Source organism: Symphalangus syndactylus, chromosome 9 (genome assembly GCF_028878055.3).
Source record: "Symphalangus syndactylus isolate Jambi chromosome 9, NHGRI_mSymSyn1-v2.1_pri, whole genome shotgun sequence".
Classification (NCBI taxonomy): Eukaryota; Metazoa; Chordata; class Mammalia; order Primates; family Hylobatidae; genus Symphalangus; species Symphalangus syndactylus.
In genome coordinates this window covers 104,297,963-104,369,063 of record NC_072431.2, presented here as the reverse complement: position 1 = coordinate 104,369,063, position 71,101 = coordinate 104,297,963, and the positions used below count along the sequence as shown (strand labels likewise).

The following is a 71,101-nucleotide window of genomic DNA, read 5'->3' as shown; positions in this document are numbered from 1 at the left end:
CTGCCGCTCTGCCTTCTCTCCCCGAGCCTGCACCGATGGCCTCATGGGGAGTTCCCTACGATCAGTTGACAGAGGAAGAGAAGACTAGGGCCTGGTTCATAGATGGTTCTGCATGATATGCAGGCACCACCCAAAAGGGGACAGCTGCAGCATTACAGCCCCTTTCTAGGACATCCCTGAAGCACAGCGGTGAAGGGAAATCTTCCCAGTGGGCAGAACTTTGAGCAGTGCACCTGACTGTGCACTTTGCATGGAAGGAGAAATGACTAGATGTGCGATTTATATACTGATTCATGGGCTGTAGCCAATGGTTTGGCTGGATGGTCATGGACTTGGAAGAAACATGATTGGAAAGTTGGTGACAAAGAAATTTGGGGAAGAGATGTGTGGATGGACTTATCAAGTGGTCAAAAACTGTGAAGATATTTGTATCCCGTGTAAGTGCCCACCAACGGGTGACCTCAGCAGAGGAGGATTTTAATAATCAAGTGAATTGATGACCGTTCTGTGAACACCACTCAGCCGCTTTCCCCAGCCACCCCTGTCATCGCCCAATGGGCCCATGAACGAAGTGGCCATGGTGGCAGGGATGGAGGTTAAGCATGGGCTCAGCAACATGGACTTCCACTCACCAAGGCTGACCTGGCTATGGCCACTGCTGAGTGCCCAATTTGCCAGCAGCAGAGACCAACACTGAGCCCTTGATAAGGCACCATTCCTCGGGGTAATCAGCCAGCTACCTGGTGGCAGGTCGATTACATTGGACCTCTTCCATCATGGAAAGGGCAGAGGTTTGTCTTCACTGGAATAGATACTTACTCCAGATATGGGTTTGCCTATTCTGCACGCAATGCTTCTGCCAAGACTACCTTCCATGGACTTACAGAATGCCTTATCCACCATCATGGTGTTCCACACAGCATTGCCTCTGACCAAGGCACTCACTTTACAGCTAAAGAAGTACAGCAGTGTGCTCATGCTCATGGAATTTACCGGTCTTACCATGTTTCCCGTCATCCTGAAGCAGCTGGAATGATAGAACGATGGAATGGCCTTTTGAAGTCACAATTACAATGCCAACTATGTGACAATACTTTGCAGGGCTGGGGCAAAGTTCTCCAGAAGGCCATGTATGCCCTGAATCAACATCCAGTATACTGTACTGCTTCTCCCATAGCCAGGATTCATGGATCCAGGAATCAAGAGGTGGAAGTGGAAGTGGCACCACTCACCATTACCTCAAGTGATCCACTAGCAAAATTTGTGCCTCCTGTTCCCACAACATTACATTCTGCTGGCCTAGAGGTCTTAGTTCCAGAGGGAGGAACGCTGCCACCAGGAGATACAACAACGATTCCATTAAACTGGAAAGTTACAAGTGCCACCTGGACACTTTGGGATCCTCCTGTCTTTAAGTCAACAGGCTAAGGGAGTTAGTGTTGGCTGGGGTGATTGACCCCAATTATCAAGATGAAATCAGTCTACTACTCCACAGCAGAGGTAAGGAAGAGTATGCATGGAATACAGGAGATCCATTAGGGCGTCTCTTAGTATTACCATGCCCTGTGATTAAGGTCAATGGGAAACTACAACAGCCCAAGCCAGGTAGGGCTACAAATGGCCTAGACCCTTCAGGAATGAAGGTTTGGGTCACTCCACCAGGAGGAAAAAAAAAAAAAATGACCTGCCGAGATGCTTGCTGAAGGCAAAGGGAATACAGAATGAGTAGTAAAGAAGGTAGTCATCAATACCAGCTATGACCACGTGATCAGCTGCAGGAACAAGGACTGTAATTGTCATGAGTATTTCCTCCTTCTTTTGTTAAAAACATGTTTGTGCATGTATACACTTATACTAATTTTATTTCACTTTATTTCCTATTTCCTTTATCATGTGACATAAGATTTGTTGACCTCATATCAGCATTTAAGTATTGTTAATTTTATGTAATAATATTTGGGTTGGGGATTGGTGTGTTTCTGGTTGTATGAAGGATAGTTGTATTATGTTAGGCATAACTATGACCTTATTATTGTCTTTATTTGAAGACTATGTATGATCTCAGGAGATGTGTATGGGTTCAAGTTGACAAGGGGTGGACTTGTGATGGTTAATACTGAGTGTCCACTTGATTGGATTGAAAGGATACAAAGTATTGGTCCTGGGTGTGTCTGTGAGGGTGTTGCCAAGGAGATTAACATTCGAGTCAGTGGGCTGGGAAAGGCAGACCCACCCTTAATCTGGGTGGGCAGCATCTAATCAGCTGCCAGCACAGTTAGAATATAAAGTCGGCAGAAAAATATGAAAGGACTAGACTGGCCTAGCCTCCCAGACTACATCTTTCTCCCATGCTGGATGCTTCCTCCCCTCAAACATTGGACTCCAAGTTCTTCAGTTTTCGTACGCGGACTGGCTCTCCTTGCTCCTCAGCTTGCAGATGGCCTATCGTGGGACCTTGTGGTCATGTGAGTTAATACTTAATAAACTCTCTCTCTCTCTCTCTCTCTATATATATATATATATATATATGTCTATCCTATTAGTTCTGTCCCTCTAGAGAACCCTGACTAATACAGATGGGTACAGAGTTTCAGGTGGGGAAGATGAAAACATCCTGGAAATGGGTGGTGGTGATGGTTACACAACAGTGTGAATATACTTAATGCCACTAAACTGGACGCTTAAAAATGGTTAAAATTGTAACTTTTAGGTTGCATATATTTTACCACAATAAAAAAATAGAAAAAAAATGAATGAACAATATACTCATTCTCCTATCAATGCACATTCAGGATATGTCCAGTTTGGTTTGCTTGTTTTTGTTATTGCAGACAATGCTACTATGCACAGTCTTTACATGTCTCCTGGTACATATGTGCAAGAGATTCTGTAGAGTATATGACTACAAATGGAATTGCTGGGTCAACTTTACTATGCCAAATTGTTTTCCAAAATGGTCATATTAAATTAAATAATTTGCATCATACAAACAATAATTTGTAAAAGATATTCAGGAAATGTTAAATACGGCCAAAAGGAGATAGGTGAATCTCTCAACCTGTCCAACCATTTAGAATTACATTGCCCAGAAAAGGGGGCTTTGACCAGACTACACCCGCCAAATTTCATTTCTTTGCTGGGCATCCATTTTAAGACCATTGGCTAATTGATGCCCATCTCATGGTGGACCTCCAGAATGTGTAAACAGATTCACAGAACACTGGTAATTAACTTGTTTGAGTCGGATGAGACTGAACACCCACACACAAGTTACACAAAGGGGATTTATTACTTCAGACAGGCAACAAGAGACAACAGAAGCCCAGGATTCACGGTGAGCTGGTTCCCCAGGGCTCAGGAAAGCTACCCGGGTGAATGGAGTCTTCCACATGTGCTTCACTTGCACAGCAGCTGAAGGTCCCCCAAAAAGCGACCTACCTGGGTTTTATATCCCAGGGAACATGAGTTGCTGGGATAAAGCATTGAAGGACATCCTGTTTCTAGGTGGTGGCTGGAGAGAATTCAGGCTGTTCCAGTCAGTCCCTCCCTATCTCGGGATGTTGCACTCCCAGCACATTCTACAGTTATTCTTGAGAACTGCAAGCGAGAAAGAGGGGGAGAACTAGGCCAGTCCAAGGCCACCCAGAGAACTGTCCTGCAGGATAGTGAAAGGTCTGGAAACTCTGCCAGGGAGGAAGGGGTGCTGGTCTGGAAAAGTGCATGTGGGCCTTTTGGAGAACCTGGTTCAGAAGCACAGCTACTGCCATTGCTTGGCTGAAGCACTGCTCTATGGGAAGTTCACCCTCTTTGATTAAGTGAGCCACTTCAGAAGCACCCAGATCTACAGAACTGGCCTTGAAAAGGAAAAGGGAGAGTATGGGAAACATAAGACCTAACTTCAAATCTTAGAAAGCCTGTTTTATAGAAGTGAGATACACTGTGAGAAGTTCCAGAGATCAGGCCTCATGGTTAGAAGCCACAGGAGGACTTTACAAACTTCGAGCAGGGCAAGCACCCATGAGCTAGGCTGCCTGTGAGGTCCTGGACATGTTCAACCATCTAGATTGTCAAAGAATCAATTGCAGGACTGGAAGCAGGGGAAGCTGGAGGAGATGCCAGCTAAGGTCCTCGCCTGCTCTGTGACAATGATTCAAATGCATCCAGGTGGTAGACGCCCCACCTGCCAGGAACAGCTGTCAGTCTTGGAACCACTCAGTCAACACTCATTTTGAGTTGGATTTTCTGATTATTCTAGAACTCATTTGGATCTTGCCGTGAACCAAATTAGCCCTTTTCACATTAGCTGCAGTCCCTGGAGTATTGAAAATGCTGCCAAGCCTTAGGTTCTAGTACTTATGGAGTAAGCCTTGCGTTCTAATAAAACGATGTTTAAAGCAGATACATACATCGTTTTTTTCCATATTCTAAAAAGTTCATAGTTTGCCACATCTCCTATAAATGGGTCTACCATCTTTTCAAGATTTTCTCCCATAAGCACTTGAAAGCACTTCCGTAAGCCCCCAAGATGCTGAATTGAAAGATTTATGTAAACACCTGCAGGCAAACCTCCTTTGAACTTGTCCAAGGCAAAATCACGAGGAAGGGACCACAAAATAAGTCAGCTAACTACACGTCACTTTAAAACCACTGGATGTAGACTAAAGGCTGCTGAAAGGTTTTGATCAATACTGTTTCTGCCGTGGACACCATGAGTAATGTGATGCACGCTGCTCATGTCTTTTCCTGAGCACCTCAATCTGGCAACTTCTTTTCTAAGCAGTAATTAAATCACTGAAAATTGTATATAGTCATGTGAGTGGCAAAAATTTTTAGCAGCAATCATGAAACCAACCCCCGCCCCCCCACCACACTGCTCAATACATTTAAAAAATCTACAATTGGCAAATTTGAAATGTCAGATCCATGCTAATTTATTTTGCAAGCTACTCCAAGGAAGCCAGATATCAACCCGTCCCCTGCTGTTAGATGAAAGGCTCCAGAAAGTCTTGCATAGCTGACGGCAGGATGTAGTGGGCTCTCTCCTCCCTTCCCTGGCACCATTTAGGTGGCATCATTGTGAAATGCTCTTTCTGCCGCTGGTACTGCCATCCTGTTAAATCTCAATTTGACACTCTGGTGTGCGCTGAGTCACAGCAGGTGCAAGACTTAGGTAACTGCTTTGTGCCCACATTTGAATATTTCAGCTCATGAGCAAGTTGGCTCAGGTGTGCTTCCTCTTCTCATTAGCCATGGTTTTCTCAACCCAAGAGCAGTTGACTACCCAGCGTGACCTGAACTGGTTGCTTCATCAAATATTGACAGCATGTTTGAAGTTCTCCTTTAATTCTTACGAGGCAATTTCCTTCTGTGATACTTTCCTTTAGAAAGTACTGTTTCAAGCAGAACCCAGACCTGGCCCTGAAACCATGTCTGCAGACTGTCATGAAAGGGAGGCAGGCCTTGTATTTGGCCTTAGTAGCACTTCGCCACCTTGCTCCTCACCCAGACTGCCAAGCACAGAGAAGCACATACCTCCTCTGTGAATAGGGAAAATAACCGGCAGACTCAGATTCACAAAGAACTTAGCAACAAATAATGAGAGCTTTAGCATCTCATCTTTGCTAAATGGGCAGGACCAAGTAGATACTATACCACTTTTTTTGTTTTTAGAGACAGGGGTCTTTCTATGTTGCCCAGGCTGGAGTGGAGTGGTGCAATCATAGCTCACTGCAGCCTCGAACTCCTGGGCTCAAGCAATTCTTCTGCCTCAGCCTCTCAAGTAGCTGGGTCCACAGACATGTGCCACCACTTTGTCTGACTTGTACCTGCTTTTTAAGGTTAACAATGATTATGAATTGGGAGGTGGCTCTCAGACTGACACAGGGACTGAGGCTGCTAATTAGAGATTGCCAGAGCAGTCTGTTAGAAAGAGTCAAGGCTCACTAGACAGCCATGAGGTTTGCCTTCAACACACCAAGCTGCTGTGTGACTTCACAATGGAACCAAGGATGAATCGAGGGCTCAGCTTCATGCTACACCTGGCTGGACTGGCCCAGAGGTGCTGCTGAGAGAAGACAGAGGGACATAGAAGTGAGAGGTGGGAAGAACTAGAAGCCCAATATCCATGATGATTTTGTGCAGAAGCATAGAGCTGAGGAATGACCCAGAGGCTGTGAGACCCTGTCTCTAAAAATAAAAATAAAATAAGGAGTGCAGAGGCACAATCATAGTTCACTGCAGCCTTGAACTCCTGGCCTCAAGCCATCCTCCCGCCTCAGCCTCATAAGTAGCTGGGACCACAGGTGCACACCACCATGTCCAACTGACTTTTTAAAAATTTTTTGAGAGATGAGGTCTCAAACTCCTGGGCTCAAGTAATCCTCCCACCTTGGCCTCCCAAACTGCTGGGATTACAGGCATGAGCTACAACGCCCAGCTAAAAAAAAAATTTTTTTAAACAAAAATCATCAGTATATTTCTAGAGCCACAAGTGTAAGGGGCCAGATTTTTCCAAGACAAAAATGAAAATGAATGGTATCAGGAGGGGGGAATAGTAGTTGCTTGGCCTGGCATTAGAGCCTCAGATCACCATGGGAGGGGAGGAAAGTGGGGCTGGAGACACTGTGCTAGGCAGCTGGCATAGGGCTGGCACAGAAGGCCGGATTCCTGCCCTGAAAAGCTGGGGCAGTGACTGCACAGAGACCCTGGTGCAGACAGGCCAGGCAGCTGGCTGCCACAGAAGCTTCTGAACCCCTGCAACTTTGAGGCACTTGGCACTCTCCCCACCCCACTTTCATTGAACTATTATCAAGAGGAAGGAAAAATGTACTTCAGAATCCCAAGAAAACTCCAGAATGAGCCAAATCTTCTTTTCTTGTGTAAAAAAGAAAAAGCAAGAGCAAGCTGAGTGATCAGAAAATGAAAAATTACAACTTGACATTAAGTTTGAAACTTTTGTGAGTGACCTGAAGAGAACAGGTTGGGAGATATATGAGGGCCTCTAGAAAGGAGGCCACCAGGGGAAATCAAGTAACCTAGGGACACAGATATGAGCCTGGCCATCACCCCCTTCTTACCCGGGAGAGAGCAGCAAACCATGACCGGGGCCCATGAGCCTGGGAAGGGGGCCTATGACCCTCCTTATCCTTGAAATAGCTGTGTCTGTGGGGACAAGGACCACAGCTTTCCCTCACTGTCTCACTGGCGGCTATGTCGGCTCCCTCCCTGCCTCGGCTCCGGTCCACCTGCCCTGGAGCACCCCCTCCTTACCATGGCTTATCCAGCTTGCACTCAGCTCTCAGACACATTATTGAAGTTACAGTCCCTTCCTCAGAGTACACCAGGCTAAAATCACTGATCTGTCCTCTAAGCCCACAATTTAATAATAACAGGTTAACACTCAGCATTTGACCTTGTGCCAGGCACTGTTCTAAGTACTTTTACGTATCTCAACTCCTTTAATCCTCATGACAACACTATAAGGGAAGTATTTGCCTTCACTTTATAGATGGGGAGCCTGGGACACAGGGAGGTGGAGCAACTTGCCTGAGGTCACACAACTGGGCTAGGATTTGAACCCTGGAAGGCTGGCATCAGCATCTATAGTTTTAATCACTCCATTATCCTGACTCTCAATTCCAACCTGTCCTATAGTGTTAGATATTAGGATGTGTCAGTTAATGTTTAGGCCCTGCTATTTCTCTCTTTTTTTTTTTTTTAAGACAGTGTCTCACTCTGTCGCCCAGGCTGGAATGCAGTGGCGCGATCTTGGGTCACTGCAACTTCTGCTTCTCAGGTTCAAACGATTTTCCTGCCTCAGCCTCCCAAGTAGCTGGGGTTATAGGCACCCACCATCACGTTAATTTTTGTATTTTTAGTACAGACGGGGTTTCACTATCTTGGCCAGGCTGGTCTCGAACTCCTGACCTCATGTGATCCGCCCATCTGGGCCTCCCAAAGTGCTGGGATTACAGGCATGAGACATCACGCTAGGCCAGGTCCTACTATTTTAGCCACAGAAGCCTCTCACAAGCATACTCAACCCTGCTCTAATTTCTGAGCCCATCAGAACCAAGGCAGTTCATGGCTGGGATCCTGGCACCCTGCCCAGCTCTTACTAGGTCCCTTCCCCAGGGGCTTGGCCATAACTCTGTATCTCCAGCTCCTGGCTGGGGTCCTATCAAAGCAAACCTCTTACCTGGGACCACCATGCTGCACCTGGGCTGACTTTGAATCCCATCTCTATCTGGAATCCTGGTTACTTCACAGCAGTCACAGGACTGGACACTTTTAATGGTAAGTTGGCCCAGGATCCCCACTTTCCCTCACACTAGACTGCTCACAACTCATCTTCTCCCCAGCTTCCTCCCGTTCCCCATGAACCCCTGCTTCCCTACAGAGCCCACCTGAATTTTGACAAGCTCAGATATCCTATGATGGCAAGGCTCTCATCTAAGAGGTCAGCACAGCTAGTGGACTGGTCCTGGCTCTTTAAAAGCAAGCTGGTAAACGAAACACAATGAGAGTGGACGCTTCTTACTAAAGGCCACATGAAAGGAGCACTATGAAATCCCTGCCTTCAGAAAGTCAGTCAAGGGCCAGACGCGGTGACTCACGCCTGTAATCCCAGCACTTTGGGAGGCCGAGGCAGGCAGATCATGAGGTCAGGAGTTTGAGAGCAGCCTGGCCAACATGGTGAAACCCCATCTCTACTAAAAATACAAAAATTAGTTGGGTGTGGTGGCGGGTGCATGTAATCCCAGCTACTTAGGAGGCTGAGGCAGGAGAATCATTTGAACATGGAAGGCGGAGGTTTCAGTGAGCAGAGATTGCACAATTGCATCCCAGCCTGGGGGACAGGGAGAGACTTCTTCTAAAAAATAAATAAATAAATAAAAGAAAGTCAGTCAAGGCCTCTGCTATATCACCTCTCCAATATCTCATTTGCTATCAGCTAACCACTCTGTGCAAGCAGTGACAGAGATGACAGCAGTGTGACTCAGGGAAACAGAAGAGGAATGGTCCCCTAGGTGTGGTTTGGAGATTGTGTGGAGGAAAGCAATGAAGACAGACAGTAACTATATCTAGTACTAGCATCCCTGGGTGCACCCCAATGTGGCATTTCTTGAAAGTTTATCACAGGGGCTACCAGCAAGCACTGTAACATTGAGGTGATACGTGAAATTGATATTTTCTTCTTTGCCTCAGGCATTCATTCCCAGGGATACAATGTCAATTCAGAGTTTCCAGGTGAAGCTTTGCCAGAAATATTGCCAATGCTGCCATCCTTGGCTTTTATAAGAACGCATTCAGCTTATGGCCACTAGTGAACACAGCCTTCAGAAGACTGTCAGATTGGTTCCAGACAGCTAAGGAACACATGCATATATTAATAAGTGCCATTATTTTAAGTAACCTGGACACTAAAATAGTATTCTCCAAAGCTTACTCCAAAGGGTACTAAAAAATATGATACAGAATGTTGCAGGTAGCGACTAGCTGGGGCTGGTGGCACATGGGTAAAGGAATTTACCAAGACAATTGTAAGTAAAAAAAAAAAAAAAGGCAGATCTATAGGAGAAAGTATGAAAATATGTTGCAAGGGTGCAATGGGCAGATCAGCAAAAGAGGAGACAAAAGTTTGCTGGGGATTTTATAAGATGACTGTGGGATTTTATAAGATGATTTTTATAAGATGACTGTGAGGAGACAAAAGTTTGCTGGGGATTTTATAAGATGGTGCTTGTGCTAGAGAGGGCTATGTGCTGTACTGATAACACCAAGATTGCAGTGAGCTAACTTGCATTTTTCTATCAGCTGAGGATCTGGTGATAAGTCAGTGCAGGAAGATTGTGAGTTATTTGTGCAGGAGGGCTACATGTCCTGGACCATGAAGAAAGGCAGCCTTAAAGCTTATCTTCTTTTTCTTTTTGCTTTCCCCTGCTCCCACCAGCCTAACTCCCTTTCCCTTATTAGGACTCCACATAGAATAAAATGTTCGTAGTTAAGTGAACTTGGAAAATACCGAATCAAACAAAGCTAAATAGGCTTCTTTCCTGCAGAACTTCCCAGGGGAAGTGGCATTGGAGTCTGTGGCAAGAGGAGGCCATCAGAAGCAGCTTTTTCCTCACTTTTTGGTCACCAATCCCTCCTTCACTTCCACCCCCATTTTTTTCCCCTCAGAGAGTCCCATGAACTTGGTTGCCCAAAACAGAGCTACTTTAACGTTAACTAAAAGCAAAATGGTCAGAGCACCTCACCTCTATGAAAAGCACACTGTAGGAACCCTACTGCAGTACGCAGTGACTGTCAATGGCAGCTAAAGCTGTTAGATGAAAAGTCTCACAGGGAACTTAACCATAAATGAATCAGGCTGATGCCAACTGAACCCACCCGTCAATCCTAACATCACAAAAAGACAGGGAGTGAGGCAGGATGCCTTCTGATGGGATGAAATGGGAAGTTCCCGGCACCTCCTATGAGGTTTTCTTGCCAAAAAATCCCACCTGATTATGCCTCTAGAGCTGACTACTATCTCTAGGAAATAGAGAGGGAAGCAAAACATATTCACCAATGTCATGGGAATGCATTCAACAAAATCCAAAATCAGGGACATCTAAGGAACAAATGGCCAAGTTTCTTCAACAAATAAATGACAAGAAAGAAAGAAAAAAAAAAAAGGCAGCCTGGCCAACATGGTGAAACCCTTTCTCTACCAAAAAATACAAAAATTAGCTGGGTGTGGTGGTGTGTGCCTGTAGTCCCAGCTACTTGGGAGTCTGAGACCCAAGAATTGCTTGAACCCAGGAGATGGAGGTTGCAGTGAGCCAAGATCGTGCCATTGCTCTCCAGCCTAGGTGACAGAGTGAGACCTTGTCTCAAAACAAACAAACAAAAAGGACGGTAAGGTAAATAATCAGATTTAGTCTTTTTAGATTTATAAGACCTATCAACCAAATGCAGTATTTGAATCTTGATTTAAACAAATCAACTATTTTTAAAAACACATTAATGAAACAACCAGGGAAATGTCATAACTGGTTGGATTTTTTATTGTATTAAGAAATTATAGTTAAACTTTTAGGTGTGATTATGGTATTGTGGCAATGCAAAAAGAAAAGATTTTATTTTTAGAGATACATACTGAAGCATTCATGGATGAAAAGATATGTCTGGGATTTGCCTCAAAATAATTCAGTGTAAGGAAGGGAAAGAAAATGGATGGCAGAATAGAAGAAACAAGAATAGCCTTGAATTCATAATTGCTTGGAGATGGCTGTTCTATCTAATTTTGTATTGAATTTGAAATTTTCCATAAGAAGAAGTTTAAAAAAAAAATACATTGCTAAGAAGCAAAATGTAGAGAAGGACCTAAAGCCTTGGACATGGGGCCTTAATTTTCTAATAATCCAAACTTTTGTAGATGTAGGATGTGGAAATTTCACCTAGAGATTACAAGAACAGGATTTTTATATCTGCTTTCCATCTTTTCTGTCAATTTTAGAAAAGACAATACCATTAGAAAACGACAATACCATTTTCATAAAGCAGAATAGAGAGCTCCTTTAGAGTCAAGGAAAAGTAAAAATTAAGGATAGGCTTTTCTCAGTACTCACTATGTGTGACATATTGTGTTTTGTATGTATTAATTTCCTGTTCAAAATCCTCTAATAGGCTGGGGACAGTGGCTCACGCCTATAATCCCAGCATTTTGGGAGGCCCAGGCAGGAGGATCACTTGAGGTCAGGAATTTGAGACCAGCCTGGCCAACATGGTGAAACCCTGTCTCTACTAAAAATAAAAAATAAAATTAACCAGTTGTGGTGGTACATATCTGTAGTCCCAGATACTCAAGAGACTGAGGCAGGAGAACCGTGTGAACCAGGAAGGCAGAGTTTGCAGTAAGCCAAGATCATGCCACCGCACTCCAGCCTGAGTGGCAGAGCAAGACTGCATCTCAATAAAAATAAATAAAATCAAAATCCTCTAACAGCTTCCCACTCTTCTCAGAATGAAATACAAATTCTTCACCATAGTCTGTGATGTTCAATATGACTTGGTACATAATACAGCTTTTCCTTCCTCCTACATTGGCCTCTCTCCATTCCTCAAACATGGTTGGTACTCTCTGCCTCAGGGTCTTTGTACTTGCTATTCACACTGCTTGAAATACTCTTTCCCAACCACCAATAACTGTGTGGCTTTCTCCCTCTTTCAGGTCAGACTTTCCCTGCCCACCTCCTTATGTAACACAGGTAGATGATCCCATCTACATACCATCACTCTCCTTCCCTTCATTCTTTTGCCCCTGTTTTATTTTTCTTCTTAGCACTTGGTATCCACTGAAAAAAAAATCTGTTGTCTGTCTCTCCCAAGTGGATTGCAAGCTCCATTAGATCTGGGGCTTTGTTTTATTCATGGAACAATGTTCTTAGATCAATGCCTTAAATATAGCAGGTGCTCATGAAATATTTATTGAATTAATTAATTAACTTAGCACATACGAAAACCTATTTGGTAAACATGCCCATGTATCTTTGGAGGCTGGAATTATGTGTTTCCATGGTGGCCAAGGTCCTCCTAGATTAGCTGTGTCTAGTTAAACTGTGCTAAGATGTCTGCAGAGCAGCTGAATGCCTTGCAGTGGAAGAAGACCACACTCCTGGTCTACTCCAACCTAAGGGAGGAACAACTGGCCTAGGGCCCCAGCTGAGGCTGGGATGACTGTTCTTTTCTTGGGAAAAGTGAGATTCGATGAAGGTCTAAATAAAGGGTGGCAGTATCTGTAGAAAATAAATTGGGAAGGAATAGCATAGCTGGATGGAGTGTTTGGGGGCTGCAAGAATGTTGTGGAGTCAGACTCTACAGATGGTTTGAGGTTTCCAAATTAATTCATTTTCAGGGAGAGTTAGAAGAGACACAGATGGATAGAAATTCTGAGTGGCAAACATCCCACTGAGCAATCCACTGTAGGAGAAATGGGCCCTGAAAACTGTCTAATGCATTTTGAAGAATTTCACTCTGTTGAACTCAAATGAAATATACAGACAAATCTCTGAAATTAAAATGTTTTATTTGGGAAGAAAGAATTGCAATTTGGGCCATACACACAGACCAGGTGGTCTTCAGTATGTCTGAAGAACAAAGAGAAGGTCAGAAGTTTTCTTTAAAAGAAGAAATGTTACATATTGCTCTTTGAGAAAGTTCATTGGCACTAGTAAGGTTTTAGGAAGCTGGCAAGTTTTGCTTGGTAAATGATGGCAATGGGTAAAATAATTCTTAGAGTCACAGGAGGTAGTTTCGGTAGCTAGTAGATAAAACTGGCTTTAGGCTATAGCAGGCAGTTTCAGCAGCCAGGCTTGCAGAGAATTACATTCTTGGAGCAATGTTATGTGCCCTGAGGGCCTTCTCCCGCTGGCCTCTCAACTGTTTTAGTTGGGTAGAGCAAAGATGACCCAATTTATTGATCAACTTTCACAACTCCTACCTGAGATGACCTTTTGAATTACTCTTCAGGTTCCTATTTGAAGGAATCTTGAGTTTTCTCCAAAGGAATTCAGGTAGCTAAGACCCTCCTTTGGAACTCAAATCAGATAACTGACCATACTCAAAAGCATGTTGAACACACTTGCCTCCTAAAAAGAAAGGCTATTGATGATGGGGGTGAGGTACCAGCATAGACCTGGGAACTGTAACACTGAGGTGCTAGACTTTGTGTGTTATGCTTCAGCCTGAAAACTGCAACAAAACTGTGTTTCCATCTGTAATAGGAGAAAGTAGTGAGTTTATTTGCTTCAGAGACAGCATAGTTGAAACAATAAAACCATGAGAAGGGCCTTGTGTTTTACCTATCAATTGCTTACTTTCTAAAATGCTGTACAACAAAATAACCTGTTAATGAATTGAATGTTAAATCAATTAGGTATCCTGCTGCTTAAAAGCTTCCTATGGGAAATACTTTGGTAAACAATCTCTAATTTATACTTTCAAAAATGAAACACATTACTACACTTCCAGTTTTCACATAACAAAGCAACTCTTTATTTATTTATTTATTTTAGATGGACTCTCGCTCCGTCACCCAGGCTGGAGTGCTGTGGTATAATCTTGGCTCATTGCAACCTCCACCTCCCAAGTTCAAGCGATTCTTCTGCCTCAGCCTTCCGAGTAGCTGGGATTACAGGCATCCACTACCACGCCTGGCTAATTATTTGTATTTTTTGTAGAGACGGGGTTTCACCATGTTGCCCACGCTGATCTCGAACTCCTGACCTCAGGTGATCCACCTGCCTCAGCTTCCCAAAGTGCTCGGATTATAGATGTGAGCCACTGCACCTGGCCTATTTAAGCCAGTTTCTGATCTGTAAGCCATCTTGCTGAATGTGTGTCCGTTATGCCAAATAATCATCTCTTGGCTGGGAAAAGATTTTTCAGCAGGCCCTCAAAGACAAGGACAGATGGCATTCTATTGGGGGTACTCTTTGTTTTAACAAATATTGACACTTTTGTAGGAAACTGATCCAGATCCTGTTTCTTCCTAACTCATCTTGGCAATCTTGAAGGTTTGAAGAGGTGTAGTTGAATAGAATTGTGAAAATGCACTTACCATTGAATTATAAAAAGACATATATCTTGAAGAATAATGTTCTTGGTTAATTGCTGCTTGTAAAAGTCACAAAGTAATAAATAATACTGGGACACTGTGATCACAAAGCACTTTCAAGCGGAAATGAGACAGAAAAGAAAGGGAGAGAGGAGAGGACAGAAGAAAAATGCTTCCTAAAAATTCAAATTGCTATATGAAACTTTTTAAAATTTTTATTTTTATTGTTTTTGAGACAAGATCGGCTCTGTCACCGAGGCGGGAGTGCAGTGGCGCAATCTCAGCTCACTGCAACCCCTGCCTCCCGGGCTTAAGTGATCCTGCCACCTCAGCCTTCTGAGTAGCTGGAACTACAGGTGTGCACCACCACACCCGGCTAATTTTTGTATTTTTTGTAGAGATGGGGTTTTGCCATATTGCCCAGACTGGTCTTGAACTCCTGGACTCAAGTGATCTGCCCACCTTAGCCTCCCAAAGTGCTGGGATTACAGGCGTGAGCCACTACGCCCAGCCTGAAACTTTTTTTTAAAAGACCCTTTCCAACCTAGATGTTAGTAATAGCAAGGTTACGGTAGTGTGCCTAGAAAATCAGGGAATATTTATCTGTAATTCAAAATTCGTATATACTGTTTTTCTTGTTTGTTTGTTTTTGAGATGGAGTCTTGCCTTGTCGCCTAGGCTGGAGTGCAGTGATGCAATCTCGGCTCACTGCAATGTCCACTTCCTGGATTCAAGTGATTCTCCTGACTCAGCCTCCTGAGTAGCTGGGATTACAGGCGTGTGCGACCACCCCGGCTAATGTTTGTAGTTTTAGTAGAGATGGGGTTTCACCATGTTGGTCAGGCTGGTCTCGAACTCCTGACCTCAAGTGATCTGCCTGCCTCAACCTCCTAGAATGCTGAGATTACAGGCGTGAGGCACCATGCCTGGCCCAATAACTTATCTTATAAAAGCCTTAGGTTTGTGTTTTGCTGCAGCCTTGTTGGGGGTGAGAGGAGAAGGATAAAATGAAGATGGTACAGATCAACCTTGAAGGTGAGACAGGGACAGAAGAAAGGATTCAAGTGGTCTTCTCAGACAAGAACCCACTGTCAGTGCCAAACCGTCTCCTGTGTTCATACTCCATCATGCTGGACAAGTGCTGGCCCAGAGCGGCAGTATCTCAACACCCTGCTTCAGCAGTACTCCCTCCTGTACCTTTGCTCCAAGGCTGCCTTGAACTCAGCAGCACCCAGAGTCCCCCAGTTTTTACTCAGGGAAAGAGTTCATTTTTTTCCCAGCTTTATTGAGGTGTAATTGACAAATTAAAATTATATATATTGAAGGTATACAATATGATGACTTGATATATGATATACATTGTGAGATGACTACCACATCAAATGAATGAACACATCCATCACCTAATGCAATTAGTTACCATTTACATGTGTGAGTGTAGTGAAGACACTTAAAATCTATTCTCAATGCAAATTTCAAGTAAACAGTACAGTATTATTAACTATTATCATCATGCTGTACATTAGATTCTCAGAACTTACTCATCCTATAACAAAGTTTGTACCCTTTAACCAACCTCCTAGCCCCTGGAAACCACCAATCCACTCTCTGCTTCTATGAGTTTGACTTTTTTTTTTTTTTAACGATTCAACACATTTAGCTGGGTGTGGTGGTGCACACCTGTAGTCCTAGCTACTTGGGAAGCTGAGGCAGGAGGATCGCTTTGGGCCCAGGCATTTGAGGCTGCAGTAAGCTATGACTGCACCACTGCACTCCAGCCTGGGCAACAGAGTAAGACCCTGTCACTAAAAAAAAATTTTTAATTAAAAAAATTTTAAAGATTCTACATGTAAGTGAAATCATACAGTATCTGTCTTTCTGTGTTTGGCTTATTTCACTTGGCATGATGTCCTCCAGATTCATCCATGTTGTGCCAAATAACAGGACTTCCTTCTTTTTCATGGCTGAATAATATTCCAAGATGGACATGGTGGCTCATGCCTGTAATCCTAGCACTTTGGGAAGCTGAGGCAGGAGGATCGTTTGAGCCCAGGATTGGAGACCAGCCTGGGCAACATGGCGAAACTTTGTCTCTACCAAAAATACGAAAATTAGCCAGGCATGGTGGTGTGCACCTATAGTCCCAGCTACTTGGGGGCTCAGGTGGGCCCAGGAGGCAGATGTTACTGTGAACAATGGAGATTGCTCCATTGCACTCCAGTCTAGGTGACAGAGCCAGACCCTGTCTCAAAAGAAAAAAATATATATATATAGATATGGATACACACACACGCACACATATTCCATAGAAATAGTTCTTATGTAGGCTGAGCATAGTGGCTCACGCCTGTAATCCCAGCACTTTGGGAGGCCGAGGTGGGCGAATCACGAGGTCAGAAGTTTGAGACCAGCCTAGCTAACATGGTGAAACCCCATCTCTACTAAAAATACAAAAAAATTAGCTGGGCATGGTGGCGCGCGCCTATAATCCCAGCTACTCAGGAGGCTGAGGCAGGAGAATCGCTTGAACCCGGGAGGCGGAGGTTGCAGTGAGCCGAGATAGCACCACTGCACTCCAGCCTGGGTGACAGTACAAGACTCTGTCTCAAAAAAAAAAAAGGAAATAGTTCTTATGTAATAACAGGAACAAAACAAAAAGGGAAGGAAAATAAAAAACATATCTGTATTAGTTTCCCTGGAATGCCATAACAAATGACCACAAACTTGGTTGCTTAAGATAACAGAAATGAGCCGGGTGTGGTGGCCCATGCCTGTAATCCAAGCACTGTGGGATGCCAAGGCGGGCAGATCACCTGAGGTCAGGAGTTCCAGGCCAGCCTGGCCAACATGGTGAAATCCTGTCTCTATTAAAAATACAAAAATTAGCTGGGCATGGTGGCATGACCCTGTAATCCCAGCTACTTGGAAGGCTGAGACAGGAGAATTGCTTGAACCAGAGAAGTAGAGGTTGCAGTGGGCCGAGATAGTGCCACTGCACTCCAGCCCGGGCAACAGAGCAAGACTCTGTCTCAGAAAAAAAAAAAAAAAAAAAGACAACAGAAATGTATTCTCTCGTAGTTCCAGGGCCCAGAAGTCTGAAATTAAGGTGCCAGCAGGGTACCTCCCTCTGAAGGCTCTAAGGGAGGATCCTTGCTTGCCTCTTCCAGCGTCTTGTGGCTCCTGGCATTCCTTGGCTTGGGACAGCATCACTCCAATCTCTGCCTCTGTCTTCATATCACCTGCTTCTCTGTGTCTTTGTGTGAGTTTTCTGTCTCTTATAAGGCACTCTCATTAGATTTGTGACCCATACTAATCCAGTATGATTTTATCTCCATCCTTACCTTAGGGTTATGTCTGCAAAGACCCTATTTCCAAATAAGGTCATATTTTGAGGTTGAGGTGAATGTGAATTTGAGGATGGGAGTTATATTCAACCCACTACAATAGCTTAGACACATTTGTTCCGCAAACTTAAATTATAACTAGCATTTACCTTTTTAGAAAGCAGATAGAAGGCAGGCAGAGGTTGAGGGGGCTCAGAAGTGGGCCTAGATGGCTGGGGAGTCTCACCTTCTGTTCTGTTCCTGCCTTCTGACAATCAGAATGCTGCTGCCTGGTTAAGATCAGATAGAGAGTCCACAGAGCTGATCATAAAACTAGGAATTAGATAAAGCCAGCAAGGACAAAGAAACAGTTGAAAAGGAATTGTTTAATGATGTGAATTACTAAAGAGAGTATTACAGCTGCTACCAAAAATATAAATGTGCTTAAGGGAGATGATTAAACAATTGAGAGAATTCAGGTGCTAAACTAATGGTCAGTTCAAATATAAAAACCTATCAACTTTATTAAATACTGATCAGGGTCACTGGCCTCAAAACTAAAGTTTTTTTCTAGCAAAGGAGCAATAATTAGGCCCTCTGCCAACTGTGCTTGTGTTAATTTTCAGTTACGCATGCTTGGGTTTTCTACTTTGTCAATAATCAGTGACTTTGCCCACAGTCCAACTTACTTATGTGCAGCTTTCCTACCATCAAGTAGTGTGCAATTAGGGAATGCAGATCAAGATGAGTGTCACACGTTCACAATGTCATCCAGCAGATACATGTACTGACAAAAAGAGTAAGATGCATCCCAAAGCCAGAGAGAGACCTTTCAGATTCTTCCTCCAGATGGAGATTTAATCAAGAGTACAGTGAAATATCTTCTGCTTTCTTTTCCAAATCTATGTGGTAGTGCTTTTAGGGCTGAAAGCCACAGAGTTAAGCAAGAACACCAGAGTTTGGTCATTATCTAGTATAATTCTTCACTTGTTACCAGGGCTTTCAGAGACACTCAAGGTGCAAAGGGAACTTAGAAATCTGTCCAGTTCAAGTCCTCACTGTGAAGGTGAGTGGCTCTGAGGTCCAGAGATGTAGTAGGTGTTCCTTCTAAAATGACTTGCTTGTGCCAAACTATGATGAGACCTAAATCCCAAGCTCTTTCCACGATATGCCCCACTTTGACCATTCTCACCAGGCAGCATTTCCTAAACACCTAGACTGTCAGGGCAAAGTGCTGCTCTACCATGAACAGGTCATTGAGGTTTGTGTTAGTGTATTAATTCACTATGAGTGGCTAAAAGAATATGTTTAGTCAAAAAAGAGCAAGATAGCCAGTAGGTGTTGAATAAGTGGTTTTCAAATGAATGGAATACAGAATAAAACCCAAGGACAGTAACTTGCCACATGTGGCAAAGATAGCCATCCATGAGTGAATCCATAAGGGTCTGCAGCAACCTCAATTCTTGCCTCCTCAGAAGAAAGAATGCAAACAAGGGGGAATAAGACAGAGTGAGAGACTGAGGCAAGTTTTAGAGAAGGAATGAAAGTTTATTAAAAAGTTTTGGGGCAGGAATGCAAGGACATAAAGTATACTTGGAAGAGGGCCAAGCAGACGACTTGAGAGATCAAGTGCATGGTTTGACCTTTGACTTCAAGTTTTTTGTGTTGGCATACTTCTGAGGTCTTGCTGGTACTTCTCCCTTGATTCTTCCCTTGAGGTGGGCTGTCAGCATGTGCAGTGGTCTGCCAGCGCTTGGGAGGGGCTGCGGGAGCAGTGTGTTTACTGAAGTTGTATGCATGCTCACTTGAGGCCTTCCTAGAGGAAGATCATATAGCAATTAAATGCTGCCATTTTGTCTCTCAATGTGCATGCGTGAGCCCACTCACTCGACTCCTGAGATCGTATTGGGAAGCTGCTGATCACTAGTTTCAGGTTTTCTTGTCTGTTGGGAGATGGCCTTTCCCTGGTGTCAGCTGTGACCAATTATTATTTTAGAGAGACAGTTAACCATCACCTGATGGTCACCTGACATTCCTCGTGGGGAAAGGGAAGCCCTCTCCTGCCCTGTTCATGTCTGACTAGCTAACTACTGTAACACCTCACCACTTAGGTGTGGCCCTGGTTCTGGCCAATGAAGTATGAAGTGGAAGTCATGGACACCACTTCCCAGCCTGGCCCATACAAACATCGCGTGCTTGATTTTCACTCGCTTCATCCACTGGCTGAATGGACAGGACTCTGAGGATCCAGAGGAGCCCAGAGCCACAATAAAAAAAGAGGCTCTGTCCTCAAACGACTTTAAAGGATACGATCTCCCTTTATCTTACACCCTTTTTCTGAACCATAAAATAAGCAAGAGGCCAGGTGCAGTGGCTCATGTGAGCTTGTAATCCCAGCACTTTTGGGAGGCCAAGGCTGGAGGATCACTTGAGCCCAGGAATTCAAGACCAGCCAGGGCAACACAGCAAGACCTTGTCTCTATTGAAAACAAAAATTAGCTGGGTGCGGTGGTGTGCACCTATAGTCCCAGCTTCTCGGGAGGCTAAGGTGGGGGGGCATGGCTCGAGCCCGCAAGGCAGAGGTTAGAATGAGCCAAGATTGTGCCACTGCATTCCAGCCTGGGTGACAGAGCCAGACCCTGTTGGGCTAAAGCACTGAGATTTGGGGATTGTTATAGTGGCTATCCCATTCTGATTAGTGCACTACACTTGTGTGGGTTGTTAAACAGAACCAGATCCAGCACTTTGGATCTGATGGACAGGACAAAAGTTGCCAGTGGTAGTTCCCCTTTGCTTCCAAATGATGTATGCTGTAACCCCCACTGATCAGCCTGACTCTGAGGTCCCCTAGACCCCTTTTCTTAATTCCCTTTCCATCCTCTGCACACACACACACACACACACACACACAGAGAGAGAGAGAGAGAGAAGAGAGAGAGAAGAGAGAGAGAGAGAAGAGAGAGAGAGAGAAGAGAGAGAGAGAGAGTGCAATCGCAAATCCTGGAACCTTAACCTGAGTGTAAGAACTCCAGTTCACACCAAAGAGACTAGGTGGGAGTCAGCAAGCCTACTCAGCTTGTGATTTCCCTGGGACAAGCCTGGTCCTAAATGTTTCTCATATGAGGAGTCCCAGACTCTTCAATCAGTGGCATGCATTTCACCCTCTACACATCCTGCTTCCCTAATAAGACCACAAGCTCTTGCCTTGACAGTCTTTGTATCCCAGGGACTGTCACCAATGGATGCTTAAAATATGTCTTTGAGAGTAAACAAGGCTGGCATGAATCAATAGGAATCAAAAGCATGCAGGAATCACCAAAGAGCCAAGCAACAAGATAAAGTGCTTTAAATAGTTAGTTGTTTTTGTGTAAAAGATCAAGAAAGGCATCATATGAAGGGGCAAAATCCAATACTTCATTTCTTCTGACACTTTGCAAAGAAGAGATTTTGGCAGATTTTACACTTTCCAAAGCTGTGGAAAGAATGCTTAGTTGAAGAAGGGCATTCCCTCTTGCAAAAGGAGGAGGCTGAGTCATGAATAAACAAGCAAAACAGTGCAGAGGAGTGGCGGACGGCAGCAGAAAGTTGACAGATTGTGAATTTCAATTCTGACTCTGCCGTTTATTGAGGGCATTTCCTTAGGCAGAGGGTGGTGTGTCCCTGAGCCTCAGTGTCCTCATCTAGACTATATGAAATGGAGATAATTTTAGGAACACTGGCCAGAGCTCCAAAACCCTTGTAACTTCCTAAGTGATAAGAGTGATAAAAGTGGCCAGGCGCGGTGGTTCATGCCTGTAATCCCAGCACTTTGGGAGGCTGAGGTGGGTGGATCAGGAGGTCAGGAGTTTGAAACCAGCCTGGTCAATATGGTGAAACTCTGGCTCTACTAAAAATACAAAAATTAGCCAGGTGTGGTGGCAGGCGCCTGTAGTCTCAGCTACTCAGGAGGCTGACGCAGAAGAATCGCTTGAACCCAGGAGGCAGAGGTTGCAGTGAGCTGAGATCGTGCCACTGCACTCCAGCCTGGGTGACAGAGCGAGACTCTGTCTCAAAAAATAAAAAAAAAAAATAAATAAATAAATAAATAAAGTGATAAAAGCATCTTTTGTTATGATATTTGGTTTTTATCCCTGGCTACCCTACTTCACAAAGACGCTGTAAGGAGTAAATGCACAAAAAGGGGCCAGCGCAGAGCAGGGTTCAGTACGTTGTAGCTGCTATTGTGAATACTATGTGCAAGCACTTAGTGATCATCGTCATCATAATGTCCAAAGCAACTTTAAAGTCAAACTTTCGGAAGATTATAAACTAACCAGAAAAAAGCATAAACTCATCCTCTACATTAAGTATCATTTGATTCTTCATCACCAAGATTGGTATTACACAGCGAATCAGTTCATTCATAAAGCTATTCTCTTGCAAAAACCTTTGGCAAAATGTCCCAAGAATTTTAATTCTAGTGATTATGCCTGTTTTAAAATTAGCTATACTTAATTCTCCCTCCTAGATGATACAATGTATATCTTAATTTGTGTCTTGGACTTTAACAGGCTATTTTGCTTAATCATGGAATTTCTACCACAAATTTAAATTTCCTGTGGCTAATATTAACAGACACTTTCTAAAAGAAGGATGTCAAGGTTTTGACCTGTTTTCTTTCTTGCTGATTTTGGATAGATGCTGTGATCTTGTGATATAATGAGAAATACATCTTTGGCTGGGTGCCATGGCTCAAGCCCATAATCCCTGCACTTTGGGAGGCTGAGGTGGGTGGATCGCTTGAGTCCAGGAGTTCAAGACCAATCTTGGCAATGCAGAGAGACCCTGTCTCTACAAAAACTACAAAAATTAGCCTCGTGTGGTCCCAGCTACTCAGGAGACTGAGGTGGGAGGATCTCTTTGGGAGGGTCTCTTCAGCCCGGGAAGCAGGGGGTGCAGTGAGTCAAGACTGCACCACTGCACTCCAGCCTGAGTGACAGAGAGAAACTGTCTCAATAAAAAAAAAGAAAGAAAAGAAAAGAAAAAAGAAAAACTCCAAACCAACCATATATACACAGGTCTTTGGTCTTTGTCTCTGGCTTCTGGCCAGAGCGCCTAAAACCCTTATAACTTACAATGTGATAAGAGTGGGAGAGGAAAGGGGCTAGAGGTTGAGTTCAGTCCCCAAAGGCTAATGAGTTAATCAATCATGCCTACAAGACTGGTGTGGTGGCTCACGCCTCTAATCCCAGCACTTTTGAAGGCCAAGACAAGCAAATCACTTGAGGCCAGGAGTTCGAGACCAGCCTTGCCAATGTGGCAAAACCCTATCTCTACTAAAAATACAAAAAAAAAAAAAAAAAAATTAGCCTGGCATGGTGGTACATGCCTGTAGTTCCAGCTACTAGGGGAGGCTGAGGCATGAGAGAATCACTTGAACCCAGGAGGTGGAGGTTACAGTGAGCCAAGATTGCACCACTGCACTCCAGCCTGGACAATAGAGCAAGACTCTGTTTAAAAAAAAAAAAAATCATGCCTACATAATGAAGACTTCATAAAAAATAAATAAATAAATAGATAAATAAAAGGACAGGATTTGGAGACCATCTGGTTGATGCACTCATAGAGATGCTGGGAGAGTGGTGCACCTGGAGAAGTTATGGAAGCTCCGTGCCCCTTCCCCATACCTTGCCCTATGTGTCTCTTCCATGTATTGTATCTTTTATAACAAACCTGTAACATGAGTAAATGTTTCTGAGTGTTGTGAGCCATTCTAGCAAATTATCGAACCTGAGAAGGGGGTTGTGGGAACTCCCAGTGTATAGCCTGTCAGTCAGAAGTTCAGAAGGCACAGATGAGATTGGCATCTGAAGTGAGGTCTGATGCTAACCCCAGGCAGATAGTGTCAGAATTGAATTGAGTTGGAGGACACCCTGTTGATGACCCCAGAGAATTGGAATCAAAGAATTGTTTGGTATCGAAAACCCACACATTGGTTGTCAGAAGTGTTGTGTGAGAGTATAGAGAGGAGGAAAAAAGATTTTTCTATTTAGAGGTCTACAAGAAATTGCCATGTTGTATTCATCTCATACCAGGTAAGGGTGGCCATATTTTAGTGGTTACTATCTTTCATGGCAAGTTATAATTTTACGTTTAAAGGGTTAAGTCCTTTAAATACGTCTAGGGACTAGAATGTACTACTGTAAAGTTACTTCCCAGTTATAAATTATTCATTGACTATATCATTAATTGTATGGCACAACTGCAGTTACATTTTCAGCTTTTCCTTCTACTTGACTGATGTCTACCTCTTTTTCTTTTTTAAATAGAAACAGGATCTCACTATGTTGCCCAGGCTGGTCTTGAACTCCTGGACTCAAGACTGGAGGTCCACCTCTTTTTTATTTTTGGAGACGGAGTCTCGCTCTGTCACCCAGGCTGGAGTGCAGTGGTGCAATCTTGGCTTACTGCAACCTCCACCTCCCGGGTTCAAGCAATTCTCCTGCCTCAGCCTCCTGAGTAGCTGCGACTACAGGCACATGCCACCACGCCCGGCTAATTTTTTGTATTTTAGTAGAGACGGGGTTTCACCGTGTTGCCCAGGCTAGTCTCGAACTCCTGAGCTCAGGCAATCCACCTGCCTCAGCCTCCCAAAGTGCTAGGATTACAGGCATGAGCCACTGCACCCGGCGATGTCCACCTCTTACACGAGGTATACAAGTTATCTATGACTATGTAGCAAATTACTCAAAAATGTATTGACTTCAAACAACATTTATTATCTTAGATTTATTTCTGGGTCAGGAATCCATGTGCAGTGTAGTTCTCTTGCTCGAGGCCTTTCAGAAAGCTACAGTCAAGGAGTTGGCATGGGCTACAAGCCAACTTAGTCACTTCAAGCCTCAACTGGAGAAGGATGAGCTTCTAAGTCCACTCAAGTGGCTGCTGGCAGGCCTCAGCTTCTCTCTCAGTGGATATTGGCCTTGCCACATGAGCCTCTACATAGGACTCCTTAAAACATGGTAGCTTCCCTGCTGGGCATGGTGGCTCATGCCTGCAATCCCAGGACTTTGGGAGGCCAAGGTGGGTGGATCACCTGAAGTCAAGAGTTCGAGACCAGCCTGGCCAACATGGTGAAACTCCGTCTCTATTAAAAATACAAAACATTAGCTGGGCGTGTTGATGGGTGTCTGTAATCCCATCTACTCAGGAGGCTGAGGCAGGAGAATTGCTTGAACCTGGGAGGCAGAGGCTGCAGTCAGCTGAGATCGCGCCATTGCACTCCAGCCTAGGCAACAAGAGCAAAACCTTCAGCCTAGGCAACAAGAGCAAAACCTCATCTCAAAAAAAAAAAAAAAAAAAAAAAACAACCATGGTAGCTTCTTTCCCCCAGAGTGAGGGCTCTAAGACAGAGAAAGTGGGAGAGAGGGTAAGCAAGATAAAAGCCACTCCATCTTTTTGTAATCTAAACTCAGAAATGAAAGCCCACCATTTTTGCCATATTTTGTTTATTAGAAGCACATCACCAGGTCTAGCCCACACTCGAGGGAAGGGAATAATCACTGGACATTATCTTAGGAGTTGCCTATCCTACCAGGATGCCATTTAAGGCAGTGCTTCTCAAACTAACCCTGGTGAAGAATCAACTTTAAAAAAAATTTTTCAATTTGTTGCAAGTCAGCACTTTTGTCAAATAAAATAGAAATTCATTTCTAGAAAAATGAAATTACACAGGCATTTAAAAAACCCAAAACCTCAGCTCATCTGTTGATGTTGTAATGATGTCAAATTGCTATAAAAATTTCTTTAGGCCAAGCATGGTGGCTCACACCTGTAACTGCAGCACTTAGGGAGGCTGAGGCAGGAGGATCGCTTGAGCCCAGGAGTTCAAGACAGGCCTGGGCAACACAGCAAGACTCCATCTCCACACACAAAAAATTTTTTTTCTTTAAATTCTCAATTCTATTACTTATCTCATTTGGATCCAAAGCAAATAGTTTACATACGAGCATCAGTTTAAGGTCAACCTTTGAGTAGCACTGATTTCAGGATTTTATGAATGCAGATGACTTTTCAAGGCTTTTACAAGACAATGGTTTGGACTTTTCACTTGGCTGTTCCTAGATGGAGGATTCTAGAAATAAACCTAAAGAGAAGTTTTTCCTTCTAATTTCATTCCATTCTCTCCATGCTCCTAAAAATGGGACTTTTTATTGTGAGTAAAGTCAAGGGTATGTAGGATTGTCTCCTGGTTAACACTTTACTGCAAGGTCTTTTAGGTACCCTTGTTCCCACCAGTCAAGAGCCAGAGTTAAGCCATGCTTTTGAAGTGTGTAGTCTGAAAGATATTTAACACTATGATTATCAATTCACATTGTAAAATGGTGAGGGGTCAGCCCACTTCCCAACAAATGTTAGAAGTTTGAATGCGCTTCCTGTTCCTAGTCTATTCAGATTTCTCAAAATACATCTCAAGTGTAACCTCCTCAATTCAACTAATAAATATTTTTTTTGAGCATCAACTGTGTGTAAGATTCTGGAGGGCACCACCTTGAAGAAGGCACCGCCTCTACTCTCAATAGTTTTAGAGCTCCCTATATAAACTTTGAAGTAATTTACATGTAAGTATTTTGGCAATTGAGTACATTATTTCTCTTGTTTCTTAGTGTCTCACAAATTTTTATCTCATCTCCCTAGTAAAACCATAAACTTACGGAAGGAAAGTACTCCATTTCATATCCTTCATGCCTCCAGCACAGCCTCAGGCAGTTAGTAGGTCCTCAGTAAAAAGCTGAAGGCAGCATTTACTAAGCTGAGACTCTAAACCCGCTGTTCAGAGACTAAATGCTGTGAACGGGGTCTCATTGATAACCTGGAAATCACCTTTCTTCATCCTCTTTGCCACCCCAACCCATCCTCCAAGGCTTAACACAGAGGAAGCAACTTTAAGAAGTCTGTTTCTGCTCCCCTGGTCCCCATTCTTTTCTCTTCTTACGACACTAGCCCAGGAGAGAGATGAGAAAGCCAGGTGGAGGGAGGGGCCTTTTAAAACAAGTCTTGCTCAACTTTTTACACAACTGCCCATTCTCAGTTGGGCATCCCCTCCTGTCCCCTTTTCTTCCAAGGAAGGGAGCTAAGGTTAGTAAAACCTACCCTTGCAAGGCCCAGTGCTGGGTACTGTGCATGGACAAAGGTGAACCAAACAGGTTCCTTGTCCTCAAGAATTTACAATGGGCAAATCAGACCGATTCTCATCTACAACACAGAGTTGAATGGGCCAACTGTTACAATGTTGGCAAACGGAGAAAGCACGGTGGAACAGATGGGGGAGAGATTAATGCCAACTGGTGAAAATTCAGAGGATGTAGCTTTGGAGCTAAGCCTTCAGGGTGAGTAATACAAACAACGGGTAGCAGGGACCACTTCCTACCTATGCAGCGCTGTGGTCGGTGGTTTACATGCATTATCTCATTTGGGGCTCACAAAAGGTCTGCTGGGGAGGTGCTATTATTAGTCTCATTTTACAGTGAGAAAACTGAGGCCCAGAGAAAAGGAGAGATTTGTCCAAGGTCGCCCCTCAGGTGGAGGGGGAACCTGAACTCACTCAGGTAACTGTGGAGCTGGTGCTGTCAACCCTCAAGGAAACAATGGATAAGGAGCAAAGGATACCAAGAGAGGAGGTCTAGCACTATGCAGAGCACGCCCAGAGAAGAGAGAGGGGTCTGTGAGGCTGGGACTGCGGTGTGCAGAGTGGTGGGATGACTGATCCCAATGGCAACGGTGGAACTTATATGTGAAACTCCGAACTTTACACAAAATATTTCATCTGACCTCAACACATCCCTGTTTGACAGGCGCTATCATCCCCATTTTACAGATAGCGGAACTGAGGCAGAGAGATTACTCTTGCCGACTCTGCCCGCCAAGTGTCCTCACGTTGGGGTGGAAGCCCTTTGCAAGCTGCCAGGCACCTCGCAGCTGCCCAGTCACTCTCCGCCCAGTGTACACATCCTGTCCCTTCCCACCCAGCTACCCACCACCTAGCCCTCCACCCCAACTCCCGCCCTTGGCTTTCAGCAAGGATGGCCCAGCTCACGGCCACAGGGTGGCAAGGGGCCACTTGGTGCCCAGAACAACTTCTGCTCCCAGAAAGCCTTGCGTTCCCCGGACATAAAGAGGCTTTGAGCTCGAGGAGCCCCGCCCCGCGCGGCCCCTCCCACGGGCGCGGGCCCGGGGCGGCAGGGGGCGTGTTCCCGTCGGCTGCGCCCGCGGCCCGGGGCGGAGCTTGGCCACAGCGCCTGGCTGCAGGCGGCCGGGCGAACGGGCTCGGCGCGCAGGTGGCTCCTCCTTCGCTTCTCCCGATCCCCGGTGGTGCCAGGAACGGTGCCGGCTGCCGAGGGAACGCCTTTGTGCCCGGTCCCGGGAACCCGCGACGGCCGCCGCGCGCCCCGGTCCATTGTTTCGCTTCTCTGGGTTCCAGGCAGGTGCGGGCGGCGCGCGGGGTCCGCACGTGTCACCCCGGCGGCTGGGGCGCCGGGACCCGCGGGCGCCGGCAGGGGCGTTCCCGGGCGCGCGGCTACGATGAAGCACCTGAAGCGGTGGTGGTCGGCCGGCGGCGGCCTCCTGCACCTCACCCTCCTGCTGAGCTTGGCGGGGCTCCGCGTAGACCTAGATCTTTACCTGCTGCTGCCGCCGCCCACCCTGCTCCAGGACGAGCTGCTGTTCCTGGGCAGCCCGGCCAGCTCCGCCTACGCGCTCAGCCCCTTCTCGGCCTCGGGAGAGTGGGGGCGCGCGGGCCAGTTGCACCCCAAGGGCCGGGAGCTGGACCCTGCCGCGCCGCCCGAGGGCCAGCTGCTCCGGAAGGTGTGCGCGCTCGGGGTCCCCTTCATCCCTCGCACCAGGGTGGATGCGTGGCTGGTGCACAGCGTGGCTGCCGGGAGCGCGGACGAGGCCCACGGGCTGCTCGGCGCCGCCGCCGCCTCGTCCACCGGAGGAGCCGGCGCCAGCGTGGACGGCGGCAGCCAGGCTGTGCAGGGGGGCGGCGGGGACCCCCGAGCGGCTCGGAGTGGCCCCTTGGACACCGGGGAAGAGGATGAGGCACCCGCGGAACCGACGGCTCAGGTGCCGGACGCTGGCGGATGTGCGAGCGAGGTAAGTGCAGAGCGGCAAACGAGTGAAGTGCGGCGTCCACGCCGCCCGGAGCCCCGAGGCTTGTGTCGGATCTGGGCAGGGGCCACTCTCGCTGTGTCCTGGCACCCTTAGCCCCTGGGCTTTGCAGGTTCGCAGATGATGCTGCTCTGATTCCGAATAAAGGGCTACTAGTGCTGTCGCTGTGGTTTTTAGGTGTTTAAGGAAGAATTGGACGAAATCATCCGTTTGGTTGTAGAGAACACCTTTCCTTGTGTTTGATGACTGGCAAGAGTAGTTCGGGGATGGGGAGGGGAGAAGCAGTGCCCACTGTCTTCGCTCAGTACCTCATGTACACTGGGATGTCGTTCTCTGGGACCCGTGCCCGACCTGGACGATGTGAAGGAGGCTGTGACCTCTGGGAGGATGCACGTTTTTAAGAACGACTCTCCCGGCCTGACGCAAGGGCCTTCGCCCTGATTTCAACCCAATTCCTGTTCGTTTTTGCTGCTTCCCTGGATTAAGGAGCCATGGTCAGGGTCTATTTCGAGGCCAGCCGGCAGGCGGTCCCCCTGTGACCTAACCATCCCCTGCACCTAGCAATCCTCCTTCCTGGACTTTGTGTAACCTCTTATTAGCATAAAGAAAACAGGCATCTTGACAGTCACTTAGTGACTAACAAGTTCCCTTTGGTTTATGGGCCCAAACCCTTCTCTGGCTTAACTTCTTTCTAAAACCAAGTTTACCAAGATCTGTTGCTTGAAGTATCTGGTGCTCCCCATGGAACGTTTGAGTTCAGTCTAACGACACTTTAACACCAGTTTCCACAAAACCACTTTACCCAAAGTTCCTTCCAGGGGACTTTTAAAATTCTGTCTCGGCTCAAACTTTAGTGTTTGCAACTGGTATCGATCAACCAGTGGTGATCAACTAGTGTTCTTCAGGTGTTGTTTTTGTGGGGCGCATTCTTATGCAAAATGGGAATTGGGGCTAAACTGGTTTGTTTGTTGCTCTTCAGAATTGCCGTTTGTGTAGGCAGTTGCCAGACAAGCTTCTCCACCCTCCTGGAGGGGTCATTGTGTGGAAGTGCTCGGTGATTCACTGTTATGCTGATCTGAGCCCTTCCTCTTCCTGGGGACCGGAACCACTGGGGTGGGGGCCAGTGAGAGTCTTGGAGGGATCCTTCTGTGTTCAGGATATACTGTGGGAGGTTCTTCCCCGCTCACTCATCCAATCTGGACCCCATGGGGTCTGTCTCACCTAAATGCTCTGCCCTCTAATAAGTGAGTACTTGCTGCCCTACCACCATTCCTGGTTCTGTAACACAGAGTTGAAACCTAGTGCTGGATGCTGTACCAGATGGCACTCTGCCACCCACACCTGAATGCCAACCTGTGTGCAAAGTGCACAGGGACCTGGAGGGAGGAGAGAGGAAGCTGTTCAGTCCTCAGAAACTTACCCCCCGGCATCACCTGGGAGACAAAGTGGCCTTCCCTTGGCTGTTTTTTTGTTTGTTTTGTTTTAAAGACAGGGTCTTGCTCTGTCGCCCAGGCTGGAGTGCAAAGGTGCAATGACGACTCACTGCAGCCTCAACCTCCCCAGCTCCAGCAATCTTTCCACTTCAATCTCCCAAGTAGCTAGGATAACTGGCGTGCACCACCATACTGGCTGATTTTTTGTAGAGACAGGTCTCGCTATGTTGCCTAGGCTGGTCTCGAACTCCTTGGCTCAAGTACCCATCCCATCTCAGCCTCCCAAAGTGCTGGGTTTACAGGCATGAGCCACCGTGGGTGGCCTAGACTAGCAGGCCTGCCTTGGAGTCAGCTGTTGAGCCTGGGCCAGCCAAACCGCTGTGGAGGCTCTGAATCCAGCTTTCCTAGGAGAGAGAGTGAAGTTCCCCGAGAACCATTCTCCTGGCAGCGCCTTCCTGGCTGGGCTGGCATGTGTGCACCATGTTCACTGCTGGGATGACCTGGTTACATTCAATCTGGCAAAAATCAGCCTTACAGTTGTCACGGCCAGTTCACTTTTGTTGCCTTTTACATCAACCTTGTGTGGTGCACTGGCCAGGCACCCTTATATACAATTTGTACTTAAGAAAAATAGGGCTGAGTGCGGTGGCTCACACCTGTTATCCCAGCACTTTGGGAGGCTGAGGCGGGCAGATCACTTGAGGTCAGGAGTTCGAGACCAGACTGGGCAACATGGTGAAACCCCATCTTTACTAAAAATACAAAAATTAGTTGGGCGTGATTGCACGTGCCTGTAGTCCAGCTACTCGGGAGGCTGAGGCACGAGAATCACTTGAATCTGGGAGGCGGAGGTTGCAGTGAGCCGAGATTGTGCCACTGAACTCCAGCCTGGGTGATGGAGTGAGACTCTGTCTCAAAAAGAAAAAAAAGAAGAAGAAGAAGAAAACTAGAAGCCCAGGTTAGGGATTTGGCTAAAGCCACATGTCAGTGCAAAAACAGGGACCAGAGCCTGAGTCTCTTGACTCTCAGACTGGCACATTAATTAAGTACCTACACTGTACTCAGGCTCTTGGGACATCTGGGACATCTCAGTGCATCTGGGATGGGGTGACTCAGCCTCCCACTGCCCAGGCTAATCACTCTCCAGTGCTAGATTGTGCCATTCATAATGAGGAGGTTGCAGTTTGGAACCATGACTTTGGGGAGAAAATGGGCTGGAAAAACAACACTGGCCTTTGCAGTCAGCTAGACCTGGGTTTGGGAGTATCACCTGCTAGTATGCCCTCCCATAAGCTGCTAGAATCACTCCAAGCCTCAGTGTCTCATGTCAAGTGGGAGAGGAATGTGTACTCCAGAGGGAGGTGTGCTGATTAAGTGGGAAAAGCCCATGGGAAGGGCAGCATGGTGCCTGGATTGTAGCTGCTCTCTTCTGCCCTCCGTCCTTAACCCACCCTCCTTCACCTGTCCCCACTCACTGGATTCCTTTTGGCTTTTTTGTCTGCATATCTAGTTTGGTTGGTTATTAAAGAAGTGGGGTATGCTAGACCCAGACTGCCTGGTTTTGAATCCCAGCTCTACCATGTCTGTGACCTTGGACAAGTTGCTTATCCTTTCTGTGCTTCATTCTCTCCCCCTGCACAGTGGGAATCAGAAGGGTGCTTACCTCAGAGGGTTGATGTGAGAATTAAAAAGTTCATTCCATGTAAAGGGCTTAGAACTTGCCTGTCACTTAAGTGCTTAGTAAATGTTAGCTACTGTTAACTTCAAAGAGACGAAGTGCTTTGTCCCATAGGAACATAATTTTTAATTTTAAAAAATAGATAATTCCAGTGGCTTACATTTGAGTTGCAGGAGTTTTATAGTATAATTTTCCATAATTTATGTACATATGCAAAAACATTTTGGAGTAGGGGATTTTCCAAGTATCAAAAGGAGTACTGTTTTGGTTTCAACTTCTTACTGGGGCTTATCATGATCTGAAAACTGACTCTGGAATTCCCCAGGGCTGACATGCTTCCCTTCATAACCACAGTCATTCACAACAGATGAAGCATGCATTCTTCCAAATAACACACAGGTTAAACAAAGAAATGAACAGTTTTTGTAGATTTGAATGGGTAAACGTATGGAACAGCTGCCTACAGCCAGCTTCAGTATTTCAGAGAGCTGTTGCCACTTTGAAACTGAGAGGGCTTGTGGTCATTTTGATGTGGTTTCCTATCCTGGTACAGAGACCCTCTGCTGGGTGAGGGGTCTGGTAAGACCTCTTGATTAACAGTTTGAAGAAACTGTTGGGCTGGGCTGGGCGTGGTGGCTCACACCTGTAATCCAACACTTTGGGAGGCCGAGGCAGGAGGATTACGAAGTCAGGACATCGAGACCATCCTAGCTAACACAGTGAAACCGCGTCTCTACTAAAAATACTAAAAATTAGCCGGGCGTGGTGGCACGTGCCTGTAGTCCCAGCTACTCGGGAGCCTCAGGCAAGAGACTAGCTTGAACCTGGGAGGCGGAGGTTGCAGTGAGCCGAGATCGCTCTACCGCACTCCAGCCTGGGTGACAAAGCGAGACTCCATCTCAAAAGAAAAAAAAAGAAAAGAAACTGTTGGGCTGGTTTCTTCAGGGCACAGAGAGAATCTGATCCAGTCAATATTTAATTTTTTTTTTTGAGACAGGGTCACTTTGCCTCCCAGGCTGGAGTATAGTAGTACCATCACAGCTCACTGCTGCCTCAACCTCCTGGGCTCAAACGATTCTCCCACCTCAGCCTCCCAAGTAGCTGGGACTACAGACGCGCACCACTGCTTCTGGCTAATTTTTTTTTTTTTTTAGTAGAAATAAGGTCTCTCTATGTTGCCCAGGCTGGTCTCAAACTCCTGGGCTCAAGTACAGGCATGAGCCACTGCACCCGGCCTCAATATTTAATTCTAAGAGTAAAGGAAAGAGAAAGAAGGTCCTTGATTGTTAAAGTAAAAATTGTTTTTCATTTCAGAATAAAAAGTAGTCCCTAACTCCTGGGCAATGGACAAGAGATGAAATTTCAGACATTTGCCCATTTTTAACTCACAGCTATGTTACGGAAATAGTCTTGTAATAATTACATACATTGCGTTTATGACAAGTGTTCACAGTGGGATTTTCATTTTGTTTACTAAAGGAAGTTGTAAAGGTGCACTATTGTCTTTGTATGGGAAAGGATGTCATAAGTTACTGTATGAGTTTGCTAGGGCTGCCATAACAAATACCACAGACTGGGTGGCTTAAACAGAAATTTATTCTCTAACAGTTCTGGAGGCAAGAAGTCCAAGATCAAGGTGTCAGCAGATTGGCCCTTCTGCGGGATGTGAGGGAGAAAGTGTTCTACAGCTCTCTCCTGCCTTTTGGTGGTTTGCTGGCAATCTTTGGCATTCCTTGGTTTCTTCTCCATCACCTGAGCTCTGCCTTCATCTTCACATGGCATTCTCCCTACGTGCATGTCTGTACCCAAATTTCCCTTTTTTGTTGTTGGGGTTTTTTTGTTTTGTTTTGTTTTTTATTTTTGAGATGGAATCATGCTCTGTCTCCCAGGCTGGAATTCAATGGCGCAATCTCGGCTCACTGCAACCTCTGCCTCCCAGGATCAAGCGATTCTCCTGCCTCAGCCTCCCAAGTAGCTGGGATTACAGGTGCCTGCCACCATGCCCAGCTAATTTTTTTTTTTTTTTTTTTGAGACGGAGTCTCGCTCTGTCGCCCAGGCTGGAGTGCAGTGGCACAGTCTCGGCTCACTGCAAGCTCCGCCTCCCGGGTTCACGCCATTCTCCTGCCTCAGCCTCTCCGAGTAGCTGGGACTACAGGCGCCTGCCACCACGCCCGGCTAATTTTTTTGTTATTTTTTAGTAGAGACGGGGTTTCACCGTGGTCTCGATCTCCTGACCTCGTGATCCGCCCGCCTCGGCCTCCCAAAGTGCTGGGATTACAAGCGTGAGCCACTGCGCCCAGCCAACGCCCAGCTAATTTTTTAATTTTGTAGAGACGAGGGTTTTGCTATGTTGCCCAGGCTGGCCAAATTTCCCTTTTTATAAAGACATCAGTCAGTCATTGGATAAGGGTCTACCTTCCTTCCTATCTTAACTTACCTAGTTACATCTGCAATGGACCCAGTTTCCAAAGTATGGGGGTTGGGAGTTCAACATGAATTTCGGGGATACAGTTCAATCTATAACAATCACCATCTTCCTTCCGTCAATTCTTGGGGTGTTCAGCTTGCTTATGATTAAAAGCTAACTGAGCTGTTTCTGAAAGCAGCTGGTCTGTATGGAGGATCATTTGCATAGGACTTGGTGTGTGCTCCTGAGAAAATCTGGGGTTTTGCTGGCTTGATGTGCAACCCTGGGGAAGCTTGGCTCAAACCATCTTTTTCCAGTCAGTATTTCCCCTCCATTAGTAGGTTACGGAGAAATCATCTTTGCCAAGTCTCTTGTATCATTCTCCTTCTTTGCATGACCCCTACTTCTCAACCCAGACAGTGGGAAATTAGCATGCAGGACCCAAGCCCTGACTTGAGGCAGGCTGGTCTAGGGGTCTTGTGTGCTGGCCCTGGAGTCAGACCAGCTGGGGAAGATCCCAGTGCCACACTGGCTGTGTGATCTGGGGCACACTTCTTAAGTGCTCTGAGCCTTGGTTCCCTTATCTGTAAAATGGAATAGTAAGAGCACCTTAGGAAGTGGTGGTGAGGATTGAATGAGATAGTGCAAGTTGAGCAGGGTTGATACAGTATTAATAATTCAGGTGGGGCTTGTACCACTTCTTCCCCAATTTACTCCCATCCATTGTGTTGTCAGGTGCAGGTTTCCAAAGCACACCTTGGTTCACCTCTCTGCTTTTTGTGGGATGCCTCCTCTAGCTCGCCATTGCCTACTTATTCAGTATTTTGTCATTCAGGGCTGCCCTTGTGGCTTATGTGACCCAGCCCCCAGCTGCTCTTGCTGGGCCTCTCCATGTAGCCTTCTTTCCAGGAGGAAACTTTCTCCATCCCTTTCCCCAAGCAACCCCATGATCTCCTGCCCTTTACTCTGTTCTTACCTGTGCCCGGAATGCCTTCCTTTCATTCCTCTCAAGTCTTTTATGGTTAAATTCTCAAACTCAGCTCGACCATCACCTTATCCATAAAACATTTCCTGTTCTTCCCTTTGAGCCCTATTGCACTCTGTAACATTTCTTCTATAGGACTTGGTGTCCTCTCCTTTGAACTGCAGTGGCTGGAGTGTGGAGACTGGGTCTTGGCTTTCACCTGAAATAGCACCCAGGGACAGGGTTAGGAGCAGAGGTCAGTTCAGCCAGTGTCTGTCTGTTGAGCACTTACCATTCAGGACATTGAGTTTGCAGAACTTCAAAGATACCACGGGTGTGAAGGTGTCTAGGGTCCTTCAAGGCCCGAGTCTCAACTAGAAAGTAGGTCAGATCTGAAATCCTGATGGGCCATCTGACTATTTAATGCCAACTGACTGAGTGGATGGGGGCAGTGGAAAGCAGACTTTCAGGCTGGCATTATAATTAATCAAGTGGTGAAACTTGGGATTGCCTAAAGTTATATAGCAAGTTAGTGACCTTGCTAGGAATAGAACAGGTCACTGTTCTTAAGCACTGAGTAAACCATACGTCCTGCTCACTATAAAACTTCAAAGGTAAAAACAAAAGTCTGTTTCATTCATGGCAGCCTTGTGATAGGAAGAGTTTATTCTTAAAATCTTGTTGCTTTTTTTTTTTTTTTTTTTTTTTTGAGAGATAGGGTCTTGCTCTGTCACCCGGGCTGGAGTGCAGTGATGTCGTCATATCTTACTGCAGCCTCAACCTTCTGGGCACAAGCCATCCTCCTGCCTTAGTCTCCCAAGTGGCTGGGACCACAAGCATGCACCACTGCACCTGGCTAATTTTTTAAAAATTTGTTTGCCGAGACAAGGTCTTGCCATGCTGCTTAGACTGTTCTCAAACTCCTGGGCTCAAGCTATCCTCCTGCCTCTCCTCCTAAAGTGCTGGGATTACAGGTGTGAGCCACCGCACCCGGCTGGATCTATGTTAATATTCAAATACAATTCTGGGCAGCTGAAGCCTGCCTAGGCTGAGGTACATCCCTGAGTTGTTTTTGGTGGAGTTGCAGGTGGTGGTTGGCAGAATGTGGGCAAGTCACAGAGGCAAGACATGATCTTTTGAAATTGGGGAGAATTGGGTTCCTGTCTTTATCTGTCAGAGTTCTCCAGAAAAACAGAATGAGTAGAATGTGAATAAATAAATACACACATACACACAGATTTATTTCAAGGAATTGGATGATATAATTGGGAAGGCTGGCAAATTCAAACTCTCCAGGGCACCCAGAAACTCTGGAAGCTCCGCAGGAGCTGCAATGCTACAGGCTTCAGGGAGAATTTCTTCTTTCTCAAGGAAACCTCAGTTTTGCTCTTAAAGCTCTCCAATTAATTGGATGAGACCCACCCAGATTATTGAAGATAATCTCCTTTACTTAAAGTCAGCTGGTTGATTGTAGATGCTAACCACATGTACAGAATACCTTCAGAGCAACACACAGGTTAGCACTTAATAGAATGACTTAAGAACAACAGCCTAGCTCCTTGACATTTAAAACTGACCATCACGCCATCCAGCTCCACCTCTTCCTGGGAAACCATGGTTTCCAAATTGGTAAATGGAGACAATTAACATCTTTCTTGAAGAGTTCTTGTGAGGATTAAATGACACTGTATGTTTAAAGGCTGGTACAGTTCCTGGCATAATAATAGATCGTCAACAGATGATTCGCTTTTATTGCTTCTGAGCTCCAGGTCAAACCTCCAGGACACCCCTTGTCTTCTAGAGGAAATTACCAAAGACTAGAATCCACTTCAGCATGAAAGGAACCCTTCCCTCCCCAAGGGGGAGGTCATACTGGAAATGGTTGAATGAATTGGGGCAGTTCCATGCTGAGAAGATCAGACTGAGGAAGGATAATGATCACCAACTTCAAATATTTGAAGAGCTGTCATGTGAAGGAGGCCTTGGACTTGTTGAGGAGGCAGAACTCTAAATGCCAACTGAAGTTCTGCTAAAGCTCAACTGCAGGAAGAACTTAATTTCTTAGCTTTTCTCTCTCTCTTTTTTTTTGGCCCTGCCTTTCTTTAGAGTTTCTCCAAGGGTCTAAGGGCAATCTAGTGACTAAATGAGAGCCTCCTGGGGCACTAGTTAAAATGCACATTGCCAGGCCCACCCATCTACCACCAGGCTGAATGAATACCTCTGGAGTTTTCCATACCCCCATGTGGTTCTTGTGCCATCCCAAGCTTAAGGTCCTCTGCCTTGGTGCTCCTCCCCCAGGGCTCCTCAGTGTCCAGCAATACCTGAATGGAAGGAGAGTCTGGCTGAAAGCCCTTCTATGAATTTAAGGCCCAGAGCAGTTAAAAAACGGGGCCAAAGTGACTTACCAGGTACTTAAAAGTCAAAGCCCAATTTCCCTAGCTCCTTCTATTATTTCCTAATATATTCTAAAGAACATCTCTCTGGATGGGAGTGGAGGTAGATTGGGGAATGGGGATCTAGCATGCAAAAACAATGAATGCAGAATTAGCTTGCACATGAGTGCAGTTTAAAATTCATGCATAATGCCAGGGGCAGTGGCTCTTGCCTGTAATCCCAGCACTTTGGGAGGCCAAGACAGGAAGATCACTTGAGGTCAGGAGTTTGAGACCAGCCTGGCCAACATGGCAAAACCTCATCTCTACTAAAAATAGAAAAATTAGCTGGGCATGGTGGCACACACATGTAATCCCAGCTACTTGGGAGGCTGAGGCACGAGAATCGCTTGAACCCAGGAGGTGGAGGTTGCAGTGAGCCGAGATCACACCACTGCACTCCAGCCTGGGTGACAGAGCTGGCCTCCATCTCAAAAAAAAAAAAAAATCAGTGGGGAGAACTTTCTGAAAAGTTCTGTATCATGGTTGGGGTGTCAGTTACATGGGTGCCTCCATTCGTCAAAGTGTGCACCTAAGGTTTCTGCATTTCTGTGTGTATAAATCCTACCTAAAAACAAAGAAGAATTGAGTGGGGAGGGGTGAAGGTATTGATGATAAAAGAGTGCTGATCATTGTTGAAACTGGGTAATAGTTACATGGAGAGTGCACTGTATGATTCTGTATTCTGTTTACATCTGTTTGAAATTTTCCATAATAAGGAGAAATACAAAAACATCATGTATTTTGAGGACCAGTTGGCCTATTCTGCCTGCTGGGATAATTTAACACTAAATAAATGAATCATAAATGATACTCTTTACTGCCGCCCCCATGGAACATGGGCCTCTTCTGTCTTAGCTTCAGCTACCTAGAGGATGTCTGCCAAGTTTTTCAACTGTTTCTCTGCCTTCTCCGGGGATCTTTAGGGCCGGGCGCGGTGGCTCACGCTTGTAATCCCAGCACTTTGGGAGGCCGAGGCAGGCGGATCACGAGGTCAGGAGATCGAGACCACGGTGAAACCCCGTCTCTACTAAAAATACAAAAAATTAGCCGGGCGTGGTGGCGGGCGCCTGTAGTCCCAGCTACTCGGAGAGGCTGAGGCAGGAGAATGGCGTGAACCCGGGAGGCGGAGCTTGCAGTGAGCCGAGATCGCGCCACTGCACTCCAGCCTGGGTGACAGAGCGAGACTCCGTCTCAAAAAAAAAAAAAAAGAAGTAAGTTTAGACTATTTCACTTTTTTTTTTTTTTTTTGAGACAGGGTCTAACTCTGTTGCCCAGGCTGGAGTGCAGTGGCATAATCAGGGCTCACTGCAGTCTTGACCTCCCAGGCTCAGGTGATCCTCCCACCTCAGCCTCCTGAGTATCTGGGATTACAGGTGTGCACCACCACATCTGGCGAATTTCTGGTATTTTTGTAGTGATGGGTTTCACCATGTTGCCCAGAGTGGTCTCAAACTCCTGGGCTCAAGTGATCCACCTGACTTGGCCTCCCAAAGCGCTGGGATTACAGGTCCATATCACATTTTATTATGGAAAATATCAAGTATTTATTACTAGTGGAGAAAATGGAGATGGATAATGTCCCCCTCCCCATCATGTAGCTTCAACAGTTACCAATTCATGGCTGGTCGTGTTTCATCTTTAACTCTCGCCCTCTCTGTCCGCCCCTCTATTCTTTTGAAACAAATCCCAGACATTTCTTAGCAAGGAGAAGAGAAAAACCAAGCATTGTTCCTTTCTTACTCTTCCACTACCTCCATTAACTCAAAAACCTTCTGTAAATATTTCAGTATGTATCCCCAAATCATAAGGACCCTTCTAAACATAACCACAATGCCATTAGCGCACCTAAAAGAAATTCACAAGGATTCTTTTTTGTTTTTTTGAAACGGAGTTTTGCTCTTGTTGCCCAGGCTGGAGTGCGATGGCGCGATCTCAGCTCACTGCAACCTCCGCCTACCGGGTTCAAGCAATTCTCCTGCCTCAGCCTCCCAAGTAGCTAAGATTACAAGCATGCGCTACCAAGCCCAGCTAATTTTTGTATTTTTAGTAGAGACGGGGTTTCACCACATTGACCAGGCTGGTCTTGAACTCCTGACCTCAAGTGATCTGCCTGCCTCAGCCTCCCAAAGTGCTGGGATTAAAGGCATGAGCTACCACACCTGGCCAGGATTATTTATTTATTTATTTTATTATACTTTTAAGTTTTAGGGTACATGTGCACAACGTGCAGGTTTGTTACATATGTATACATGTGCCATGTTGGTGTGCTGCACCCATTAACTCGTCATTTACATTAGGTATATCTCCTAATACTATCCCTCCCTCCTCCCCCGACCCCACAACAGGCCCCGGTGTGTGATGTTACCCTTCCTGTGTCCAAGTGTTCTCATTGTTCAGTTCTCACCTATGAGTGAGAACATGCAGTGTTTGGTTTTTTGTCCTTCCAATAGTTTGCTGAGAATGATGGTTTCCAGCTTCATCCATGTCCCTACAAAGGACATGAACTCATCATTTTTTATGGCTGCATAGTATTCCATGTTGTATATGTGCCACATTTTCTTAATCCAGTCTATCGTTGTTGGACATTTGGGTTGGTTCCAAGTCTTTGCTATTGTGAATAGTGCCATAATAAACATATGTGTGCATGTGTCTTTATAGCAGCATGATGTATAATCCTTTGGGTATATACCCAGTAATGGGATGGCTGGGTCAAATGGTATTCCTAGTTCTAGATCCCTGAGGAATCGCCACACTGACTTCCACAATGGTTGAACTAGTTTACAGTCCCACCATCAGTGTAAAAGCATTCCTATTTCTCCACATCCTCTCCAGCACCTGTTATTTCCTGACTTTTTAATGATTGCCATTCTAACTGGTGTGAGATGGTATCTCATTGTGGTTTTGATTTGCATTTCTCTGATGGCCAGTGATGATGAGCATTTTTTCATGTGTCTTTTGGCTGCATAAATGTCTTCTTTTAAGAAGTGTCTATTCATATCCTTTGCCCACTTGTTGATGGGGTTGTTTTTTTTTTGTAAATTTGTTGAAGTTCTTTGTAGATTCTGGATATTAGCCCTTTGTCAGATGAGTAGATTGCGAAAATTTTCTCCCATTTTATAGGTTGCCTGTTCACTCTGATGGTAGTTTCTTTTGCTGTGCAGAAGCTCTTTAGTTCAATTAGATCCCATTTGTCAATTTTGGCTTTTGTTGCCATTGCTTTTGGTGTTTTAGACATGAAGTCCTTGCCCATGCCTATGTCCTGAATGGTATTGCCTAGGTTTTCTTCTAGGGTTTTTATGGTTTTAGGTCTAACATTTAAGTCTTTAATCCATATTGAATTAATTTTTGTGTAAGGTGTAAGGAAGGGATCCAGCGTCAGCTTTCTACATATGGCTAGCCAGTTTTCCCAGCACCATTTATTAAATAGGGAATCCTTTCCCCATTTCTTTTTTTTGTCAGGTTTGTCAAAGATCAGATAGTTGTAGATATGTGGCATTATTTCTGAGGGCTCTGTTCTGTTCCATTGGTCTGTATCTCTGTTTTGGTACCAGTACCATGCTGTTTTGGTTACTGTAGCCTTGTAGTATAGTTTGAAGTCAGGTGGTGTGATGCCTCCAGCTTTGTTCTTTTGGCTTAGGATTGACTTGGTAATACGGGCTCTTTTTTGGTTCCATATGAACTTTAAAGTAGTTTTTTCCAATTCTGTGAAGAAAGTCATTGGTAGCTTGATGGGGATGGCATTGAATCTATAAATTACCTTGGGCAGTATGGCCATTTTCACGATATTGATTCTTCCTACCCATGAGCATGGAATGTTCTTCCATTTGTTTGTATCCTCTTTTATTTCGTTGAGCAGTGGTTTGTAGTTCTCCTTGAAGAGGTCCTTCACATCCCTTGTAAGTTGGATTCCTAGGTATTTTATTCTCTTTGAAGCAATTGCGAATGGGAGTTCACTCATGATTTGGCTCTCTGTTTGTCTGTTATTGGTGTATAAGAATGCTTGTGATTTTTGCACATTAATTTTGTATCCTGAGACTTTGCTGAAGTTGCTAATCAGCTTAAGGAGATTTTGGGCTGAGACAATGGGGTTTTCTAGATATACAATCATGTCATCTGCAAACAGGGACAATTTGACTTCCTCTTTTCCTAATTGAATACCCTTTATTTCCTTCTCCTGCCTGATTGCTCTGGCCAGAACTTCCAGCACTATGTTGAATAGGAGCGGTGAGAGAGGGCATCCCTGTCTTGTGCCAGTTTTCAGAGGGAATGCTTCCAGTTTTTGCCCATTCAGTATGATATTGGCTGTGGGTTTGTCGTAGATAGCTCTTATTAGTTTGAGATACTTCCCATCAATACCTAATTTATTGAGAGTTTTTAGCAAGAAGGGTTGTTGAATTTTGTCAAAGCCGGCCAGGATTCTTTAATAATCATCACATATCTAGTCACTGTTCAACTTTCCTGTTATCTCATGAGTAATTTTTCATAGTTGGTTTGTTTGAATCACAATCCAACGAGATCCATACCTTGCATTGTATCCAGCTGTTTTTGCATGATAAAGTAATATTCAAGCAGACAGGTGTTTCACTGGATTTGTATGCGGTCAGCTCCTGCCAGCACTGCTATTGTAATCTGTGTGATGCAGTGTGAAGTGAGCGGGTGGTGGGGGTGGGGGGAAGAATTCACCCTGGATGGCTCAAAGGAAGAGACTTAAATGAATGACTTCTTACAGCCATGTGGTCAGGGGCAGACAGGGACATTTGAGTGCCCAGACGCTCCCGGTGAGAAGGGATGGAAGGAGTTGCTGGAGCCCAGGATGAGGGGCTGTCATCTTGGATCATGAAGGAAATGCTCTGACCTCCCCCTTGGCTACACCTGTGTTCTGCTCTAGCCTTCCCCTGGTGAACCCAGCTGGAAGCCAGCCAGCACAGGAGCCCTAGAGTTGCTCAGGGACACACATGGACCTGGAAGGGCAAACAAGAACCAGTACTGTGGCCAAGAGCTGGCTGTGAAATAAAAATGCCTGCCGCCAAATCCTGGTTCTGTCATTTACTAGCTGTGTGACTTAAGGCAAGCTGTTTAACCTCTCTGTGTCTCAGTTATCTCCTCTGTAATAACAATACCTACCTTACAGGGATGCCGAGCAGCTTAAATGAGATAATGTACATAGGGCCTAGCCTACAGCCAGTGCTCAATCAACACAAGCTGGAGTTATTACAAACCGCTATTAAAAACCACCCAGGCCAAACAGGACACAGTCTCTCTTTATCTGGCTCCATGTTTCTCTCTAGCCCTGATGACTCCAGCTTGTCTCCAGCCTAGAGACAGGCCTCAGAGTGCTTTGGCCTTACCACTCTCCCTCTGACGTCATCCTTCTCATAGGCACCACACTGTTCTTTCTCTTTGAAGGTTCTTCCAACCCTAGAGGTAAAAGCAGGTCTCCATCCCTCCTCCTCCAGATGAATAAATGAAAGGCCTAGCTAAAGCAGCCGAGGCTGTTCACAAAGGGTATTTTCAGGGGCAAACCCTCTACCACATGACTCAGATCCCAGTACAGCATAAGCGGCACACTTGCCAGTTGACAGGGGCTTCAGAGACTTTGCAAGGAGAAAAGAAAAGCCCAGCTTTGCTCCTTTCTTCCCCTTTCCACTACATTACTGATTCAGAAAACCTTTGCGCAAGACTCTTCCGCTCTGCTCCTTATGCGGGTGGCAAAGGTGAATGGCTGGAGGGCAGGTATCATGTTTACAGCCAGTAGGAAAGAAAAGACCCATATAATTTGTGATTTTAGATAGAACAGGATAAGTGCCATAAGAAAAAACCTAGAAGACATGGGATTTTAGAGACAGGAGCACCTAGTTTTGGTGAAAGGGCCCAAACTGAGAACATTCCGGATCCTTATAGAGCACGGATGGGTCAGTTACCAGCACAGAGGGATGTGGTAGGGCAGGCCTTTCCAGCAGGTGCCAGTTCTGTACAAGTCAGTAGGTGTTTAGTTGTGACTAAGGGCCCCAGCTCACAAGTTTACGATAGCTTCCTGTGTGACAGGTGTGAAAATGTACTTTTTGTTTTTTAATTGTCCCAGCCCCACAAGGGTAAAAGTCACCTGCTCACAAATAAAAAGTAACTTAATGATGGGTTTAACTTGTCTATTCTTTAAATAAAGAGCATGAACTATAAACCTCAAGAATACATGACAGAACTAGTAAAACATACTCTGTATCTCAGCTCCATGTCACTGAGTTGAGAAGAAAAACAGAAAAAGAAAGCAGAGATAATAATTACTGGCTACCAGGGCTAGCTGGTTTCGCTTTCTCTTGAAATCCGGATTGAGTTATTGGCAGTTAATCATTCGTTGCAAATCTTCAGAATCAAAAAGCAGTAGAAAGGAGCGATTTGTGTTTATATAGCAGCTTACACATATGAAGGGGCTATTTTTAAAATGAATATCTGATTTTTTAATTTTTAAATTATTTTAAATTTTTTATTTCCAAACAGATGGTGTGTGGTTACATGAGTGAGTTCTTTAGTGGCGATTTGTGAGATTTTGGTGCACCCATCACCCAAGTAGTATACACTGAACCCAGTTTGTAGTCTTTTATCCCTCACCTCCCCCTCGCCCTTCCTCCCTCCCAAGTCGTTGAAGTCCATTGTGTCATTCTTGTCTTTTTTCTTTTTTTTTTTGAGACAAGAGTCTCGCTCTGTCACCCAGACTGGAGTGCAACGGTGTGATCTCGGCTCACTGCAACCTCCACCTCCCGGGTTGAAGTGATTCTCCTGCCTCAGCCTCCCAAGTAGCTGGGACTACAGGCACACGCCACCACGCCTGGCTAATTTTTGTATTTTTAGTAGAGACAGGGTTTCACCATGTTGCCCAGACTGGTCTCAAACTCCTGACCTCAGGTGATCCACCTGCCTCAGCCTCCCAAAATGGTGGGATTATAGGCGTGAGCCACTGTGCGCGGCCATTCTTGTCATTCTTATGCCTTTGTATCCTCATAGCTTAGCTCCCATTTATGAGTGAGAACATACGATGTTTGGTGTTCTATTCCTGAGTCACTTCACTTAGAATAATAGTCTCCATTTCCATCCAGGTTGCTGTGAATGCCGTTAATTCATGCTTTTTTATGGCTGAGTAGTATTCCATCATATATATATTATATGATTATATATATAATATATAGATTATATATATAATCTATATAGAGAGAGATTATAGATATATTTCTATCTCACAATTTCTTTATCCACTCATTGATTGATGGGCATTTGTGCTGATTCCACATTTTTGGAATTGCGAATTGTGCTGCTATAAACATGCGTATGCAAGTATCTTTTTTGTATAATGACTTCATTTCCTCTGGGTAGATGCCCAGTAGTGGGATTGCTGGATCAAATGGTAGTTCTACTCTTAGTTCTTTAAGGAATCTCCATACTGTTTTCCATAGTGGTTTACATTCCCACCAGCAGTGTAGAAGTGTTCCTGAAGGGGCTGTTTTCAACTAATTCCTTAAAATATGAATTAGATATTATCTTCTCATTTCACACATGGGGAAACTGAGGGTCAAAGAGGTTTAGCAACTGGCCCAATGTTACCCAGCTATTGGGTAGGATAGGTCTTTTTACTCAGCTGTTTTGAACTTGGGACTTCCTAGCCACTAGGCTGTTTTGGGCTTTGCAGACCGCACATTATATTACACTTGATTCTAGCCAAAAGGCCGAGAAGCAATTGCAAATTATATTACAAATTCCATAGGCCTTTTTTACTTTGTAAATATTACAGTAGCGAATCCTCCACCCCTCCCTGCCTTGAGATTCTCCCTCTCTCTCCCTCAAGGTAGAATAATTGCTAACTGTTACAAGTTGGGTTCTCTGGGAAGCAGACTCTGAGACTGCCTTTAGTGTGAAGGAGGTTTATTAGGGGGAGCCATTGGGATCAATAACTGGAGACAGGCAGGATTAGACAGAAGCAGAAGTCGAACTGTGATGCAGGCTGGCAGAACCCAGCACCTGGGCTGACATGGATGCATCAGACTTGTTCCACATTGGGCCAAGATGGCCTTGTGGCCATCTTGACGGGTGACGGGTCATGGGATGTGGGCACACTGGGACAGGTGTGACCTTAGGGGAGGCGACTTTTGGCTGCTGGAGGCTGGCTGCCCACAGGTATGTGGGAATAGCCACAAGTCCTCCTTTGAAGGGGACCTGGGCTGCACATCTCCACATGCATCCCACTAGCCCTGGGGGAAATGCTTCCTCTCATTTATCACTTATGATGCTTGTTGTGTTTATTATACGTGCTTCATAATAGGCTCTCAAGAAAGACAAGTTGAATGAATACAGGAAGGACCATCCAAGAAGATACTTATTCAATACCTAAGTCTGTGCAGGTTAAAGTTTTTTTCTTCCCTCAGTCTGTGGAATTCAGTCTGCCATCCAGATTCTTGAGAGTCGCCAGGCGCAGTGGCTCAGCCTGTAATCCCAGCCCTTTGGGAGGCTGAGGTGGGAGGATTGCTTGAGCTCAGAAGTTCAAGACCAGCCTGGGCAACATGGCGAGACCCCGTCTCTACCAAAAAAAAAAAAAAAATGCTTATTAAGAGCTATGTAGTCTCTTCTTCCCCTGTGGCCTCAGGTGGGTCACCATATGGGATAGTCCTGGTTTATGCTTGTTGCCCAGCCTAATTGTTAATAGTACCCTCTTACCCTCTCAAAAGTGGACGGGTTTGGTGATAAATTATATGGTCACTTATTCATAGACCTTTGGAGTGTCAGAGCTGGAAGGGACCCTCTCAGGAAACCAGGTTTTCAACACTAATGTGACATGGCCCCCAGGTCTTGCTGTCTTCCTCTCCTGCCTCTCTCTACCCAGCTAAAGAAGAAATATCCACATAGCCACTACCTTCCTTCCCTTGGCTCTTTCAGTTGCTCATCTTTAAGAGCAGGCAGGCACTCTAACATTTCGAATCTGTCCCCACCTCAGTCCAGAGTTGTGCCCCTACTATCTTCATATTCACCCCTCGTTTCCTATGTACGCTGATACCTGCGAGACTGTCCTGCTAATGAGCTGTGTTTCTCACCTTTTAATTAGCGAATATTAAGAAACAAACCCAAGGTAGGTGGAGTGTGAGGAAATGGGTTTGCTCACATACCAGATGGCAGTGTAGGCCGGAACAGCCTTTTTGGATGTCTGTTGGTATATCCCATGAAATAAGTTTAAAAAGTTGTCAGAATAGTTTCTTCAGAAAAACAAAAAACTCCTGGCACAGACAGAATTCAAGGGGATTTCTTTCAAACATTCCAAGTATAAGGAATTCCAATGTTAAATAAAGCTTCCCAATTCTTTTTTCAAAACCAGGATAACAATGATACCAAGGCCTAAAAAATCACATCAAAGAAGACCCTGAATCACTCTTGGCCTGCATGACTCAGTCCTTTTGGAAGGCTGAGTGGAGAGGATCACTTGAGCCTAGAAGTTTTGAAACCAGCCTGGGCAAAACAGCAAGACCCTTATCGCTACAAAAAGTAAACATTAGCCAGGCATGGTGGCATGTTTCTGTAGTCCCAGCTACTGGGGAAGCTGAGAGGTGAGAGGATCACTTGAGCCCAAGAGTTTGAGGCTGCAGTAAGCCATCTTCACCAGTTTTCATCTATCAGATTGGCACTTTTATCCATTGTTGGTAGGAATTTTAATTGGCACAAACTTTTTTGAAGGGCTTTTCAGTAGAATCCATCAAATAAAAAATACACATATCCATTGACCCAGCATAAATTCCAGGAATGTATCCTACTTGCACACATGTGCAAAGAAGTATGGGTGAGGAGATTTTAATATCTGTTATAAGAAAAGATTAGAAACAACTATCCACCATTAAGAAGCCAGTTAGGCTGGGCGTGGTGGTTCATGCCTGTAATCCCAGTACTTTGGGAGGCTGGCAGGTGGATCACCTGAAGTCAGGAGTTCGAGACCAACCTAGTCAACATGGTGAAACCTCGTTTCTACTAAAAATACAAAAATTGTCTGGGTGCGGAGGCAGGCACCTGTAATCCCAGCTACTTGGGAGGCTGAGGCAGGAGAATCGCTGGAACCCTGCAGGTGGAGGTTGCAGTGAGCTGAGATCGCGCCATTGCACTCCAGCCTGGGCAACAAGATCAAAACTCCTTCTGAAAAGAAAAAAAAAAAAAAGCCAGTTAAATAAACTGTGGTAAGAGGCAAATGAGTATACTGTTTGGATATTATCTATGCCTTGAATTCCTTTGTCTCCTTTTTTCATATAGCTAGCTAGCTCTTTCACTTACCATAACTTGCATTTATTTCATTAGTTCACTTGTATTTTTGGTTCCCTCTCTCTTTAGAATGTGAGATCTGGCCAGGAGTGATGACCCACACCTATAATCCCAGTGTTTTGGGAGGCCAAGGAGGAAGAATTGTTTGACTAGCCTGGGCAACATAGCAAGACCCCATCTCTACAAAAAAACAAAAATAGAATGTAAGATGTGAAGGGGGCAGGGTCTGATTGTATTTTTTACTATCGTATTCCCAGTACTAGTGTTGTATTTGATACTCAATTTAAAATGACTGACTGTATCTCAAATACAAGTCATCCTTATTGGTGAAGCATTCTCATTAAATTCATCAGCAAGAATATCAGGTATCACCATTATTATTTAGCATTATTTGGGAAGCATAGCCAAAGCAGATAGACAAGAAAATGAAATAAGAAATTTAAATGTTAGAAGAGTTGAAAATACTAAAGTTTTTATGTCTATACACTTGGGGGCAAAATACAAATAAACAGAAAATTTAATGGGAGAATTATTCTGGGATAACCCTTTGCTGTTGCCTTAGCCAAAGTGATTTTGCTATGTAGGCATTTTTAGGTGAATCTTTTAGCTAAATATAATTTCAAACTTTTAAAAAATGGCATATATGTACCCTTTACCCAGATTTACCTATTTATGTCTTGCCTCATTTAGCTATATTAATAACGATGTCTCTCTGTATACATATGTGAATTGAAACCATTGCATCCCTCATCACCCAGATACTTATTAGTGTATATTTCCTAAGAACAGTGATTTTCTTTTCTATACCCAGTTATCAAATCAGGACATTTAATCTGAATGTAAGGCTACTATCTAATCTACAGTCCGTTTTCAGAATCTGTCAGTATGTATTTGCCGAGTCTCTTTAGTCACCTGTAATGTGGAAACACTCCTCTCTGTGTTTCTTCACCTTTAGATTGTTGAAGGGCATCAATCAGTTAGTTTGTAAAAATGACCCCCAATGTTGATTTATCTGATGTTTCCTCAATGATTAGATTGAGATTATGAATTTTTGGTGAGAAAACCACAGAAATGGTATTGTGTCCTCCATATCAGGAGACCACGATGTTGGTTTAACTCCGTATTTTGATGATAGAGTTGACCATTTGATTTAGGTGGTGTCTGCCAGATTTCTCCTGTAGTGTTATTATTTTTCTTTTTGTAATTAACAAGTAATCTGCAGAGCGATACTTTGAGACTATTTAAGTATCTTATTTCTCATAAAATTTTCACTCCTTAAATTAAGCATCCATTGATGGTTTTCTAATTCATCATTCTCCTTTTATATTTATTATTTGTATTCTACTATAAGAGATTTCCTTTTTCCTTCATTTATTTGTTTATATTTGAGTGCACTCATTGATTCTTTTATTCAACTCATTTTATTCAATGAGTTATGATCCATTATTATGTTATACCTAATTTTGGCTTCCTGTAGTGTGAATTTTGATCATATAGAATTTCTCTGCCTCCAGTCCTCTTCCTGAGTTTTCAGACAAGACGTCTTACATACCTTTGTTACCAATTCATTACACTCAAAAAGTTTCCCCCACAAAAAAATCCTTCCCAGACTAAAGTTTGCTTGATCAGTTCCTCTATGGGCTTGATCTACATCAAACACTTGTTTCCCTGTTATTATTTATGTAATATAGGTGACGTTCTTGTGTTTGCATGTTTGTGTGTGTCCATGTGTGTTGTATTAATGCATATATTACAGATTTAGGGGACTTTGCTTCATGGTTCTAAAATAGATCATTTGATTTCGAGATTAGAAGTTTCTCTCTCTACCACCAGCAAGTTTTTGAACAAAGTTAGCTGCCTCGGGTATCCAAAGTTTTTAATTTAATTATATTCAGATTTAACAACCACAAAAAACCTTACCTTGGCAAAAGCTGAGAGGTAAAAAGTCATCAGTCACCTTTTCTTCCTTCCCCAGATTTATATAGGAATCAGTATTGTTGCAGGAAAGAACAATCTATCAGAAGTAAGATCTCTATCAAAGTCTTAGGATATTGTGTCTAAGAGTTCAGCTATTCAACAAATATGTAGTAAGGGTCTGTTATGTGCCAGAATCTGGGATAGGAAGTGGCCAACAGCAGGAACCAGGCAGACAGAGCCCTTGCCTTCAAAAAACTAGCATTCTAGTAGGACAAACAGCAAACAAATAAACATGGCAGTATATCAGCTGGTGCTAAATGCTATGGAGAAAAAATAAAGCAAGATAAGGGAAAAAGATTTTGATGTAGTTTTTTATATACAGAGATTAAGAAAGAAAACTGAGATGGTAAATATTTGAAGAGACCTGGGGTCAGGAGGATAACAGGGTTGAGAGAGCTTATAGGCAGAAAGGGCTGTAAGTAGAAGGGCTGTGAAGTGGGAGAGTGCTTGGTGGACCTGAGGACTGAGCCTTGGGACATTGCTATGTTTAGATATCAAGGGGATGAATCAGCAAAGCAGAAGTTCTTGATGAGGTAGGAGAATAGAGAAATACTTGGATGCCAGGTGAAGAAGCTGTTTCCAGGAGGAGATGGTAACTAATCCAAAGTTTGCTGATAGGTGAAGAGAAAATACACTGAGTACAGATAACTCTGGAGGTTTTTGCTCTAAAGGGGAGCAGAAAAATGGAATGGGATCTAAAGACTAGTGTGGGACCAAGGGAGGGGTTTTTAAAGGTGGGGGTATTCATGTATGATAGTGGGCTGATGGGAATTGTCCAGTCGATGAGAAAGAACTATTGATGCAGAAGAGAGGGAAGAGTAGCAGGAGCAATATCTTGAGCACATGAGCAGGGTTGTAACGGAATGTGCAAAGGGAGAGACTGATTGAGCTAGGACTAAACATCATCTACAGTGTCTAGAGGGAAGGCACAGTCAGACAGAGGAGCCAGTAAACCAAGTGGACCAGCAGAACATCAGCCTCCTTTTTTATCTTGCCTGATTTTTCTCCTTTCTTCTGGCATCTGTAAATTTCCATTTCTTCAACCTTCATTTAAAAATGTTTTTTCTGTGGTTTGGTGGGAAAAGGGTGTGCCAGTGTGTCCTGTTCCTGGAAGAAACAGAAATTGTGAAAAAGTTTGACAAGCTTTAATGTTATAGGGGCAAAAATACATCCAGAGAGCTTTTAACATGATAGTTGAAACTATCTGAATATGCAGTACACTCTAAATGGTAACCATATTTGAATGTTTAGAAGAATTCTCTAGCCTTTTAATTATTTAGGCCTCCTTATTTATAAAGCAAATTAAGGTAGAAGGACTTATCTGGGCAAATAAGTGTAGATCTGTGGAGATGTTTTACATTTGTCATTTTCCTGATTATAAAAGGAATATGGCTGGGCGTGGTGGCTCATGCCTGTAATCCCAGCACTTTGGGAGGTGGAGGCGGAGGCGGATGGATCATGAGGTCAGGAGATTGAGACCATCCTGGCTAACACGGTGAAACCCCGTCTCTACTAAAAATACCAAAAAAAAAAAAAAAAAAAAAAAAATAGCTGGGCGTGGTGGCAGGCTTCTGTAGTCCCAGATACTCAGGAGGCTGAGGCAGGAGAATGGCGTGAACCCGGGAGGCGGAGCTTGCAGTGAGCCGAGATCTCGCCACTGCACTCCAGCCTGGGCGACAGAGCGAGACTCAATAAATAAACAAATAAAGCAATATGTGTTTGTTGTAAAATATTCACGGTTATAGACATGTATAAAGTGAAGTAAACTCTTTCCCACCCTGTTGCCAACCTTCCAGAGAGAACCACAATTAATAGTTTATAATAATAGTTTCCATATTTGATCAGTGTTTGCTTCCAACTTAGCTGTTTGATCAATTTTCAACAGAAAATTAAAACTGCCTGCTGGCAACATTAATTTCCAAATCTAATCTAATTCATGAGTATTTTAAATTCAGCGGCTTTATAAGTGCATGTTAATTTAAATTGCACAGATTAGAACAGCCTGTCTCAGGACAGGATATAACACTGACCTTTGTTTCTGAATTAAATGTTTCTTTGATGCTGAAATAATGAAATGCCAGTCTTGGCTTTTGACTTGTGGGTTTTCATGGTCCCTGAACAATAAGCACAATGCAGTTTTAAAGACTGTTTGCTTATTTGATGAAATTTGGTACTTTTATAGGAGAACGAGGTGCTAAGAGAAAAGCACGAAGCTGTGGATCATAGTTCCCAGCATGAGGAAAATGAAGAAAGGGTGTCAGCCCAGAAGGAGAACTCACTTCAGCAGAATAATGATGATGGGAACAAAATAGCAGAGAAACCTGATTGGGAGGCAGAAAAGACCAGTGAATCTAGAAATGAGGTAAGCCTTTCAGAATATTCAAGCCTTGCCATTTTGGTTTTAATGTAGATTTTGTGGCATTGACAGTTTGTGTCAAGAATGAGCATGTAAAACAGTATGCTCTACTATTAACAAATACCATATATGAAAATACCTGTGTCTTTAAGTTATGGGAGTAGTAATTTGATTTATAAATGAATTAGCCATACAATTGTTTTCTGTGGTTAAACTCAAGATTTTGTGTGTATGTGCACACACCCCCTTCCAGGACCTTGCTTAGCAGGTTTTGCTAGTTATGTTTGCCAAGGCAAGGGATGAAGAAATGGTGAACCTAGGAGTCCTCAACCAGCCACATGAACAGGTAGCCAGGCTGGCCTAGTCCAGGAGAGCAAGCCGAGGACCTACCCTACAGCCAATCACCCATGATGTCAGCTAAGGCTTGGGCTGAAATCTTTGTTCAGTCTCCTGGCAGGCCTGGCTGAACCGTTGGGCATCCATGGTCCAGTAGGACCACCTCCTTAACTCCTCATTGCCTAACCTTACTCTTTTTTTTTTTTTTTTTGAGACGGAGTCTTGCTCTGTCGCCCAGGCTGGAGTGCAGTGGCACGATCTCGGCTCACTGCAAGCTCCACCTCCCGGGTTCACGCCATTCTCCTGCCTCAGCCTCCCGCGTAGCTGGGACTACAGGCGCCCGCCATCACGCCCGGCTAATTTTTTGTATTTTTAGTAGAGACGGGGTTTCAACATGTTAGCCAGGATGGTCTCGATCTCCTGACCTTGTGATCCGCCCGCCTCGGTCTCCCAAAGTGCTGGGATTACAGGCTTGAGCCACCGCGCCCGGCCCTAACCATACTCTTTAGCTGTGAGAAGAGGTGTACAAAGATGAACTCCCAGAGCCAGGCTGAAGGGATGGATGCTTCCTGCGATCTGTGCTTCCTCCTCCTTTCATTTGGGCTGTACTCTGGTTTCTCTTCAGCCCTGCTGAGGTCCTGCCCACAAGCATGGCAAAACAGGTGCTCCAGAGATATTTAATAACCACGTGGCACTTCTACCTGGAAGGCATACCCTCACAGGTCTTGCCCTGACGGTTCTCTTAGCCATCACCTGCTTTAGCATGTCCCCTTCCCAGAAGGTGGAGTTTAGGGCTGTGTTTTGAATACCTTGGAGGATGGAGAGTACCATGCCCTGACCCTTCTCAGACAGCTGTCATCACGGTAGCCCTGGCCATGTAATATAACATGGAAAATTACTTGATTATTTTGCATGAAATCAGAAAACAGGTTTGTTCTCTTTGCCTGCCTACCACTCCCTTGCCCCTCTAGCTTCCACCTAGAGCCCCTTGGTGAAATCTAGGGCAGGTCCCATAAATTCTAGATACTCATGAAAATCCCTCTGGCCATCCCAGTGCAGCAATTGATAAGAATAACCCAGTGTGGCCATGTACAGTTGCTCACACCTATAATCCCAGCACTTTGGGAAGCCAAAGCATGCAGATCGCTTGAGCCCAGGAGTTGGAGATCAGCCTGAGCAACATGGCAAAACCCCATCTCCACAAAAATTACAAAAATTAGTTGGTGTGGTGATGTGTTCCTGTAGTCCTAGCTACCCAGGAGGCTGAGGTGGGAGGATCACCTGAGCCTGGGAGGTCGAGGCTGCAGTGAGCTGTGATCACACCAGTGCACTCCAACCTGGGCAACAAAGTGAGACCCTGTCTCAAGAAAAAAAAAAAAAAAAAGTATAACCCAATGTAATTTTCAAGAACGCTGAACCAAAAGTTAGCTGGGCGTGGTGGTGTGTGCCTGTGGTCCCAGCTGCTTGGCAGGCTGAGGTGGATCACTTGAGCCTGGGAAGTTGAGGCTGCAGTGAGCCGTCATCACGCCACTGCACTTCAGACGGGGTGACAGAGCAGGACCCTGTCTCAAAAAAGAAAAATCCAAAACAAAACACACTGGGCTAAAATTCAGCATCTTCCCTCAGTTTTGTGTGGCCTGCCCTACTGATTTCTCTGGGGTTGAGGGTGTGGGGTGCTAAGAACATAGGAAATTGTTTCTCTTGACCACGCGATACATTTAAATATTATACAACTCTTTGTCACGTGGACACTTTTTCGTGTATAGGTCCTTTGGAGACCCCTGGCCCCACAGCTGGGAGTCTTCCTCTTGACAGGGGCAAATGCATCTCCACTGCAGCTGGTCCTTTAGGACTCTTCCCTGAATGTTCCGTGGTATACATGCATTTCACCTCTCCAGGTGGCCCTCTCAACCATTTGCTGGCCGCCTAGCACCTGGAAACATGCCCTTAGACCCTTTTTCAGTTCCCTAACTATGGCTCTTGCATGGTTTCTCATCCTTTATATTTCTTAGGCAAAAGTGGGACACTAAGCTTCTGTGTCCCCAAACTGCAAAGAACACACACCAAGTTCTAAGTGGTCTCCTTGAGGCCCTTTTTGCCATTCTTCAGATGAAGGGGAGGGGTAGAGAGCACACCCCAAGGAACCCTCCCATTTTCACTCTGACCAGTGGAGCTTTAACCCTTTTGTAACCCTCAGTTGCAGCCTGGCATCTGGCAACTGCCTGTTCTTTTTTCCCAGCTGGTATTCTCCCCAGCTCCTCTGACTTATCTATTTCCTAATTCATGGATGCATTGTATGGTTTTACCACTCTCCCCACAGCATACCTACTGTATTGTCAAATCAATACCCATGGACTTTTATATTAAAATACTAACAGAACCATATATATGTTGAAGGGGACAACATTTCTGCCCACTTGCCTGAGTATTCACAGCTCTCTTTGAGGGAAAAGATGTTTTCACTAGTCTTTCACTTATTTAACACTGAATTGTATATTGCCTTTCTCCCAGGTATGTCTTTGTCTTTACTCCCTCACTGGGCTTCCCAGAAAAGCAAGAACTGTTTACTTCTACCTGTAACAAACTAATTCACTGCTAGGCACAGACTAGGCACTTACTAAATATTAATGAGGAGACAAATGAAGTAGGGAGCTTCCTTGGAGATAATTTAAAATGTAATTTGACATAGGATAAACATCAATTTGGACAAAACTTTTCAGAAACATATTAATCATTCAAAGCCAGGCATTTGTGCCTAATTCTTATCAGGCTTGGTTCCTCATTGTGTTATCTCCATGTTCCTAGCCTGAGCATTTACATCACATCTTTGTGTACTTAACACTTTTTTTTTTGTTTTTTGAGGGAGGCAGCGGGGGAAGCAGGATCTCATCTGTCACCCAGGCTAAAGTGCAGTGGTACTGTCGTGGCTCACTGCAGCGTAAACCTCCCGGGCTCAGGTGATCTCCCACTTCAGCCTCCCAAGTAACTGGGGCTATAGGTGCACACCACCATGCCCAGCTAATTTTTTCTATTTTCAGTAGAAGTGGGCTGGTCTCAAACTCCTGGGCTCAAGCAATCTGCCCACTTTGGCCTCCCAAAGTGCTGGGATTACAGGTGTGAGCCACTGCACCCAGCCACATTTCTGACCATATATTTCTGTTCTTTTTTTGGGCTATTACTTTGTAGGTGCCTTAAAAGCTTGTTGAAATAAAACAGAAATGAGTTAGACCAGTGAATCACTGGCATTTCCTTCCATTCTTCCAGATGACAACTCTGGAAGAATATCTAGGAAATGGGGACTGGTACAATTTTCAGCTACCCTTTAGAAATCAGAACCCCAGTGGGGGCCCCAAAGCTAGATATAAGATCTGAATGCACACTACCATCACCATCAAGAATCCTCAGCCAAGAGAAGTACAGTCTGGAAAGTGATATAAACACTGGATCTTGAAGAGAAAAATGCAAAATTGCTCCCTAAAATGCTCACCTTTTAAGAACTAAAAATGACATAAATAGCCATGAGTCAACATATGCAAAAGTCGGGATTCCTAGTCCTCTGAAAAAGACTCTAAATCAGTGTTTAAATTGTTCATAGGAACAGAATCTATAAGGCAAGAACAGACTATCATGAAAAAAAGAAAAAGATCTAGAAAAGAGCCCAAATGAAATTCTAGATATGAAAAAGCAATTTTCATTGAAAATTCAGTGGAAGTGGTGTGAACAGCTAAAGAAAAGGGTAAGTTGGAAGAAAGATCTAAGAAAATTATCTAGAATATACCACAGAGAAGATGCAAAATATGAAAGCAAAATTGAGACAATGATAGAAGAGAAAAATCTAAGTTACTTCTAATAGGAGTCCCAGAAGAAACTATAAAATATGAAAGAGAAGCAATATTTAACATGAGTTTATGGCAAAATATTTCCAGAAAAGTCCTCAGATTAAAGGAGTACACAGAGCTCCTAACGAAAACTAATTAAGTCCCAGACATACCAGATTGAAACAGAACATCAAGAACTAAGAAGAAAATTTTTTTTAATTACCTGATACAGAAAAGGTTCATTATAAATAACACTGAGAGCAAACTTACCAGTAGTAATAAATGCCATAAGACAGAGTACTGAGGGAAAACATTAAACCTTATATTTTTACCAGTTAACTCATCATTTAAGCATGAAGGCAAAATAATTCCATGTAGGCCGGGCATGGTGGCTCATGCCTGTAATCCCAACTCTGTGAGGCCAAGGCGGGTGGATCACCTGTGGTCAGTAGTTCAAGACAAGCCTGGCCAACATGGCAAAACCCCATCTCTACTAAAAATATAAAAATTAGCCAGGCGCAGTGACACATGCCTGTAGTCCCAGCTATTCCGGAGGCTGAGACACAAGAATCACTTGAACCCGGGAGGCGGAGATTGCAGTGAGCTGAGATCTCACTAGTGCACTCCAGCCTGGGCAACAGGGCAAGACTGTCTCAAAATAATTCCATGTAACAAAAACTGAGTTTACTGCTCAGGTCTTCTCTAAAAAGAACTCTGAAGAGTTCTTTCAACTAGAAAGAGGCTAAAGCATAAAGACCAGGAGTGAGATGAAGCATCAATAAGTTGGTTTTAAAAAAACAAATTGGAGTAAATGTAAATAAGTATTGACTGTAAAAATTACATTTTTTTTTTTGAGACGAGATCTCATTCTGTTAGGCCGGAGTGTGGCAGCGCTGTCACAACTCACTGCAGCCTCAACCTCCTGGACTCAGGCAGTCCTCCTGCCTCAGCACCCCAGAGTAGCTGGGACCACAGGTGCACACCACCACACCCAGCTAATTTAATTTGTAGAAATTGTCATTATGTTGCCCAAGCTGGTCTCCAACTCTTGGGCTCAGGCGATCTGTCTGCTTTGGCCTCCCAAAGTGCTGGGATTACAAGCGTGAGCCACCACACCTGGCCAAAATTATATGATTGTGTAACCAACTGGGAGAGCTGGCTATGGAGGGGCAAAATAAGCTGAAACTAAGAATTAGCCAAAAATTATGTGGAAGTTGTTTATGGTAGGAATAGAAATACTGATTAACTTTGGACTTTTAAGTATGCGTGTTGAAATATTGAGTACTGTAAGAAGAGAAATAGGCCAGCTGCAGTGGCTCATGTCTGTAATCCCAGCACTTTGGGAGGCCTAGGTGGGTGGATCATTTGCGGTCAGAAGTTCGAGACCAACTTGGCCAACATGGTGAAACCCTGTCTCTACTAAAAATACAAAAATTAGCCAGATGTGGTGGTGCACAGCTGTAATCCCAGCTACTCCGGAGGCTAAGGCAGGAGAATCCTTTGAACCTGGGAGGCAGAGGTTGTAGTGAGCCGAGATTGCACCACTGCACTCCATTCTGGGTGACAGAGTGAGACTCCGTCTCAAAATACAATAAATAAAAAGTAAAACTTCCAACCGAGGAACATAATAGGATAAAAATCCAGTGTGGAGATAAGACCTGGTGATCCTTTAAAGATAAAGCCTAAAGCCCTAACCAGTTCAGTCTTTTATGTGAAGGATGCACCTTTTGTTTCTCTACAGAGACATCTGAATGGGACAGATACTTCTTTCTCTCTGGAAGACTTATTCCAGTTGCTTTCATCACAGCCTGAAAATTCACTGGAGGTAATTGGAACTTTGACTTTTATCCTTGCAGGAACATATCTGCACTGACCTTTTGGTGAATAAATACAACTCCTTTACTTGGATGACACAGCAGTTTAAAGTAATGCTTATTTTTACAGAAGCACTTCAGCTTAGAATTAACCAAATATGTATACCATTCCTCTTTCCAAGTAATCCCAAAGATATAATCAAATTTAGACTGGTCATGGAAAATAGCATGGAGGTTTCTCAAAAAACTAAAAATTGAACTACCATGTGATCCCACTAACAGGTATTTATCCAAAGGAAAGGAAATCAGTGTATCAAAGGGACACCTGCACTCCCATGTTTATTGCAGCAATATTCACAATAGCCTTATAGTTTTAGTGCTTAGAGGCATTTAAACAACCTCTCTCCTCCAGACTACTACTTCACTGTAGTTTATTATCCCTGACCCTCCACAATGTGATTACCAACCGCTAGGATGAGTTGCATCTTATTATAAAGTAGTAAATTACAAGATTGTAACATTAGACTTTTTAAGAAGAAAGTGCAGTCAGCTTTTATACTAATCAATCTTAATTTCTGATTTGGACTTACATCTCGTATTGTATTGCCTGTATTTTAACTGGGAAGTTACTGCCAACAGCATCTATCGCTATTAAATATAGAGGAATTAACAAAAGAGGGGAAAGTAAAGTTGTGTTAGGTAATAGAACTGCTTCAGAAATAGGGCTATATATGTTTAAAGTGTTCTTCCTTCGTTTTTCAGGGCATCTCATTGGGAGATATTCCTCTTCCAGGCAGTATCAATGATGGCATGAATTCTTCACCACATTATCATGTAAACTTTAGCCAGGCTATAAGTCAGGATGTGAATCTTCATGAGGCCATCTTGCTTTGTCCCAACAATACATTTAGAAGAGATGCAATAGCAAGGACTTCACAGTCACAAGAACCATTTCTGCAGTTAAGTTCTCCTACCACCAATCCTGAGCAAACTCTTCCTGGAAATAATTTGACAGGATTTCTTTCACCGGTTGACAATCATATGAGGAATCTAACAAGCCAAGACCTACTGTATGACCTTGACGTAAATATATTTGATGAGATAAACTTAATGTCATTGGCCACAGAAGACAACTTTGAACCAATCGATGTTTCTCAGCTTTTTGATGAACCAGATTCTGATTCTGGCCTTTCTTTAGATTCCAGTCACAATAGTACCTCTGTCATCAAGTCTAATTCCTCTCACTGTGTGTGTGATGAAGGTGCTATAGGTTATTGTACTGACCATGAATCTAGTTCCCATCATGACTTAGAAGGTGCTGTAGGCGGCTACTACCCAGAACCCAATAAGCTTTGTCACTTGGATCAGAGTGATTCTGGTTCCCATGGGGATCTTACGTTTCAACACGTATTTCATAACCACACTTACCACGTACAGCCAAGTGCACCAGAATCTACTTCTGAACCTTTTTCGTGGCCTGGGAAGTCACAGAAGATAAGGAGTAGGTACCTTGAAGACACAGATAGAAACCTGAGCCGTGATGAACAGCGTGCTAAAGCTTTGCATATCCCTTTTTCTGTAGATGAAATTGTCGGCATGCCTGTTGATTCTTTCAATAGCATGTTAAGTAAGTATTATCTGACAGACCTACAAGTCTCACTTATCCGTGATATCAGACGAAGAGGGAAAAATAAAGTTGCTGCGCAGAACTGTCGTAAACGCAAATTGGACATAATTTTGAATCTAGAAGATGATGTATGTAACTTGCAAGCAAAGAAGGAAACTCTAAAGAGAGAGCAAGCACAATGTAACAAAGCTATTAACATAATGAAACAGAAACTGCATGACCTTTATCATGATATTTTTAGTAGATTAAGAGATGACCAAGGTAGGCCAGTCAATCCAAACCACTATGCTCTTCAGTGTACCCATGATGGAAGTATCTTGATAGTACCCAAAGAACTGGTGGCCTCAGGCCACAAAAAGGAAACCCAAAAGGGAAAAAAAGTGAGAAGAAACTGAGGATGGACTATATTACGTGTTAATGTTCAGAAACTGATTATTTGGATCAGAAACCATTGAAACTGCTTCAAGAATTATATCTTTAAGTACTGCTACTTGAATAACTCAGTTAAGGCTCTGTTTTGAAGCTCATGTGGACAAATGTTTAGGACTTCAAGATCACACTTGTGGGAAATCTGGGGAAGCCACAACTTTTCATGAAATGCATTGTATACAAAATTCATAGTTATGTCCAAAGAATAGGTTAACATGAAAACCCAGTAAGACTTTCCATCTTGGTAGCCATCCTTTTTAAGAGTAAGTCGGCTACTTCAAAAAGAGCAAACACTGGGGATCAAATTATCTTAAGAGGTATTTCAGTTTTAAATGCAAAATAGCCTTATTTTCATTTAGTTTGTTAGCACTATAGTGAGCTTTTCAAACACATTTTAATCTTTATATTTAACTTATAAATTGTGCTTTCTATGGAAATAAATTTTGTATTTGTATTAAAAATTAACTTTTCCCTTTTATACAGAAATCTCAACCAAATTTACCTTTCCTTCCAAAATATCCACATTCAGGAATATAGGTGAATAACAAATAGAGCAGCATAGCAAATTCCTCAGACTCAAGCCAAATTGAGGTCAACATAGTATGCCAAAATAAGGCAAATCCACCCCCCTACCCCAATACTTAACACACTGAATGCTATGTGATATAGAATGCATTGAAGACCTATGGTCACTTAAACTGGTAGTTTAAGCCACAGGCCTTCCTCATGTAACCAGAGACAGAATGGGCTACTTGCAAAAATATAACTCCTTGTGTGTATATTAAATCCATAAAATCTCTGGCAGTAAAGCCAGCCTGAAGGGATGGCCTCACCATCTTAGAATACTGAGATCTCACCAGAACATTGTAAGCCATATAAACAAACAGTAGGGGAAGAGTCAGTAACGGTGAAACCATCTAAAAGATTTAAGTGTTTAAAATGGGCAAAAGCAATTAGGGGAAAAAAACAGGTGAATTTGAAAATAAACCAGGGTAAGGTAAATTCTAGAAATAATGGCATTTGAAATGAAAACCTCACTTAAGTTCACTGGAACAGTAACAGAAGATTGTTGAATTTTCTGAAGACAGCAATGACCTCACCTAGAAGCCTGTCAAGTTTGGGGAACATCAAGATTTTGATGTGTACTATAATGCTTAATGTGTCCAAATTTTCAAAATGAAGTTTCTGCCACAGGAGCTACAGTGTAAAGTATCACATAAATATCTTGGGCTAGAGAAATGCAGTTTATATATACCGTCGGATTTTTATAATAAATTTTTCTTCCCAAGGCCTGTTATTTTGCCAGAAATGCTTCTAGATAAAATTATTGCCCCTTCAACGACTCATGGTGTTTAAATGATCATTTTAGTCTGTTGCTTTTTACAAGGAGTATTTCAAATGTCTTAAGCTTTTGATAGTTTAAGAACACATAAAACATTTCAGTAGGAAATCCTACTAAGTACACTCACACGAGGGCCTGCTTATCAGATAGCATTCTTTTCGAACCTCGAAAAGACAGTGGAGAGCATAATCGGTAATCATGGTGACTCTTGTTACCCAGGCTGAAGTGCAGTGGCCCCAATAAAAGATCCAGCCTCAAAACTCCTGGACTGCCTCAGCCTCCCGAGCTGCTGATTATGCACCGCCATGCCTGGCCCAAGTTTAAACTATAAAAAACCTTAAATATAGCACACACAGATCTAGTAACTGCAAACTGAATATACTTAAAGATGGTAGTGTCTGTATTGAACTTTATTCCCCATACATAACGCAGCATACTATTTACCTAGCTTCTACCTTGGATTAAATATTGAGTAACCTAGACAACTCAAGCGTATGAGATGTGCTTAGGTCATGTGCAAATGCACGTTTCATATAACGGGGCTACGGCATCCACATGTTGGTATTGTGGAGGTTCCCAAAACTGATGGCCCCCTCTCCCATACCAAGGGACTTTTAATTGGGGCATTAAGCAGCCAGCTTCACAAGATCTAATTGGCTATGGGCTGGCTTCCTGACATAACCCTGCCTCCACCTTAACATGCTGGATTCAAGGCATATAAACTAGAACTGCTTTTCTTGCAGTCCAGTTTTAAAGGCAGAAGGGAATTCCACATTCGGTTTCCAGTGCAAACCAACTAGATTACAAAGCTAATGCCCAAAAGCTGACCATTGCCTAGGACCCTCCACATTACCTACCCAGTTGAGCAGTCTTGATTGCAACATCTAACGTCTTAATCAGAATGAGGAAGACAAGGATAAAGACAACCCAAGTGGGTTGGACATCTCCTTTTCCAATTAAAACTAATGAGCATCTTCACAAGTGTGATCAGATTTTAGGCCAGTTGTATGTAAACTCCAAGCAAAAAAAGACCATCTAGATTTCTAGGAGTCCCCTGGTCTCTCAAGGCAGGCTTCGGTTCAGCAGAGCTTCAGAACCAGTATACAGGGTTTTTTGTGATATTTTCTTTAAACGAATTCTTACCCCATCTCAGTCTTTGAACTATTTGTTCTCTGATAAGTCCATGCAACTCACTGATTTGTTACCAATTCCCCTCCACCACCCCGAAACAAGCCAGTGTTAGTGCATTACTAAATAGTGGAAATGTCAAAATTATATAGGGCCTGTCAACATCTCAGTATACTAGTTCCAAACCTTAAAGTTAATTTAAATAACATGCAGTCCAGGTGTCCTGATAGGTGTTTTCTACCTTTTTGCAACCATCAGTGATGAAGAGACGTGTTGCCTTACATTGTTAGCTCCCGATACCTAACTAGTATTTATTAGGTCAAGCAATTTGGCATCTACCAAATTGGGCTACATGGAAAACCTTACACAGAGAAATCTGGTTTCACACTAGTGCATAAACTAAGGGCACCCCCTTGAGTGTGACAGCTGGCATCTAAGACAGTGCCCAATGATCCTTGCCTGCTTGGTAATTGTACCAGGGAATAGAACCCTCCCACCACATTCTGTGACCATAAAGGATGCAAGATGGCACAACTACTTTGTACAGTGTGTTCATTTTACAGCTTTTCTTGCTCAAATCACTCACCGAGGGAAGATGACAACCAGCATTAACTTTACAGCTCTGTTAGTATGCCACTCTGGATATAAAATTCCCCAATCCTACTTTTCTGTGATTGGAACCTTGAGCTTTACCCAGAATCAGTTAAGTTGCTCCCAATTGCTGACCCATAGATGCTGAAGTTTATTTCTCTAAACTGCTCTAAGTACCGAGGTAAGTTGTTACACAGCAACAACATAAAGCCTTGGGCAAAACGCAGCCTTTCTTCATTTAGGGAACTGTCTCAAAGCAACCCAAGAACTACCTTAAACTTCAATTTCTACAAGAAAAACAGCTCAACACAATATATACACACAGGAAATAAGCCTATGTTGAATATCCAACATTACCCCATGCTTCAATAAACCCTCTTTCAATCAGTTCATTTCAGTCTATTGTGCAATTACCTAATTCTCCCCTATTTGTGTGATATTCCCTTGACCTTGCTGGATAGGAGTTGCTATTTTGAGGTTATACATATCAACCTGATGTATTTCAAAGTTCAACGTCTTTGTACATCCACACATTTTTAAACCTTCAAAATTTTCTTGAAGTTGGGATATTTGTACAAGTCTATAATTGATGAACTCAGCTATTTCAAACAGAAAGCTGCTTTCTATGTTACCTGCTGTTAGTTTGACTTACCTGTTAGATACCTCACATTATCAAAACCAAAACATCATACAATCAATAAACTTGGCCCTTTTTTTGGTTTTCTGAATTCAGATAAATGTCCAAATAAACACATTAAAAAAACACTGATATTCATTTTCTCAGTGTAAACCACAATAAAACTAATTGACATTTGACAATCCAGTACATATTTTAAGCCTCAGTGCTTCTGCAAAGCCACTTAATCTGGACCACTCCAGCCAGTTAACCTTTAAAATCCATGCTTTTCAAAATGCCACCAGTATTTCTAAACATACAAGGTAAAGCCAGAAACTTTAGGAGCACTCAAACGCTGAATATACAGTGCACAATGAACAGCATTTTATTGGGGACAGCCAATAATGTCCACAATGCTCTTCTCATTTACCTGTTAATATTAAAATATGCATAGCTTTGTGAAACTGCTTTAAAAAATTTAGGGGATGGTGATCTTTTAGACAACCGAATGTTTATGAAACAAGATTCACACATTTTATGTGTAAACATTACACCAAGTATTTGGATACAAAAAGTATTTATTTTATAAACTTTATATTTAAAATAGAATTGTAATCTGTCTACTCACAAAACCTAATTTAAAACATGATACATTTATCTCTCTAGCCAAATTTGATGTTACTGTTTTACAAACAACACTCATTTTGTAATTGTTTTATATCAAGAACCTCAACTAAATGTTTGTTTTATCAGAAAACATTTCCCTTTTGTTTTAGAGTGCTTTTTAAATGAAGGCACCAACAAGAACTACTTTCAGATGGTACAGAATTTCTTATTTCTTGAAGACTCTGTGGTTGACCACTTCTTCATTAGTTACCTGCAGCAAGACACCTTCCTGCCAAAGGAAAAAAAAAGTATCTGAAGAAGTTTATCATGTTTGTCCAAAAGAACCTAAACAACTTCAGTGGTGGTCTTAGGATCAAAGAAGACTCACTGGTGCATATAGTAGAGTAAGCCCTGAGTATCACATTCCTGTAAAGGCAATAAAGCCGGGCAATCAAACTGATGATATCTAAGGAGTGAATTTCAACAGCCAACCTACAACTTTCTCTTCAGGGTAAGGCACTAAACTAGAATTACCACATTTAACCCACCTATTTAGTACTGGATACATACAAGCTTCATAACGTAGACAAGACACTTCACTCAAGTATGAACTACTATCTGAAAATAGATTCAACCATTTTTGCCCTACCTTCAGTCTCATCCTGATAAGCATATACAGTTACAACCATAAAGTAATACAACAAATGTCTTTAATAAAAACCCCTAGTTCACTCAAAATGTTTGATCCAAGAAATATGAATACACAAGGGTGTAACGATGGGAAATCTCATGATTTATTGAACTTGCAGCCTAACTTTTACCTACCATTTTACTACCAACACCACTGAAGGAACCAAGAAAAGCTTTATTAATGATCACTTGGCTTGCCTCAGCTGTTGAAATGAAGCACTTTAGTCTTTGTGGCAGCAGAATATACTTGTCCATGGTTCATATCAATGCTAAAATTCCAGCAGGGAAAAAAATGATATGTTAAGCACCCAAATCTTCACATGGAGGGGGAGGGGGTGGGAAAAGAAGGAAAAGAAGGGAAAAACAACCAAAATAATTTAAGTAAATGACAGATTGGAAAACAGGGTTTATAAAAATTATTCTCTTGAGTTTATAAATTGTTAAACTCAATTTATAGCTATGTTAAACTACGTAAGAACCACTATACTGAAAGACCATTTAAGAGTATTAGTTTATCTTTTAGGGAGGAAAATTAAGAAAGGAAAAGTAAATAAGATCTTACCTAAAGAAGTTTAACTGAAGCTTAGAACTATTTTGCTCTACACCCTCAGCTTTCGTTGGCATCCTTATAAACTACTGTAGTTAAAGTTTTGTAGAAACAGCACAGTTTTTTAAGACTGGCTGAACTTAGTAGCCGTCAAGAGTTCTCTTGTACTAGACCTGTGTCCCTGAAGAGTACCTCGCTGGGGTTATTTCCTTTCCTTGCATTGAAGAAGCAGCATCTAAAAGATCTAAAAAGGTGTTTCTCCTTGCAGAGATATCCCTTAAGTTATCTACATAATTTTATCCTGATGAATTGCAGACAACACACTTACATCTGACCAGCATTTATCTTATACAAATATAACAACAGCTTTGCAACGGACCTTAATTATACTACCCACTCCTTAACTTATTTAAAATAAAAAGTCTATAATTACACAATTTCCTTTAGAATTATTTTATTAAATCATAAATGTACAACAGCTTCTTAACTCTACACACGCACTTAAATTTTTTAAAGGAAAAACGTTAAGTCTTATTACACCATGATCCTGGCTAATAGCTTTTCAAAACTTTGAGAAAAATCTTAAAAAAGGTTTCACATGTCACCTGAAACTTACAAATTTAACATTATCAAAGAAGGAATGCTTCTACACTCTTACAAAGACCACTAGAAAGAAACAACAATTAAAAAGCTAAGAAACTGTCTCAAAGGCATTTTTTTTTTTTTTACAATCCTTCCTCCACAGTAAGGTAATGTTATTAAATAATCCAATCCATTCACAAAATGGCTCTCTGCATCTGCTCTGGTGTCTTCTGCCATATCACTGCATATTTATGCATGACTGAGATAAGAGTTTCCTTAACATTGTTATTTCGATAACCTGAAGCTGTTCTGTTACCTCTGGGCTCTCATCCTCTCCTATTTATACAGTGAAGCCTGTTTCAACAGAAGTAAAGAGTAAAAAAAAAATAGGTTATGAAATTATCCATCTAACCAGATTTTAAGGAAAGATAACATGATCCTAAAAAGCTTTTACTCCTGCAGCTATGTCTCCCAAGATAATAATAATTGTAAAACTCAAAAGCTACTTACCCATGGCAAATAGGAAGAAGCTCAGTATCGGCTCCTCCCACCATAACCCCCACTTCCTCCACTGCCTCCTGGACCATAGTTTCCTGTAATTGTTGGAACAGCAAGAAAAAACAAACTTACTTTGATTTCCCATGATCAGCCTAACACTACAGTTGATTCTATTTTATATCCATCCAGTCTTTTAAACAAGCAGATCCTACCTAATCCTTTGCAGCAGTTAGCAGAGTTACTTGGGAGAAAAATTACTCAGGTTCATAGACATTTTTATTTCGTGGCTGACCCTATTCTTTTAAATGAAGGGTCCTTTCACCCTCTCATCCTCATTTGGACTAAGGGATCTTTTTTAAAGTACATCAAAAGCCCAAGACACAGAAAAATGTTTACTCCTGCTAAAAACCTCAAAAATAAGCTAAGCAATGGTTTGAATCATGGTTTAAGGATTTAACTTCAAAGACCCTCATTCCAATGTATACCACTTGCAATGTGGGTTACAACTGTATTTAGCTGTTTATGAGCCCCCACCAGAAATAAACTACTGAACACCCCCACCTCCAACACCCCTAATCCCAATTTGATGTCATAACTGCTTGCTGAATACTTCTGAGATTTATGCAAAATTTCTTTATTTTCACTAAGACTGTACATGGAGCACTGCCCATAGTACAAACTACTTAGTATGTTATCTTCCCTTTAAGTCACAAAAGGCTAATCCTTTAATCACAAAAATCTAAATAACCTCAATGTTTATAAATTACCTCCACCATATGGTCCCCCCATGTTCCTGCTACCACCAAAGTTTCCACTCTTCATTGGACCGTAGTTAGAAGGTTGCTGGTTATAATTTCCAAAATCATTGTAATTTCCACTTCCATAATTTCCTATTAAAAAATTGGAATACTCAGAACAATACGAACATTAAACCAAGGATTTACGACAAAGCTCCCATAAAAACAAATAAAAGCAAACACTTATCCACAAATTTTAAGGGCATCTAGTGAAAAACATTGAAACAAAAGATCAAGTATTACAAAGACATTAATTCCAAATTCCCACATAAAGGTTGCAGGTGAATTTATTACCTCCTCCATAGTTGTCATAACCACCTCCGTAGCCCCCACCCTGGTTGCCATATCCAGGTCCTCCACCACCATATCCTCCTCTTCCTCCTCCATAACCGGGGCTACCTCCAAAATTGCCACCTATTATAAAATAAGCCTTTAAGTAATCACTTAATATTTTCAATGCCATTTTGTACTGCCTCCTCACATCCATTTCCAGCTTTCTAAGTTTGAACGTGAAATATTTAATGAAATTCCTCTAAAATAGCTTCAAGGACCGAATACCTATCCTTAGTAAACATTTGGTGGCTGGGGTTACCCAGCCAAATGGATAACACCATGTGCACACAAATACCTGTAATGCCACAGCTTTCCCTCAAAACTAAAAATCTTAAGTATCTTGAAATACTTCATGTATATTGTGGGTAAGAATTCTGAGACTAGAGTAGTAGTGTGGACTAGAGAGAAAGTAAAAGCATTTCCCCCTACTGGCCCAAAAGATAAAGTTTCTATTCTGTCTCCCTACGAATTACATGTCTTAAAACAATGTTCTCAGTTGGGCACAGTGGCTCATGCCTGTAATCCCAGCACTTTGGGAGGCCGAGGCGGGCGGATCAAGAGGTCAAGAGATTGAGACCATCCTGGCTAACACGGTGAAACCCCATCTCTACTAAAAATACAAAACATTAGCCGGGCATGGTGGTAAGCACCTGTAGTCCTAGGTACTCGGGAGGCTGAGGCAGGAGAATGGCGTGAACCCGGGAGGCGGAAGTTGCAGTGAGCTCACACCACTGCACTCCAGCCTGGGTGAGAGAGGGAGACCCCCCCTCAAAAAACAATGTTCTTGGCCGGGCGCAGCAGCTCACACCTGTAATTCCAACAGTATGTGAAGTCGAGGCGGGCAGATTGCTTGAGCCCAGGAATTCAAGACCAACCAGGGCAACACAACAAAACCCCCACACCTCTACAAAAAAAAACACAAAATTAGCCGGTCATGGTGGCGCACCCTGTAGTTCCAGCTACCCAGGAGGCTGAGGTGGGAGGATGGCTTGAGGCTAAGGTTGCAGTAAGCCAAGATCACACCACTGCACTCCAGTCTGAGCAACAAAGCCAGACCCCATCTCAAAGAAAAAAAACAGACCCAACACTCCACACAGTATGTTCTCTACTGTAAATAGAAGTGGGGACATAAACAAAAATTTACACTTTCACATATTGCAAAAACCAAAAAAGGCCGGGCATGGTGGCTCACACCTGTAATCCCAGCGCTTTTGGGAGGCCAAGGTGGGCGGATCACGAGGTCAGGAGTTCAAGACCAGCCTGACCAACGTGGGGAAACCCCGTCTCTTCCAAAAATACAAAAATTAGCTGGGTGTGGTGGTGCACGCCGGTAATCCCAGCTACTCAGGAGACTGAGGCAGGAGAATCACTTGGACTGGGAAGGCAGAGGTTGCAGTGAGCAGAGACGCACCACTACACTCCAGCCTGGGTGACAGAGCAAGGCTCTGTCTCAAAAAAGAAACCACATTATAAAAAAAAAAAAGCTTGCGGGCTGAGTCTCAAATTAACTTGTACTTAAATACAAGAACTCAGCTTCCTCTAAAATTTTAATTATAAAAGGTAGAACAGTGAGATTCACTATTTAGTCATGCCTATTGAGTGGCAACACCAGAAATCAAGTCTGTTACCAGCTCATAGTTTTAAATGTCCCTTATTACAAAATCTGTATCAGCCTTTTCTGTACGCTAATGATATATTTATCACACTTCATGTTTAACGGTAGTTCACAACCGTATCTGCAGCCAGAAGCACACTAAACATTTGGAACATTTCCTTAGGTTATACTTTTTGAAACTTATCCTAGGATGCTTACCATCTAGTTAAGGGTTTAGACATATTTCACATTTTTTCCTACATATACCACCCCCTTATGTTTTACTGTTAAATCCAATATTCTGTATTTTCCGGAGAAGCATAGTACAAAAATGTATCTAGATCCAATCATTTTGCTTGAGAAAAGATGAGATACTATGATGGTTATCTCTACATTTTCATTTAAAATGGCACTCTATTCCTTAGGCTGTAACAGCTAAGGTGGCAAATTACTTAGAAATAACTGGATCACTATCACCCAAGCCATTTATAAAGGGTAATATAAAATGTTTAAAAACTCAAAATATAAAAGCACTAAATATACGACATGGTTAAGTATTAGTCACATAAACAAACCAAAATGTAGAGGAAACTGACCTCCAGGTCCTCCTCCATACCCATTATAGCCATCCCCAAATCCACGTCCACTGCCATATCCATCTGTTAGGGGCCAAAAAAAAGGTTACGTTTACTATAAACTGTTCAGCATTATTGCTAATACTCATTTTTTTCAGTTCTCTTAATACCTCAGCACAATAGTTAAGAACCTCAGAAAAGCACACACTAGTGCTACCAGTTTACTCACAAAACATGAAAGCACATAATTAAAATCTCATTGCTGCCTAAATTTTGGACTCTTAACAAGTCTTAATTTTAGAGATTCCAGGCCGGGCGCGGTGGCTCACGCTTGTAATCCCAGCACTTTGGGAGGCCGAGGCGGGCGGATCACGAGGTCAGGAGATCGAGACCACGGTGAAACCCCGTCTCTACTAAAAAATACAAAAAATTAGCCGGGCGCGGTGGCGGGCGCCTGTAGTCCCAGCTACTCGGAGGCTGAGGCAGGAGAATGGCGTGAACCCGGGAGGCGGAGCTTGCAGTGAGCCGAGATTGCGCCACTGCACTCCAGCCCAGGCGACAGAGCGAGACTCTGTC

General features: G+C 43.5%; 2 protein-coding genes and 1 long non-coding RNA gene across 13 annotated transcripts in view; 1 reads left to right on the top strand and 2 right to left on the bottom strand.

Annotated features, from left to right (window-relative positions):
* The first annotated feature begins 28,174 nt into the window (after window positions 1-28,174).
* Window positions 28,175-61,914, top strand: NFE2L3 (NFE2 like bZIP transcription factor 3). Its single transcript, XM_055293607.2, has 4 exons — window positions 28,175-29,055; window positions 52,429-52,608; window positions 58,498-58,581; window positions 59,333-61,914. Exons 1-4 carry the CDS (start codon window positions 28,486-28,488, stop codon window positions 60,590-60,592), a joined length of 2,094 nt encoding a protein of 697 aa, XP_055149582.1. The 5' UTR covers window positions 28,175-28,485; the 3' UTR covers window positions 60,593-61,914.
* LOC129490133 (uncharacterized) lies at window positions 45,883-58,502 on the bottom strand. The gene is made up of 3 exons (XR_010113552.1): window positions 53,436-58,502; window positions 48,024-53,125; window positions 45,883-46,551 (listed from the first exon to the last, which is right to left on the bottom strand). It is a non-coding gene; the product is annotated as an uncharacterized lncRNA (long non-coding RNA).
* A 2,751-nt stretch (window positions 61,915-64,665) lies between the features above and the next one.
* The window catches only part of HNRNPA2B1 (heterogeneous nuclear ribonucleoprotein A2/B1), a 12,108-nt gene continuing 5,672 nt past the window's right edge, over window positions 64,666-71,101 (bottom strand). For 2 of the 11 annotated variants that reach the window (XR_008660177.2, XR_010113549.1), the window contains 6 exons: window positions 70,547-70,609; window positions 68,318-68,437; window positions 67,994-68,116; window positions 67,239-67,321; window positions 65,735-65,868; window positions 64,666-65,198 (listed from right to left, as the gene is read on the bottom strand). Coding sequence is in view for 6 of the 11 variants with exons in the window: in XM_063608992.1 (XP_063465062.1) it covers window positions 67,260-67,321; window positions 67,994-68,116; window positions 68,318-68,437; window positions 70,547-70,609 (368 nt within the window). In the remaining 5 variants the exon portion in view is untranslated. Of the gene's footprint in view, window positions 65,869-66,583; window positions 67,083-67,238; window positions 67,322-67,993; window positions 68,117-68,317; window positions 68,438-70,546; window positions 70,610-71,101 lie in introns of those variants that run through there. The other 9 variants (XR_010113548.1, XR_010113550.1, XM_063608992.1 and 6 more) reach the window with 5 other exon arrangements.

Excerpts from the sequence above, each read along its gene's own strand:
- NFE2L3 (XM_055293607.2), top strand. The coding sequence starts at position 28,486 with ATGAAGCACCTGAAGCGGTGGTGGTCGGCCGGCGGCGGCCTCCTGCAC. Across the intron at positions 29,056-52,428 it reads CTGGCGGATGTGCGAGCGAG|GAGAACGAGGTGCTAAGAGA; the intron begins GTAAGTGCAGAG and ends GTACTTTTATAG. Across the intron at positions 58,582-59,332 it reads AGCCTGAAAATTCACTGGAG|GGCATCTCATTGGGAGATAT; the intron begins GTAATTGGAACT and ends TTCGTTTTTCAG.